Source organism: Castanea sativa, chromosome 7 (genome assembly GCF_040712315.1).
Source record: "Castanea sativa cultivar Marrone di Chiusa Pesio chromosome 7, ASM4071231v1".
NCBI classification, from domain to species: Eukaryota; Viridiplantae; Streptophyta; class Magnoliopsida; order Fagales; family Fagaceae; genus Castanea; species Castanea sativa.
In genome coordinates this window covers 4,667,414-4,721,351 of record NC_134019.1, presented here as the reverse complement: position 1 = coordinate 4,721,351, position 53,938 = coordinate 4,667,414, and the positions used below count along the sequence as shown (strand labels likewise).

Genomic DNA, 53,938 nt, shown 5'->3' with positions numbered 1-53,938 from the left:
CAAGAAGATAAATAATTTTTTAATTCAATATTTTGTTTAGTGATACACGACCTTCTAAAAATACTAATGGAGCCAGTATACTTTTGTTTTTCAATATTGCTAGAAAAGTGTAATTATTGATTCATTGAGTGTTATTTTTTTGGCAAACAATATACCATTTGTAAACACTCATTTGATATTTCAATCCATGACATATTGAGATCCTTTTAAGTTTTATTACGCCATATATGCAGTTACAATGCACGTCTCTGTTTAAACTTATATGTAGTTAGAATGCACGTCTCTGTTAGGGTGACATTTCTTTGGTCATCTTGAAAGCTATGACAATTACAATAAAAACACAGGAATGAATCTACAGCCTTTCCTGTTAGTATTTTTCCCACCACACCCTAAATGGTTAGTTTCAATTAGTTCCTCCAAGAACCAACATTTGGAATGGACCAATATATATTGAATGAATTAAAGAATTACAAATGGAAATGTGGCAAGTGGACAATTACTAAACTTGAGAAAAGCTTTTCCCACAGATAATTACTAAACTTGAGAAAATATACTGCCATTAATTTCATAAGTTGAACATTACATAGTTGTGAACATTTGTATATTACATTACATCTAATTTTCACATATAGATACATTACATTACAAATCCTTTTTTTTAGTACTCCTACATATTTAGTCACTGCAAATAAAGATGACTTTCAACGTTAACACTTGGACCCCATACAAAAGGCTATCACAATCCCACTATTGATTTAAGAAACCACTAATAATCACCAAAGCCACTTAGAGATTCTCTTATGCATTGCAGCTTCATTCTTCAGCCTTCAGTTAGTGTCCAATAGTCTAGTAATTACACTTTTTTCTCGTTGGTGCGAATTCAATGTCATGCCTTTCAAAGTAGTTACATACATTACATTCTTCAGTCTTCAATCTGATCACCTGAGATAGCTACATTCCCTGCAACAAATAGTTTTTAAAATTATAAGAACCCCAGGTTACATAAACCGATAATTTTTTATATTACACTCTACTAAAATTATATACTACCAAATGCCAAGTTTGAATGAAATTATTGGCAAACAGTGAAGCAAGATATCTGCAGCACAATGCAAGCATTCTTCCATTCAGGTACCAAGATGCCTTTATTAAAGAGGTGGATGTGAGACCAGTTTGTCATAATCCTCCTGCAAGTCAGCAAACATAGAGTTCATTTTAGATACCTCATTTTACTAATTGGTATTTCAAAGGCAAATTTGTCAAGCAGGAATGGTGAACAAGGAATAAGATGAATCAAGGACACTTTCACTTTAAATATATATATCAATTAGAATGGACCTTATTGGTAGTTTCTCCTAGTAAATACAATGGTGATCACAAAAATGATAACATAACAACAAATCCATAATAATGTTCCTTGCATCACATTTAGAAAGATAATTGCTTCAATCTACCAAACCTACTAGTCTAAGTTTATTACCATTGTAGAAGTAAGAGGCTTTTTATTAGCCATGACAATGCAATAGCCCAAATCAACCACTTGTTTCATTACTCCAATAGTCTCAGAACTAGCAGAACAATCCACTAGGGCCAAACCTACAATAAATCAAAAATACCAAATTCGAAACCAAGAGCATGAAAACAGGCCCAAAAATAAAACCCAATTTCTAGAATTCAGTGAAACATAAAAGAACACACACGTGCATACCACATACCCATTGATTTACCCAGAAGAGCTACACTGTCTATAAGTTTTGTCGTTGAATCTGAACTGGTTAGTACTTGATAATCAGCTCCTTCAAAAGAAAAAAAAAATACAAATAAAATTGTAAATCCATTTTAATGAGTAAAAGCAAAGACATAGATATATATAGTAATGGAATTACCAGAAGTAGTAGAGAGTGTGAGGAGAGAAGAACCATTGGACTTGAGTTGACAAAGTTCCAAAAGAAATAAGTATGGTACTGCTTATGCATTTGAAGCTAAGAACAAATATGGTGAGTTAGTGTTCAGGGGCATCAGGAGCTGTGCTGCAACCTCTGTGACTTATGCTCTTCAAGAAGCCTTAGTGGAAGCATCTATCACAGCTAGAAGCCTAGGATTTCAGCAAATTTTGTTGCTAAGTTGTTGCAAATAGCTAGTCCAAGTCTGCAGTGGGTGGAGAATTCCGGATTGGAAGGAAAGGACTATGAGGCAGACATTTCACACCTTCAGCAAATGGGATTAGTTTCTAAGCTGATTTTTGTACCTAAGGTTGTCCTTTCTAATGTTTGACAGTTAGCCGTGATGGCTACAAAAATGCCAACTCAGTACTGTTGGCCTAGCATGGATCATGTTGTTAGCTAATTTGAACTTTTTCTTTATATGGTATATAAAAAAATAAAAGGCCTATCTATTGGAAATTAGTTTGAACTGATGCATGCAGCCAGTTTCAGGCTTCATTGGTTAAACCATCAGAGCAGTAGCCATATGTCTCTCAAGCATTTAATCAAACACCTAGTGAACAACACATGGAGATAAATAAAAAATAAAAAATTTCACAGAGACCCAACCCAAAAATTAAAACAAACAAATAATTCTTACTATAGAAATTCTTACATGGAGATAGAAAACAAGTTCACCACCGAGCTCCCAGAGACCCAACCCAAAAATACCAGGTGGTACAACAAATCAAGCTCACAGAGACCCAACCCAAAAATTAAACCAAACCAATAATTTCTATCATAGAAATTCGTACATGGAGATTAAAAAAAAAAATTCATTGTGGATTTAAACTCAGGGAAGGAAAAAAAGAAAAAGAAAAAAAAGACATACCAAGATAGAATAGCGCAGCGGAACCACCAAGGCACCGCCGGAACAAGGGTGGCAAGACGGCAGGGGAAAGCTCACAGTGGCTCTGAACTGACCGCCTGAGCTCTTTCACTGCCAGACCTGTTTCTCTTGCCTCTTCTTTCAGCTGGGTTTTGTGATTTTGGGTGATTAAAGTTTGTTTTTTAAAGTCACGTGAGTCTCACGTGCTTATTCTGTTTGTGTTTTAACGTGAGACTAACTGAAGCATTGATTTGGCAGTTTTGAATAGTTTAAGGAGAAAATTGGCCAATAAAAAAGTTGAGGAGATTTTTTTGCCAGTAGTTGAAAGTTTAGGGGGTGTATGGGCATTTTTCTCTAAAATTGGCCCTGGGATTTGTGCCATAGGGTTCCAAAAAGTAGAGAAGTTCATTGATCTTAGGTCATCATAATGATAGGGAAAACATAGAGAGAAAGAGAGATATTGTTGCAACTGTGTGCACTAAGGGTTTTGTTCTGAGAATCGTCTCCAACATCGTATTGAAAGATATCGAGGTTTTCAAACTGAAGTTGCAGTATAAACCTTCTTCAATTAAGTTGTATTGTAGTGTTTGACAGGAATTGGGTCTTTGTGCATTGTAAATATTCACAAGGTAGAAGAGTTCAATCATGTTAGAGCGTGTGTGGTCACACGAGTAAATCCTACTGTAGATAGAATTTGTAGGATCAAGTTATATTTTTATTGTTGTACTTCCACTCTACTATTTTAAATTCTTCCATTGGGTGGTATTCGACAAACCCACAAAGGGTTTTTAGGATCACTGTCTCCTTTCATAACCACCATATCAATGTATCAAATTTATTTTTTGCTACATTATTTAATCATGCTATGGTTGTGCCCACTGTTCGCTAAATTAGAATCCATTGCATAATTGATTTAATTAATCAAGTAGGCTAATTTGGATTAGAAGAAATCAAGGGTAAAACATTTTTTAACAATATCCAAATAATGATTTGTGAGAGATTGTTATTAATAGTATCTCCTCTTAAGGGAATTAGGTCAAATCACTATATCAATTAAATTTATTGACCTCTTGCCATTGTTCATATTCACAATCATGTATTTTTAGATATTAAAAATATATATATTTACAAGCATTTAGTTAATTCTGACGGCTACAAATGCGATATCAGTCCACTGATTTTCTGTTCTTTTCTTTTCTTTTTGTGAAGAAGTCCACTAAAATTGTTTGTGTAGTTTATTTATTTAATGTTCATATTTATCCATCGTACATATGGCATTAATTTTATTTCATTTTGTATTATGATTGGCTTTAGTACGACTTTGTATTTATTAAACTCAATAGAACCAAAATTTTGTCACTAGTTCGATATCTAGGGCCAATGAAGAAAGAATGCAAAACAACTCCAAAAATAACAATAAAAAATGTATATCACTTGCAAAGACAAATAGCAGGCCCTCAGTAATATTAAAAGGTTTTCAAGGCCCAAATTTTGAGATAATTTCTTGTGTATTCAAAATTTTAATGCAGATCTTCAATACACGCTTTTAGACACTAAAATTTACAATTTTTTTACATGAATAAGGTTTTGATACGGGTTTCCCAATACTCAAAATGAATTGACCCTAGGAGACTCACATTAATTGGGGGAGAATAGATGAAAAAAAAAAATTTAAATTCCACTTTTTAAGCCTTTTATTATCAACTAGGGTTACTGGTGCATCAATAAGTACATGTATAATGCCTTCGAACTAGGTTAGGATACCAATCTTGGTGTCCTTGCATATTCTTGAACTTGAGTCATAACCTTATCATGAACTCAAATAAAATTATAAGAATAAATTCCCATTAACGTAAATTATTTCGTATTCCCAGACAGGGACAGCTCCACGTTAAAGGTAGGGTGGTCACAGGACCACCCTGACATGGAAAAAAATTATTATTATATATAAATTTTATGATTTTTTTACACTTACAAGAATTTTTTTTTTACCCTACATTTTTTTTAGGCCTAACATAATTAAACTTTGTATAAAGTTTGATAGCAAACTTAGTTGTAAACTAAGACTATTATTCCACTTAATTTTTTTTTATTGGATATGAATTTTGATAAATTCACATTTATATTACATTTTCTTCTTATATCTTCAATGCTTACAAAATTTCAAGAAAATCAAAGATCAATAGTTATGTCATCAATCAAATGTTTAAATTTCGAGTTTTGTAATTTAAAATTATACATAAACGATAAGTTTATGGATCGAATAGTAAATAAAATTTGATTGATATGAAATTTGACGTGTTTTAAGAACATAAAAAACATGCAATTCAACTTATATTTTCAAAATATGTTGTCATGTTAATTTATTTAGTGAGTGTTAACCTTAAGCTACAACTAAGTTTGTAGCCAAAATTTGCCCTTAAACTTTAGTATATTCCCTTAAAAATATATTAGGTCCTTACAAATAAAAAGAGAAATCCTTATAATTAAATTTTTTTTTTAATTGGATTGTATATCTCTCTCTCTCTCTCTCTCAAAGACCCAAAAATAATGAGCCCTGTGATTGTGTTGGCAATGGTTAGTATAACGCGTTCTATTTCAACTTGTTAGTCATATGGTCTCATGCTAGTTTAAGCGTAAATATTAGGGCGAAAATGGGCAAATGCCCCATTTCCCGAACTAATTATAGAAATGCCCCTCTTTTGAAACTCGATTTTCTCAAAATCGAGTTTTAAAAAAAAAAATTCTAGAGCCCTATAGCGACGTTTTAAGGAACCTATAGTGACGTTTTAAGGACCTATAGCGGCGTTTTGTAACTCGAGCTCCATGAACTCAAGTTCCATGCAAGTTTTTCTTTTCTTTTTTACCTATAACTCGATTTCATGAAGCTCGAGTTACAAAACACCGCTATAGGCTCCTGAAAACATCACTATAGACTCCTTAAAATGTCGATATAAGGCTTAACTCGATTTTAAGAAAATCGAATTTCAAAAGAAGGGCATTTCCTTAATTAGTTTGGGAAATGGGGCATAATGCTTTTTTTTTTTTTTGCGCGAAAAGGACATTTGCCCATTTTGGCCTAAATATTAGTATGCTACAACGAAAACAAAAGGGTTTAAACCAAGGGAGTTTATTTCATACCGTACCGGCCGGTACAGCCGGAAATTTTCTTGCCGGTGGTTGAACCAATACAGAAACTGGGTTGATTCATAACATCCTAAATACTGGGGTGTTTCGGCTATTTCAGTGGATTCCGGTGCTTTTCGGCGGTAACTTCATTCCAAACCGGTACAATTTGAAATGGGTTTCTAGAAATTTTTTGATACTTACGTGCTTCGCCACTATTAAACCTTCATTCACCGGTGAGATATTGCCGGACGTTGAGGCTTGAGCTTGTGGTCATTGCGTCATAGCTTCTTCATTTTTCTTCTCTCCTCACTGTCTCTCTTTTTCTTTCAGCATTTCTTCTAGTCTGGGTTTCTAAAGAGAATGTTAACATAGAAACTCAAACTGATTTCTTCACTATTTCACTAGCTCGTACCTACTTTTGATATAACCAAAGTTATTAATAGGCAGAGAAATCGAAGTGGTTTGCCTGCCACTTCTTTACTTTTTATTTTTCTAATTTCATAGAAAACCGCCTAGAGTTATTTTCATTTATATTTTTAATTTTTTTACCACTCCTGTTTAGTTTTAATTTTTTATTGGATAGTGAAATGGGCTAGACATTAGCTTAAAATAATTTGAACATGCATAAAAAAGAGTAAATTTTTTAAATACAATTAAATATATTTATTTATACAATATAAGTTTTTTTGAGTAAAAAAAAGAATATATATATAAATATAAAATTGTGAAATTGCGGTAACTCTGAAACGGTATACCGATATTAACCGGTACCGAAATATTTCATTTTTTTAGTTAAACCGAAACAGCTTTTGGTACGGTATTGACTTCCTTGATTTAAACCCTTTGCGGTAGGAAAATGATGGAAAATACTAGTCATTATGTGCAAACGTATTTCCTAGACCTCATATATATATATATTAAAAGGGAGTCCCCTTCTAACTAAACATCTTCTATATAACTTTTTTTTTTTTTCTAAATTTAACCCATCTTCGAACTTTTTATCAAAAAATTAAAGAAGTATATCTTTAATTAAGTTCTATATAATGAAGCAATTAATGGACACCTGACTTAATTAGTAGACATGTACATGCATCTTTAAGAGCAACATACTCATTGATTTTTTTTTTTTTTTTGAGAAACAACAGACTCAGTTACTATTCACTAAATTAATACATCAGTCCATGCCTCAAATCTTTTGTGTGCACTTTTTTGTCGGCACTACCACCTCCATTTGCATTGAATCTCCCTAACACCCATAATATTGGGGAAAAAGAACCACAATCAGATAGAGTATTACCTAAAGAAAAAAAAAATCAAATATATGGTTAGGTTAGTGAATTATTAAAATGAATAAGTTCATGATAAATTCTTTTGTGGACATCCACCATAGCTTTGGTCGATTCCTACAAATCATGTACAGCCTTAGGTGTCTTCTCAAAAAAAAAAAAAAAAAAAGTATAACCTTAGGTCAGTTTGGTGAAAGATCCTTTCTCTAAAAATTAATATAACTACAGTGAATTAATAATTTCATTAATAAATTTTTCATATATGGTGGAATAATAGTAAGTTGTGATTAGTGAAATATAAAATGCAATACAATAAATGTTAAAAGATATTTGTATTCCAAGATGAACACCTTGACTTGAGAATCTCAACAATTTCAGTTTAACAAAAGTATATTAATATTATGTTCACAATATTTTCACAACAAATCTTAACAAGATATTATTACTTACTAGGACTTTTAAACAAGGCCCACCACTAACAAAATTGGTGTAAAGATGTTATGGATGTAGTATTTTTCACAATAAAAATTAGCACAAATAACAACAATAGCCCAAACAACAACAAAATTAGACCAAACAATAAAAATGAACAAAATATTCAACATAAAGCCCATTTAAAAACAAAAAATGAAAGCATAATCATTTAGATTTGTAATTCATTCAATTCTTTCATAAAAATAATCTCTAATTTTACTTTATTTCTTGTATACACCCCATTTTGTAACTCCCATTTAACCTAACTCGTATTGCATCTAGCATACCATTGCATATCACATCACAAGGAATAACTATAATTTTGACTATATGATTTCTATTGAACTCATAACGATCAAAATGATAGTTCGTGAGTCTTAATCGGACTATCGAATTTTAAAAAAATATATCAAAAAACATGTTTTAATGGTAAATTAAAAATTGATGAATTATGTCTTAACCATATGTGATTATGAACTCTTACATTTAATTGGTTTATGTTAGGCTAAATTAAATTTAATGATGTGTCATAATATTATTAGTTGAGGATATAGTTCATGGTAAGGGACATGTTTGAATGTAAGAAAACTAATCAAACCTTAATTTAATAAATCATAATCTAGTTCAATAAAAATGATTTATTTTAAAATTAAATAAAACTAGCAATCAATTAAACTAAGCAAAGAGATATTGAAGCAGTAAAAAGATGTAAACAATCAACAAAAAAATTATTAAGGTTTTAAATTCACCTTGTTAATTCATATCAGCATATATTCATGATGATAATCTAGAATACAATCTTTTTATGTTGTAAAATATTAGCATTTCAAACGAATGGCATCGAACATGTGGGACATTTGTCACCACACGCAGTCGAGGATCTCAGTCCACACCCGCACTTCCAGTCGACGTCCTTCAACCACACACACCAGACATGTGTTGACCTGCACTAAATCGCTTGATCCTTCCTCTAAGCCAGCATCCTAAAGGTTTTCTCGTATGACTTCAATGACTTTTCATTGTAAAACTTGTGTTATGTATAATGCACATTAGTAGACTTTACATTCGTACACTAACTTCTCATTCAATGCTATTCTTCTTAATATTGACCAATTGTGTCCCCAAAGCAAAAGCTACATATCCATGCTCTCCGAGCATCCCCATTCCTTCATAACCCACAGGTCCAGGATCGAAATCTAGCTCTGATATCAGTAATGGTCCCTTAATGTGTATGGTAATGTCATTAAACTGGGATCACTAACATAGATAGAGATAGAATAATAAAAAGTAATGTCATAATGAATAAGGAGTCCCAGTATTTATAAACTCCTTCATGTCTCTTGGGAAGAGAGATGTCTGTTCACCAAGAGTTGTATCTTATATAAGAGACACAACTCTTCAGTAAATAACTAATTCTAACACTTAATTAATACTCTACTGTATGTTGGTGAAGCAACACCATCCACCAAATAGGGGACATTGTATAAGTGAGTGTGCACCATATTATAGTGTGATCACCTATTACTAATATATACTAACAGTAAATTATTACTTGTTCTAATTTGAACCTATCATTGAAATTACCTTCTCTTCCACTAATAATAGTTAGTAATAATCTTTTACTTAAAATTTATTGTGAAAGTATTATATTGTGGGCATAACATTTCTTAATATTAAAGTTTTTCGATTCTCATCCAAACTCACCGTTTTGGCTTAAGAATAGACCAAACCAAACTATTGTAGATAAATCTCTTCACGCTTGCTTTTTATATAGTTAGTAGATTTGAAAGCCACGAGAAATTGAAATTGATTGATGTTGCTTTTAGGATATCAATGAATATGGTCTGTTGTCAATATTTATGAATGCTAAACCCAAACGATAGCTACAAATTTTATCTAATGGTTTTATATTTGTGGGGGGTAATAAATAGCCCACTTGGTATTGGGCCATTAGCCATAGGCCCAATGAAAAATAGAGAAGGCCCAATTGATGAAGGGGGTCCACTCAGGAGCCCATATCATACCAAAGAGCTTCGTTTGGCTCAATGTCACTCGTCAAGGAGAATTTCATCTGAAATCGACAAGCCAAGGAGAACTTGCTCGAGGTATATGGCAAGGAACCACAATGCTTGGGGATGCTCCACAAACAAGCACATTATTCAAGATATGACACTAATTGTGAGGAATAGCTGCAATAGTGGTGTCAGCAAGAGACAATGGTGGCCTACGCATTAATTTTTTAAGTGGGCAGTATAAATAGTGGGTTAAACACGTACTCCTAGTATGATTCCAAAAGGCGAATCTGATGTCTAATAGAGCCCATATCATTACAAGCTCACTACTTACATTAGCATAAATAGGGGACAACCCCATGGTATATGGGGGAGAGAGAGAGATAGAGAGAGATATACCAACAAGTGTGTGCTTAAGGGTCTGTTTGGTTGAAAGAGTAGAAAAGTGAGAGGATAGAAAATGGAAAGGGAATAGAAAAGTGGGAGGATAAAAGAAATATAGGTTAAGCTTGGTAACAGTTTTTGTTTTCTATTTTCAAAAACGTGTTTTTGGGAATATAAGGAAAAAACAATTTTCTTGTATTTTTAAATCAAAAACATGTTTGGTTAGATGAAATTAAAAAGATAGGTTTTTGAAAAAAAAAACAAAACTAAAATATGTTATTCCTAGGATTTGAACTATAATGCTAACTCATTAAATGAGACAAATTCATTAAATCAAATGTGTGCTTTCATTAACTTTTAAAAATTAGAAACTGAAAACAGCCTCTTACATGTTTTCAATTTCCTTCTTAAATTGAGTTTTGATAACAGTTTTTGTTTTCTATCCATTTTAGGTTGCCAAACAAGTTTTTTAGTCACAAAAATAGAAAATTGTTTTTGGAAACAGAAAATAAGGGGAAAAAACTTATTTGTTTAGTTGAGAAGAAAAATGAGAGGATGGAAAATAAAATTGGTATAAATTTACAATTATGTCTCCATTAAATAAAATAAAAACGTAACAAATTTTTTTATTTTAAAAAAATTTTGTATGGACACTTCTATATTAAAAAAAGAAAAATAGCACAAGCCAAAGGAAGATGAGCAAAAAAAAAAAGGAAACTTAAGGTAATGGAGAGAGAGTCATGGAAATAAAAATCAAAGGAAAAAAAAAAACCAGCAATGAAACTACGAAGCCCATGTGCAATTACACATGAGTATTTTCATCAGCTATTGAGCTCCCCCCCCCCCCCCCCCCGGTCCCTCCTGTTTCTCCCCATTTTGAGAAGAAAACATTTTGGTAGGCTCGAGGAGAAAACACCTGGGTCCACCACCTTCTTTTTTTTTTTTTCCCCTCCTCCTCCCAACCAAACATCCACTAAAACTACTTTCTATCTACTTTTCTCTCCTCAATTTTCCATCCTCCCTAAAATCTCTCCAAACAAATATAGCCTAAAGTGTAGTCTTATATGTTAGTATTTTTGGGTCTTTGTATCATCTCTACCATCTTGTTTCTAAGTTTGGTCTCCTTGGATTTCTCATTGTGAGCTATCCCTTCATTCCCACAAAAATATTAATTGCGACATTAGTCTAGTCCAAGCAAGGTTGACTTGACCCCCACAATATTAATTTTAAAAATGCTTTTTTAAACTTTAGTACATGTTTATATTCTCAATATATATATATATATATATATATATATATATATATATATATATATATATATATATATATAATGTAATACTGTCATATCATTATTTTATTGTATTGCATCAATGTCTTATATTGCTTTCCTCCACAAAAAAGAAAAAGAAAAAAGTCTTATATTGCAACCATGTCTAGTGTTTGTATAACTGCTACTTAGCCCCCCTCTCTCTATGTCTTAGGATCAAGTTCCATCTATTCGATCTCCACACATATACAGGACAAGACTAGTAGTGCAGTTCCACAGCTAGATGAATCAAGTTTTTGTTTCTCATATCTTAGAGCCAAGCAATTCAAACGGAATAAAGAGAGAGCTATGACAAATTGTATAGATAACAAACTAACAAGTTTATCACAAAATAAAAGACTATAGCTAAGCTAAGTGAAGGAATATACTGTAAACCAAAGTAGAAATAAACTTTATGCATTCCAAATCTCAGAAGGGCCAACATCAACAAAGAAAAGCAACAATAATATTTCAATTAACAAATACTAAGGTTCTGTTTGGTAATGGTAAGTGAGTTCTAATTTATATTTTCACATTTCAAACAATATTACACACACTTTCCCACACTTTTTCACCTATACGTATATCAAAAACACACCTAATTGATTAAAGCTCTTTTAGACCGGAGTATTCATTACTTCCACTTGATATTCATGTCACGTGGATAACAACTCAAAAGACAAAAGTTACAATACTGCCATGGGGTAAAGAGAAAGTAATATGACAGCGTCACTGTCACCGACCCCAATGTGACAGAATTGGTGGAGTAGTTGAATGATCCTTCAGAGAAATTATTGGGATATAAAGTAACAAAGGAGCAATCAAATGAGCTTCGTTTGATGCTTGCTAATTAATGCTTGCTAATGGGGGGTAATAAATAGCCCACTTGGTATTGGGCCATTAGCCATAGGCCCAATGAAAAATAGAGAAGGCCCAATTGATGAAGGGGGTCCACTCAGGAGCCCATATCATACCAAAGAGCTTCGTTTGGCCCAATGTCACTCGTCAAGGAGAATTTCATCTGAAATCGACAAGCCAAGGAGAACTTGCTCGAGGTATATGGCAAGGAACCACAATGCTTGGGGATGCTCCACAAACAAGCACATTATTCAAGATATGACACTAATTGTAAGGAACAGCTGCAATAGTGGTGTCAGCAAGAGACAATGGTGGCCTACGCATTAATTTTTTAAGTGGGCAGTATAAATAGTGGGTTAAACACGTACTCCTAGTATGATTCCAAAAGGCGAATCTGATGTCTAATAGAGCCCATATCATTACAAGCTCACTACTTACATTAGCATAAATAAGGGACAACCCCATGGTATATGGGGGAGAGAGAGAGACAGAGAGACAGAGAGAGATATTCCAACAAGTGTGTGCGTAAGGGTCTGTTTGGTTGAAAGAGTAGAAAAGTGAGAGGATAGAAAATGGAAAGGGAATAGAAAAGTGGGAGGATAAAAGAAATATAGGTTAAGCTTGGTAACAGTTTTTGTTTTCTATTTTCAAAAACGTGTTTTTGGGAATATAAGGAAAAAACAATTTTCTTGTATTTTTAAATCAAAAACATGTTTGGTTAGATGAAATTAAAAAGATAGGTTTTTGAAAAAAAAAAAAACAATACTAAAATATGTAATTCCTAGGATTTGAACTCTAATGCTAACTCATTAAATGAGACAAATTCATTAAATCAAATGTGTGTTTTCATTAACTTTTAAAAATTAGAAACTGAAAACAGCCTCTTACATGTTTTCAATTTCCTTCTTAAATTGAGTTTTGATAACAGTTTTTGTTTTCTATCCATTTTGGGTTGCCAAACAAGTTTTTTAGTCTCAAAAATAGAAAATTGTTTTTGGAAACAGAAAATAAGGGGAAAAAACTTATTTGTTTAGTTGAGAAGAAAAATGAGAGGATGGAAAATAAAATTGGTATAAATTTACAATTATGTCTCCGTTAAATAAAATAAAAAAGTAACAAATTTTTTTTATTTTAAAAAAATTTTGTATGGACACTTCTATATTAAAAAAAGAAAAATAGCACAAGCCAAGGGAATATGAGCAAAAAAAAAAATGGAAACTTAAGGTAACGGAGAGAGAGTTACGGAAATAAAAATCAAAGGAAAAAAAAAAAACCAGCAATGAAACTACGAAGCCCATGTGCAATTACACATGAAGATTTTCATCAGCTATTGAGCTTCCCCCCCCCCCGTCCCTCCTGTTTCTCCCCATTTTGAGAAGAAAACATTTTGGTAGGCTCGAGGAGAAAACACCTGGGTCCACCACCTTTTTTCTTTTTTTTTTTCCCTCCTCCTCCCAACCAAACATCCACTAAAACTACTTTCTGTCAACTTTTCTCTTCTCAATTTTCCATCCTCCCTAAAATCTCTCCAAACAAATATAGCCTAAAGTGTAGTCTTATATGTTAGTATTTTTGGGTCTTTGTATCATCTCTACCATCTTGTTTCTAAGTTTGGTCTCCTTGGATTTCTCATTGTGAGCTATCCCTTCATTCCCACAAAAATATTAATTGCGACATTAGTCTAGTCCAAGCAAGGTTGACTCGACCCCCACAATATTAATTTTAAAAATGCTTTTTTAAACTTAGTACATGTTTATATTCTCAATATATATATATATATATATATATGATGTAATATTGTCATATCATTATTTTATTGTATTGCATCAATGTCTTATGTTGCTTTCCTCCAAAAAAAAAAAAGTCTTATATTGCAACCATGTCTAGTGTTTGTATAACTGCTACTTAGCCCCCCTCTCTTTATGTCTAAGGATCAAGTTCCATCTATTCGATCTCCACACATATACATGACAAGACTAGCAGTGCAGTTCCACAGCTAGATGAATCAAGTTTTTGTTTCTCATATCTTAGAGCCAAGCAATTCAAACGGAATAAAGAGAGAGCTATGACAAATTGTATAGATAACAACCTAACAAGATTATCACAAAATAAAAGACTATAACTAAGCTAAGTGAAGGAATATACTGTAAACCAAAGTAGAAATAAACTTTATGCATTCCAAATCTCGAAAGGGCCAGCATCAACAAAGAAAAGCAACAATAATATTTCAATTAACAAATACTAAAGTTCTGTTTGGTAATGGTAAGTGAGTTCTAATTTATATTTTCACATTTCAAACAATATTACACACTTTTTCACACTTTTTCACCCATATGTATATCAAAAATACACCTAGTTGATTAAAGCTCTTTTAAACAGGAGTATTCATTACTTCCCCTTGATATTCATGTCATGTGGATAACAACTCAAAAGACAGAAGTTACAATACTGCCATGGGGTAAATAGAAAGTAATATGACAGCGTCACTGTCACCAACCCCAATGTGACAGAATTGGTGGAGTAGTTGATTGATCCTTCAGAGAAATTATTGGGATATAAAGTAACAAAGGAGCAATCAAATGAGCTGGAGTAGATGTGGAATCCACTAATGGATGGTTTAGTTAAAACCGTGTGGAGCCAGATGTGAAAATCACTAACCAATGCTTGCTAAAGTTTATTTTTTTTTAAGAAGAGAAAGATGTAAAACTTAATTAAAATCCCACTAGGAATATACCATCCAAAAGAGAATATGCTAAGTCAACTCAAGTCCACGCCTAGTGGAGCCAAAAGTAGAAAGACACAGGTAAGTTAGGCCTTGAAGCAAAATACTAGCTGATTAGGCATTTCCCTTCTGGCAATTCACTTCTCTTCAACTATCCTGTATTCCTATAGCAATTTATTCCCAGAGTGAGTGAAAGAGAGATCATATGGCGGACTTACTTCTTTCTGCCTTGGTGAACACTGTGGTGGGGAACTTGAATACTTCTGCACTTCAAGAATTTGGAGTTGCTTGGGGCTTGGGAGCTGAGCTTGACAAACTGAAGAGCACGATGTCTACCATCCAATCCGTTCTCCAAGATGCAGAGGAAAAGCAGTGGAACAGTAAAGCTATCACGGATTGGCTGAGAAAGCTCAAAGATGTAGCTCGTGACGCGGATAATGTTCTGGACGAGTTTGCAACTGAAGCTCTAATGCGAAAGGTGGAGAGAGAGAAAGGTGCGACGGGCCAAGTAAGTAGATTCTTTTCTCTTCGAAACAGACTTATATTTCGCATGAAAATGGCACATAAATTGAAGAATGTGAGGGATAGACTAGATGCCATTTCTAAGGAGAGATCTGAATTCCACTTGAGTGAGGGAGTTATAAACACGGAAGTTGTTGATGTACAAAGGAGAAAAACTTGCTCACTTGTGAATGAAAGTGTGATTTATGGAAGAGATGAGGAAAAAGAAAAGATCATTGAGGTGTTGCTCACTAATGTGTCTGATGATCAAGATAATCTGGCCATTTATGTTGTATGGGGCATGGGGGGCTTGGGTAAAACAACGCTTGCACAGTTAGTCTACAATGATGTAAGGGTGGAGAAGCATTTTGAATTGAGAATTTGGGTTTGTGTATCAGATGATTTCCAGATAATAAGGCTGGTGAGGGCAATCATAGAATCCATTGATGGTAGTGGATGTAATCTTTCAGAGTTGGATCCACTGCAGCAACACTTGCAAGAAAAATTGCGTGGGAGGAGATTTTTACTTGTATTGGACGATGTCTGGAACGAGAACCATGAGAAATGGGACTGCCTAAAACATATGTTGACGTGTGGAGCGAAAGGTAGTATGCTTATAGTTACAACTCGGATTGAAACAATTGCGAGAATGATGGCTACATTACATCCTATACACCGCATGGGATGCTTGTCAGAGGATGATTCTTGGTCCTTATTTAAAGGACGTGCATTTGGGATGGGAAGGGTAGAAGAGAAATCAGAATTGGAATCAATTGGTAAGGAAATAGTGAAGAAGTGTGGAGGCGTGCCTCTAGCTATAAAGGCTCTTGGAAGCCTCATGTCCTTAAAAAGTAGGAAGAGTGATTGGGAATCAGTGGAAAAAAGTCAGATTTGGGATTTACCAATAGGTGACAATTCTATCTTGTTGGCCCTCAAGTTGAGTTATCACCATCTACCCCCACATCTAAGGCAATGTTTTGCTTTTTGTTGTGTATTCCCCAAAGATCACGACCTTGAGATGAATAAGTTGATACAACTATGGATGGCTAATGGTTTTATTCCCTTCAAAGGACCATTGGAGTTGTATGATTTTGGTGTTGATATCTTCAATGAATTAGTATGGAGGTCTTTCTTTCAAGACGTCAAGGAGGTATATCCTGGCTATGTAACGTGTAAAATGCATGACCTCATGCATGACCTTGCTCAATCTATTATGAGTCATGAATGCCTTGCAGTGGAATCCGGTAAAGATGTGAAGGTTGCAGGCAGGATTATTCACATGTCTTTCGACTGGTCATCGCAAGCCATTTCTTTGAATGAGGACCTATGTAAAGTTCGATCTCTACGCACATGCCTCGGTACATCTGGTCGTAAAGCTTTTCTGCCATTCTTCTTTAAACAAAAGTATCTTCGGGCATTGGATTTTAGATCTGTCTATTCGGAAGTACCGAGATCAATCAACAATTTAAAACATTTGAGGTATCTTGACATGTCTGGCTCTATGATCAAAGTTTTACCAGAATCAACAACCTGCCTCTTGAACTTGCAAACGTTGAAACTAGATAGGTGTTATTCTCTTTGTAAGTTACCCAAAGGTATGAAGTACATGAAAAACCTTATGTATCTTGGGATCACTAATTGTTCTTCTCTTACTCGTATGCCTGAAGGAATAGGACAATTAACTTGCCTCCAATCATTGAGCTTCTTCATTGTTGGCAAGGAAAAAGGTTATCAAGTAAGTGAGTTGAAAGGGCTAAACCTTCGAAACAAGTTGATAATAAAGGAACTTGATAATGTCAAAAATTCAGTGGAGGCCAAAAATGCAAATTTGATTGGAAAACAAAATCTTCATTCGCTAAGTTTGGTTTGGCAGAGAGACAATAAAAGCCATGTACCAGACCATGTTGAAGATGTTCTTGATGGTCTCCAACCTCATTCAAATCTGAAAGTACTGTCCATAAACAACTATCATGGTTCAAAAATTCCAGCATGGATTCAAGATTCAGTTCTTTGTGATTTGGTTGAAATTTCGCTAATTTGTTGGGAAAGATGTGAACATTTGCCGACTCTTGGCAAACTACCATTCCTCAAGGTTCTTAATATAACTGGCTGGCATGCTGTGAAATATATTTGCAATGAGTTCCATGGAGACGGTGCAATTTCGTTTCCCTCATTGAAGAAATTTAGGCTACAGGAGATGCGAGATTTGGAGGAATGGAGAACAGTGACTGGAGGAGAAAATTTTCCCTGCCTAAGCACATTAGATATCACGGATTGCCCAAAGTTAGTTGAAATTCCTATTATTCCTTCCATTACAGGTTTGACTATGGGAAGAAATAATGCAATGTTAATTAGGTCAGTGATGAATCTCACTTCACTTTCTTCCCTTGTGATTGAAAACATGGATGATGAATTGACAGTTCTTCCAGATGGATTGTTGCAAAATCATAAGATGCTTGAAATGTTGGAGATTTACAAAATGCCCAATCTCATGTCACTGACTAATCAGTTGGATAATCTTTCTGCATTGAATGAATTTCGTCTTGAAAATTGTGACAAGATCGAAAGTCTTCCAGAAGGACTCCAGAACTTACATTCATTACGGGAACTGAGGATATGGGAGTGTAATAATCTTTTGTCCTTACCAATGAATGGTTTGCAGGGCTTATCTTCACTACGGAGATTATCCATTGATTGCTGCAACAAATTCTGCTCTTTGTCTGAGGGAATTCAATATTTAATTGCACTTGAGAATTTAGATATTGACACGTGTCCGAAGTTAATTTCATTGCCAGAGGGTATTCAACATCTAACTGCTCTCCGTTATCTACGCATCTGGAACTGTGAAGACTTATCTTCTCTGCCTAAGCAGATTGGATGCCTCACATCGCTTTCACATTTGGGAATTTGGTACTGCCCTAATCTAATGTCTATACCAGACGAGCTACAGAATCTTACGGCACTCAAAAGATTGGACATCGCGGGATGTCCACATCTGGAGAAGCGGTGCAAGAAAGACAGTGGAGAGGATTGGCATAAAATATCTCACATCACCAACATTTACATCCCTTCTCTCGCTACGAAATTTGAAATGTTGCTAAGTAGGTCAACGCTGAGATGGCGATGTCAACACGCTTCAAAAAAAGTTTATTTATAAAGGTAGCTTTCTCCCTTTTTTTTTTTTTTTTTTTTTTTTTTTAATGGTTTTTTTTTTTTTCGTTTCTTATCTAATCAAATTGTATTTTGGATTTTAATATGGATATTAATATATGCATTACTCTAATGTATGCATGTATTAAACTAAACCCATGATGCCTTCGGTGGACAGTACAAATGTACAATGGTACATTTACCTTCAATCTTTGCATGCTGTTGGTGTTCAGATTTTCTTCTCTTTTTCTCCACACACAAAAAAAAAAAAAAAAAAAAATAGGTTCAATTTAATTTTGTGACACACTTGTCATTACATTTTGTATATTTGTGTATTTTAAAATTGCTATGGACAATTCAATATATATATATATATATATATATATATATATATATATATTTGCTCGAGTTCTTAGAGATTTCCTGTTTGTCCAATCTTAATTGCCATTATCTATTGTTTATGTGAGTAGGTGGGGCAAGTTTGTATAATGCTTTTATTTTATGCATTTGTCATTATCTATTTGTCATTGTTTTTATAAATTTTTTTTTAATTAAATGAAAAAATTAAACCCCTTGGCACTCTATTTTTCGTTGACTCACACAGCTATACTCATCTATAAATAAATAATACACTAAGTCTTTACTTAACCAATCAAATGCTTAAACAATTAGTCAATCACTAACTTTACTATTCTTTTTCTTGAATCTAACTTTATAATAAAAAGTTATTATAACATAATAACAATAACAATGCATACACACATGTAACAAACACTCTGTATTTTCCTAATTATTAAATTATATAAAATTATATTATATTTTTACTATAAACGCACACATCACACACGCCACAATTCACACAAATAACATTATAAAAAATAAAAAAAAGAATTTGGAAAATAATGCATACTATCAGTATCACAATCAGTATTAAACACACTCACACATATATAATATAAATTTATAATAAAGTAAGAGATACTCACAACTTATAAACACTCACTCTTTACTCTTAGAGCTGGAGATACTGAAATAGTCAAATAGAGAAGAGAGACAAAGATTAGATAAGATTCATGATATTAAGATCAAAGAGAAAGAGATAGATCTATGACCTGTGTTGTTTGGTTTTGGGATGGGCAAATCTGTGTTGTTGCTTGATTTTGGGTTGGGCTAATACGTGATTAAGGTGTGCAAGATTTAAATCAAGTTTGCAAAAGTATTTCTAAGATAAAAATATATATTTTATATTTTATATATATAGATAATTTTTTTCCCAATACCCCCCGAACAACATGTAGAAAGGCTATGGTACATTACCTTCAATCTTTGCTTGTTGTCAGAGTTCATATTTTCTTCTCTTTTTCTCCAAAAAGAAGGTTCAATTCAATTTTCTGACACACTTTTCATTACTATTTGTATATTTGTTGTACTTTAAAATTGCTATGGACAATCCAACATATTCCTCTGTTGTATTTTTGTTTTCTCAAAACAAGAAAAGAAAGGAATTTTTTTTTTCCTAAACGAGCAAGAAAATTTCTCAAAACAAAACACATTTACAAACAAGTCAAGTATCTCATAAACTAGCAAAAAAACATGCAAAGCAAGCAAAAAAGAGTTGCAACTCTTTTAGCAAAGCAACAAACCTCTTGACCCGAACCACTAAATCAAACTTGAGATGCATAATTAGAAGCAGCGTTTTTCATCCCATATAATACATGAGAAAATGGGCCAAAAAAACCATATAAGTCAACCTTGTCATTAGTTCAATCGTACTAATTTTTTTCTATACTTTTGTTTGTTAGATGATAAATAGTGGGAGTATAAGAAATAAGATTCAAACTACATGTACGAAGCACAAAAGAATACCATAACAATTGAGCTATCACTTAAGATTACAGTTATTTTCTTTTCTTTTTCTTTTTCTTTTTTTCAATTCTCGTACAACCATTCCCTCCCTTCTAAAAAAGCTCTACATTACCAAATAAATAATAACTAATTCACTTTTGATAATTTAATAATTACAATGGGGAGGAGGAATTTGAGCCCTAAATATTTTTATTAAAAACACTAAAATATGTCAATTGAGCTATAAGGCTCTTGGCAAATAAAAATCATTATGAAATCCAATCACAAGAAAATCTTGAACATTAGCAATGCAAAATCACCCCAAAAAGCTTGAACATTGTACATCTTTAAATTGAGAAGGAAGTAGAAAATTTAATAATTTAACCATTATTCTATCTAGTCAACCTAGACTTTCCCTCAACAAGTGATTAATACCATAATCAATTACCAATTTATGCCAAAATCTTAAGCTGATAACTAATGGGAGAATTTAACATAACCATTATTCTAAGAAGTCTATTACATCATACATATAAATACCAAGTCTTTTTTTCATAATATACAAAAATATTTATATCTTCTGCACCAGTGAAAACCGAAAAGAACTTGCCTTAACAATTGGCAAGAAATTGAAATATTGTAAACCAAGTTAGGTATCACTAAAGTCTGTTTACATTAATGGGGTGGAGGACCACAATCCCTATATTCAATTGCCAAAGTTAGTTACAACATGGGTCATCCAACATCTCTACTAGCAGAGCAAACTGCAAAGTTGAACAATAAGCAAAGATGCGATCATGAGTGAGAAAGTTCATAGATCAAATTTTTAATATTGAACACACTAACCTCGTCATCTTCTTCAAAGTATATTCCATCAACTGCACTGTTCAGCTAAAACTCCCACCCAAGATTGTTCTCAAGCAGCTCTTTAAGTTTCCTCACCTATAATAATAAAAAGAGAAGACATTACAATTTGTCTTAATCAGCAGAAAGCAACTACTTGCAATGAAGTGAAAGCTTAACATTCCCTGATCGGAAGTTTCACTCAAATGAAGGCTCAACAAACTCCTTTCCTATGGCCTATGGACCAAATGACTTCAACCTAAGTGTTAAAATGCATTAAATCTAATGTGGCTCAAATCGAGTGTATTGGCCCTTACATAACATTGGGAGTCACAGACAAAATTTTACCAGAACCAGCTGAAGCTACCATAGACTATCGAAAAATATCAAATATTGACAACTATTGGCCTTTATACCAGACGGCAAATATTGACCACTATTGACCCTTATGTCATGCATTTCAGCCGTCACTAGCCATTATAGGTATGGCATTGATATCACAAATTCATATCGAGCTATTGGTCACCTGAAACCAAGACAAATCAACTATTTTCAGAAGGTAACCACCAAAATTTGACTCTAGACTAAAATATGATTTACACCCTCTAAGTTTGGGGTCGCTATAATTTTGTCCCTCGACAACTTTTCATTCTTGCTGCTAACCCACCAAAAAATTACGTCCTTTTGAATAAAAAGAGAAGAAATTAACCCGAACCCAAAAATCAACCCATTGAAGCACCATTGCCCAAACACCTCAGAGCTGCCAAATCACCACTGTGTGGCAAGCCTAACCACAAACTTAAAGGCTAACCCAGGGTAAACCACAGCAACCACTCAGTAATGATGCCATATTTGAGTGGATTAATAGTGAAAATGAGACAGACCACTATGGAAGGGGCAAATTGACATTGATTTCATACTTGAGGGTGTAAATTACAAATTCTCATTGTCGATGGACAGCAACCCCAAACTACAAATTGTAGATGGTAGTTTAGCCTTGATTATATGTCTCCCACCATAAAGCATAGAGGCAGGTCATTGATACAATCTTATAAAAAAACATGAGTTGTCTCTATCTACTAAAAATAAGAAAGTAAGAATCCATATTCAAGGAAATCAAAAAATGCATACTTCAATTTGCAAGACATCATCCTAAAACATACTTAAATTTTCAATATTCTATAAATGTCTTAAGATCTAGCTATCCAGTATGAAATGAATCACATGACACTAGAGATATGAACTTGTAATTGGTAAGAGACAAAAATTAAACATTCAGAATTAAAGTTACAAATGATTGAGTTGGAATTAACAAGAGAATTCTGTGTTTTTTTCTTTTCTTTTTTTGGTAATTGTAAATAATGTTTGGTTTTATGAATGAAGCAAATTTCCTTGACATGAATTTTTTGTATAGACAAATTTATATGTTATATTCATGTTATCTATATGTAACCAGTTCAAGTAATAAATATACATCTAATTTGCAGAGTAGAAAATCCATAATCTTATGCAGACCAAAATAGAGAATCCATTGCTAATGCCTAAAAGGAAAGTGTATGAAGAGAAAATGAAAGCCTGGCAAGTTGCCCCAAGCCCAAAACCTCCAAACCAACAGAGAATCAAACATGAAAATGTAGGATTAGTGTTCATACCCATGACAGTAGATGTCCATCAACAGATGAGGCATCTAGCATCAATGAAATGAAGTCCTGCAATTCCATTCAGCAATTAGTCAACAATCTGTGATGAACTTACCATTTCTTCTTTAACAAGGAAAAATGTTACGATGGAAACATAATTCAATCAATGTGATTAAAACTAAGTAAGCAATGATTTTTATTGCTTTTTAAGCAAGTTGCTCAAATTGACCAATAAGTGTTGGTGAGTAGGTAAACAGTTCACTCGATCAATGAAAGCCTTGAAATCTGACTTGCCAATAAAAGTTATATCAACAAGGGAAAGTAAATTTGCAAAAATGCCCGTTAAGCATGGTAGCACAATCATGCATTTAAACAATGACTTAGTAACCTCAGAGAGGTACCTTGCAAAGATGGTGCAAAAGCTATCAGCAGATAACCATGAATCATTCAATAGTGCGGATACCCCGGTTGCTGCACCACTGGTATCTGTAAGATCTTTCTCAAGCCCAAATTTCAGTTGATAGTAGATAACCTTAATGAACTGCATAGAATTCTATAAGTTGTCAGAGCTCTATATAAAACTAACAGCAAAAATAGGAAAATTACATTTATTGAGTGTTAATCAGTATTAAATGAAGAAAGAAAAAGCAATTTTAATTTGGCGAATTGCCAAGAGCCATGTAACTAATTAATCAGCACTTCTAAGTGTTTCCAACCGAAACATCCAGTATTCAAATCACCCTACTCCCAAATATCAATGCATCAAAAATTTTAATTTGGCAAATCAAACATACTAGGAAATTCTATGCAAGTTAACTACAGATGTTGCAAATATACGCTCCGCTCCATTTGTTTTGAAATAAAATATTTTCCTTTTACTGTGTTTGGTTGCTAACATGTAAAATGAAAATTTTCCTTCAATCATGAAAACCCCAAACTCAAAATTCTGAACTAGTCAAACTCAAATCCTCTAATTTCAGTCAAAGCACAACCATGAATCAAAGCAAAAATTCTTAAACCCAAATTATCAAATTTCTCTACAAACTCACCTAAATTTGAATTTCTCTACAAACTCACCCAAACTCAAATTAGCTACCAAAAAAATAAAACAAGAACTTGATATTTGTAGAAACCCAGCAAGATTGAAACCCAGCAAACTCAGGTGGTCTTTCACAGTTTTTAGCAGAACAAACCGTGCGACTAAAACCCAATGGTAGAACCCAGATCAACATAGAAACCCAGTGGCAGAAACTGAGATTGGCATCCACAAACAATCCCAAAACCCATATTGGGGAGACAAAACCAGATCGGCGGTGAGATTGGTGGACTCAATTGACACTGCAAACCAAGAAATCAAACCTAAGAACTGGTTGTGTCGACGATGGTGGAGCCGCTGATGAGTTGCACCAACAAAATATGGAGGGGGAGAGAGGAACCAAGAGATGGAGGGTGATGAGGCTGAGGGTGAGTGACTGGCTGGGTTGTGGGAGAGAAGAGATGAGAGTGAGAGAGGGGAAGAAAGTATCGTGACCGAGAGATGGAGAGCAAGTGTAAAATGTTTTACCTCTGTTTTAAGCGTAAAATATTTTACAAAATTTTGCTTTGATTTTACTTGACTGAAAATATTTTACATTTACCATTTATTTTACTACAAAACAAACACATTAAAATATGAAAATATTTTCTTGAAAATATTTTACTTCGAAATAAACAGAGCGATAGTGACAACCTGATAAACCAATGATGCTTATTTCATGCCTAATATCATAGTTAACTACTTCAATGGGACTACGTAAGAATAAAACCTTCAGCAAGAAGAGGACATCAAAGAAGTATCAAAAATAAAAACTTTCGAGAACACAAACATATAACAAAAGGCCAACTAAAACTGATTAGGCTTTTGAAAATTAGGCCAGGCTATCAAACAACCATATCCTATCTTATTTAGTGTATCGATATTATTAACGAAGTAAAAAGGTCATATAGTCTATCAAATAAAATGGCCCCGCATTGAGCACAATGATGAAATGAAAAAAAAAAAATCACAAAAACAAAATAGTTGGCAAAGGGCCAAAGGCTTTGTAGAGTTGACTTGCGTCTTGGATACGCTTAATAGTTACATCCGAAGTTCAGTGGCAACTTTAGGATTTTTTTTTTTAGGGGGTCATTAAAAATTTTAAATTGAAAACAAAATTTTATAAAAAGAGAATATCGAATTATTGACACACAAAAAAAATAAATAAATTAAGTTTTACAATTTCTTTCTATGGGTTTTACAATCAATTGTCATTATCTATTATCAATGTGGGTAGGTGTGACAAGTTTGTATGATGTTTTAATTTTAATGCAGTTGTCATTATCTATTTGACATTGTTTTTATAAAAATATTTTTAACTAAATGACAAAACTCAACCCATTGGCACTTTATTAGTTGTTGACCCACACAAGTACACTCATTCATACATAAATAATACACTAAGTATCTACTTGACTAATCAAATGCATGAACAATCAGTCAATCACTAACTCTACTTTTTTTTTTCTTGAATGTAACTTCATAATAAAAAGTTATTATAAAATAATAACTATAACAATACATACACACACATGTAACAAACACTCGGTATTTCCTAATTATTTAATTATAAAAAGTTATATTATATTTATACTATATACATGCACACATTCACACACCACAGTTCACACAAGAAACATTAAAACAATAAAAAAAGGATTTGAAAAATAATGCACACAATCAATATCAAACACACTCACATATATACAATACAAATTTATGATAAAGAGAGAGATACTCACAACTCACAAACACTCGCTCTTTACTCTTAGAGATAGAGAGACCGAGATAGACAAATAGCAAAGAAAGATAAGATGAGATACGATTCATGAGACTAAGTTCAAAGATCAAATCAGATCAAAGTGAGAGACATCTATGATCTATGTTGTTTGGTTTGGGATTGTCAAATCAGTGTTGTTGTTTGGTTTTGGGTTGGGCTGATATTTGATCAGGGTGTTCAGGGCGTGCAAGATTTAAGTCAGGGTTTGCAAAAGTATTTTTAAGATTAAATTAAACTAGGACAAAAATATATTATATATATAATTTTTCTTCCCAATACCCCCTGAACAACATGTAGAACCCCCCCTGCCCAAGCTACCATTGTTCCGCATATTTAATCAGATAGTAAAATAGCCAAAAGTCTTGTAGCTTAGCTAACATCCAATGTTCAAATCTCCTTCCCCCATTGTAACTATCGAATTATCAAAAAATAAAAAATAATTTTTTTTGAATTCTCCTTTTAATTACCAAAATAATAATAATAATAATAATAATTTAACCTATTTTCCTTTTGTTTACCAAAAATGATAATAATAAATTTTCTAAAAATAAATAAATAAGAAAAGAGCATTACCATTGTGAATAGTTGAGTCCTTGTACGAAAAGGCTGCAAAAAGTATAAACTTTCAGACATACATTTTAACAAAAATAAAATCCTCCCATCATCTAAAAAATTAAAATAAAATTATTAAATATAAACCACATAGGACTCCAAACAATATCATAATAATATGTTAACTATATAGCTACATACAACCATGATATCACCCATGAATTATTTTAGAAACAAGTAAAATTTTCTACAATAAATACATATTAAAAACTTCCACAACATAGCATCAATGAATATGTTCGAGTCACTTCCAACAAAGATTATGCCGTTCTAATTCTAACAATGATGGTGTCACTATTCATTGACCAATCCCGCAATTACTATAATGCTGTTTGCAATATCAAAAGGCAAAATTCTAATTCTAACAATGATGGTGTCACTATTCATTGACCAATCCCGCAATTACTATAATGCTGTTTGCAATATCAAAAGGCAAAATTATGCAAGACAGCCTAGGCTTCACCACCTAAGTTTTGTTTGGAATCACACACCAAACACAGATGCAATTTGCACAAATAAATATCATTAATCAAGTCTCAATAGTCTGCCTACAAAATAAATCATCTAGAGCTTTTATAGAGATTTCAGAAAAATAAGAGATAAAGACAAACATCCATGAAATGAATCCTAACCGTACTCAAATACTAATCCAAATGCTAAACTAATCCCTACCTAAGAATATGAAATTTAATCTCTATCATAACTCAAACTAAATAAATAAAAACTTAGAATACGGAGTAATACAATGAAAATCCAAAAGTAAATATTGAATTAATCTCTGGTTGTGGTCCTGCTTCGCAAAACCTTCAAATAGATTGATGTCCCATGATATAAAAGCACTGAAATGACATAAAGTCCAAATATCAAAAGAAAATGATGTTCTGAAACTTTTAAGAAAAGTCTTTTGTATGATAGATCATTTAAAAGAAAAGGTTTGCGTTCCAACCACATTTGTTCAAGTAAATGACAAAAGTTGAGGAAATTTGGCAATTTGCACCATCAAAACCACAACTTTGGCCCTAGAGCATAAAGTGCCTTAGAATTCCTACACAAAGTAACAAGAAACTACATGGATTTGAGGTATTTTTAAATCAATTAATATTCCACACATGTTTTTGAAAATGAAGTTCTGAGATCAATGAAAACAATGACAATTGTGTGTATTTCAGGGAAATGTTGTCAATTATACCGAAAAGATTAAGTCAATTTTTTGGCACTGGAGAGAATCATCACATCATCTTCTGCATCTTTCTTTAAACCAAAGCTATGAAAGCAGAAGATGACATGTCGCACAAAAGGACCCAATATGCCTACACCTTTCAAGTTTACTCACAACATTAGGACAGTCAGAACAAATTCAATCTCACAAATTGATCAACAAATCAATGGAAAACTATTAGCCAAATGAATACTTACAGCCTCAATACATCCAAATAAAAGGTTAACCAAAGCTTTCCACTGTAGAAATCCTACAAGTGATTGTCCCATCTACCAAATTTTCAGATGTCATAAAACCTAACAGCAATTTCAACATAAAGAAAGTTTTAGAAAGGTCTACACATACCAAAAATGCAATAAATGCAAATTGCAGCTCTCCAAGAAGTACATCTTCAGAACCTCCATAATCCTTTATCAGCAAACTTTCTAACAATTGTGTCTGAACAGATCAGTGGAATTTAAAACCCAAATCAGCAAATGCTAAATGGTAGAAAAATATGTTGAGGTAATGTCCAAGTCTCTAAGATCTTTTACCTTGTCAATATTCAAGGAAGTAAGTTCTTGCCCATGTATTCCTTATTGTTTGATAACACGGGGAATTGATGTATAGTAACAGCCTCTGCTCTGAGAATTGTCCACTGATGTTAAGAACTTACTAGACTTCATCTGCCCATCTAGTGCTTTCTCCATTTATGTTTTAGGAGTGTTTGTAACCATCCCTGATTCACATGCAACAGTGATCTCTCTTCCAATGGGTTCTGCATGTTGAATGAATCATTTAAATTTAAAAGTTTATGCAGAATTGACAATCAGAAGACGCAAACCATAAATTCAAACAACAACCAAGCCTTAGTTTCAAAATATAAACCATAATTCAAAGTAAACTAAGAATCAAGATATCTGAAGATAACTGGGATAAAAAAATATAAAAATAAGAATAAAATAGAATTCATGATCTAAACCAAATAAAACAATGATATAGTGGTAGCCATTAGGTGCAGCATAAACAACAAAAATGATTAAAGAAGTTTCTGAGTGGCACGAGCCATTTATCTTACTAAAGGAATGCTCCACCCAAGCTTACATTCCCAACAAGCCATGATAAGTTCTACCTGAAAATTTAGGCAAAAACCAATAGATATAAAATAAGGAAAAATCAAAGGATCAAATGTCTTTTTTAGTGGGCAGTTCAAGAATAATTCTCCATCCCTCAAACACACGTCACACCAACAAACAATAAATTTTTTCCCACAACACCAAATCCTCAGCTGTAAGAAGACTCATTTCAAAAAGCCCATCACACATTTTTAGTCCCACTTTAAGGCATAGAAAATAAAGAATCAATGGATATTTTGAGTGATTAGTGTCTAAGTTCATATGATGTAAGAGTTAAGTTAGACAAATTTGAAAGTTGATGTTTACTAGAATAATGGTTAAATGACAAATTCATCCTTGAGCTTTTAAAACAAGAGTTAATTTATCAATGCACGTTATATCTACAAAATATCCTTTAAATCTAAAATCAACATAACCTAAACACGTTTGTACCTTCGATACACTCAGAGGGAAGGACAATGGAATCCTCTCAAGAGGGCCTCCAAAAGGAGTAGAACTGTTTAAAAGTATGATGGCGCAGATAAATTGTATAAGGCTTGGTAGGCCATGATATTATTTTTAAAGGACAAAATTAGAGTAGTACCAAATTCTACTGCTTAAATGTAATCTTTGAGGAGCTTAGGGACCATGTCCCTAGTATATATTTTCCTGACAATAGTGAAACCGACAAAATATCCACTCACCAAAAATGACCACAACCTCATATTTCTTCATTCCTGCACACACACCCAGTGAGTCCAATCTCATCCTCCACCCTATTCTTGAACACAAAGACAGAATACCTTTGCCTCTCACTCTGTAGGGTATCTACAATAAACCTTGTATTGAAAATTAGAACTCCTTCTAAGAAATGATCAATAATCTCTTCTTTGATGATAATTCCTCCACACAAAATGAAGTTGAAGAGAAAATTGCACACATCTATAGACATATAACATGTATCCCATAGCATGACACTACTCTGAAACATTAAAGCTTTCTACTGTTAGATGGTTTCCCAGCCTTGGTTAGATAATTATGAGTCTAATTTCCACCATTTTCCTAGTGCCAGTCCATCTCACAGTCTACCATTTTCCAACTTCAAAGTCTATCCAAATCTGTTTTATCTATTTTTCAAAAGAAACATAACTAGAACAGAAAATCAGTGAGCAAGAAGCATCTAAATATCAAACAAAATGAAAAGAGAAAAAAAAACTAAAATTGATTGAAAAAGAAACATATATGCCAATGGAAAATAGTTAATTAATCAAACACAAGCGACAATGGTAAAGAAACTCATAATAGCTTGCAGTATTAAGAGCCCCAAGTGTAGTTAGATGGAACTAACCAATTCGTTCAATAATGCTCTTTGTAATGTAATTTGATAAATGCTTCCAATCTCCATACTGGGTTTAGATTGTAAGGACCAAGTTGTCTGTCAAACTCCAAACTTTTAACTGCTTGACAATATCTCTCTTCCTTAAAAAAGGAAAAGTGAGAGAGAGAGAAAAAAAAAAAAAAAAAACTCTGTTTCAGATCAACAAGATTTTTAAATTTAGACCTTAGAGACTCAGCAGCATTCTTCACAAAAGCAAAGTTTCAAGCTTCAAAGCAGGTAGCTTGGTGAAACTAAGTGGCATAATAGCATTAAATCTTGTAAGCGATCTCCTACAGAATATATTATGAGGATTGAACATTCACTTGTATAAATTTGAGCAATAGGATCTACTAAGTAGGGTAACATAACCATGTGGAAGTATTCTGTCAAATTGGAATTCTCACTGTACTACACAATTTTTGTATTTTCGATAGTTACAATGGGGAAGGGGGGAATTTGAATCCTGGATGTCTCTGTTGGAATCACCAAGAAGAGCTAGTGGAGTTACAAGGCTCTTGGCACTCCACAACTTTTGTATGGTTAGAGTAGGTCAGAAAAATATTAGAATTCATATTAAGACATATAACCTAATATGTTCCAATAAAATGACAAGATAAGGAAATGTCAGAAACACCACCAAATGTAACTCGCGTTGTTAACTGTACACTTGTTATAATATGTTTTTTGGCAGTCAATTCTCAAGTTAACTCTGATTTAGAAAACAGATTAAAACCCAATTTAAGGAAATCAGACAAGAAGAAAACCAATAGTGCAATTGCATTAAGCAATCAATTGACATCAGCTTGGTCTGGTTTTCAGATGTAACCATCCTGTCTCTACCCCTATTGAAAAATTAGTTGACAACTAACTCTTAAGTCAACTTTATAATTCATCTGACATACTTGGTGAAATGCTCAAATGTTTTTAAATAAAACCATCTTTTGATTTCCTTACAAGATTGCAAAGCTTTATAAGTATTTGATTGCAAAGAGGGGAAAAGAATCATGTTTTCCAAAAATGGATGCTTGATTGATTTTTCTTGCTTGGTAGCGCTTCCAAAATGCAGCAGGTTAGCAAGTTCTGTTTTGCCAAAACCTAAAAGGGCACAAGTTCGCTAACTAATGTCAAGACTTGAGGCCACAATTCAAATCCATGCGGGTTGCAAAATACATCAGTCTGACTCTGTTCCAAAATAAAAACATAAATGGTATGTGCAACTAAAATGGTTACAAACCTCTTCTTCCGATACTTTGACCAATCTTTCCTGTAGTTAATCCCACATACGAACAATTACCTGTTACAGCCATTTACATGAGAATAATCATTCCAGGTGCCAAACTTCCAGCTCTTTTGAAAATAACTTATTGTTAATTAACTTCACACTCTCTGCAAATCTTGACACACGAAAATTGGCTATATGAAGTGGCCTTTGGTTAAATCTATGCCGAAAATGATAATGTAAAGATGTCAATTACTTGTTTCTATTTTATACTCTCAGCCACAATTTTATACAAACTGGGTCAAAAAGAATTTTTCCTCTCTTCATCTTTCTTGAACATTTAATAACATGGGCTGATTTACCTAATTATTTGTATAAAATCATGTTGGCCTCTTATTTTTACAATTCAAACGCTGGTTCCATCAAAGCCTCATTCCAAACATAAAGAAAAAAATTATTAATGAAATTGGAAAAGATCTAGATCCTCTATCTAGGAGCATGGATGCATCAAATGGTTGGTGTACAATTAGGATATGAGTCCTATCTGTTTCCAATATGGCATTGACATTAAGACAGCAATAGATGGCAACTGTTATAAATTGAACAGACTATAAACTAAAGCAGAAAAGGCGGAAATAAAGTAAATGCATTTAAAACCTCAGAAGGAGTAGCATCGATAAAGAAACCAATAATTGGTGAGAAATCCTTGCCATCTCTGCGTATATGCAACAAGTATTAGAAAATTGCTCTACAAACAAAAATCGCATAAAAAATACAAAAACTAAATAAATTAGAAGAACATAAAGATTTCTGACAATTAAAGTAACCTAACCTGGTGGATGAAGCATAATAAAGAAAATGAGAAGCAGGAGGAATCATCTTGATGCCCTTAAAAGCAGGCCCAACAGAAAACATCTGCCACATTGATTGATTGATGAATAAATATAAGTAAAACCAAACAGAAGAAAGAAGAAGAAGAGGAAGAAGAGTGTATTGAGGAACATCGAGGAGGAGAAGTGTAACGCCCTGCTTTACGAGCTCTAATGCTCAATAATTTTATTTCAATTGTTCTAAACTTTAGATTGATTTTAGTGGTTTTATTTGGAAGGTGATAGATGATTAGAGATTTTAGGTGGCGTTTGGTACGGAGTAATGTTTTAGGATTCCCAGGAATGTTTAAAAATTTCCATGTTTGGTTGCAAATTACGCTAGGGAATCAGATGCCAGGGGAATCCTTAAACCCCTCTCAGTGGGAATGTGGATTCCCTTTAAAACAGGTGGGAATCCAGATTCCCAAACTTAAAAGAAATTGTATTTTTTATAAATTGACAATTTTAACCATTTTTTCTTATCATTTAAGCAATTAAGATAAACTATAAAACAAATTATCAATATCTTCTCTCTTGTTTTTATCTTTTCCCGCCAAAACAACATAAACAGGATAAATAACTTTGCTAATAGTTATTTCTGTATTATTCTTGTCATTTTGAAACGTTAGATCACAGTTTTAATGAATGTGTTACTAATTGATAGTTTATATAATGTTTTTTATCTATCTATTTAGAGTAAGATATTTTTTTAAAGGACTAATTAATAGTTTATATATATTTTTTCATTATTTATTTAAAGGAAGATTTTTTTTTTAAATGGGCTTGGTACTTCACATTCAAATCTAAGGACAAAATGGGAAAAACAAATAATTCATTTAAGATTCCTAGGAATACACCAAATATTATCATCTCACATTCCTGGGAATCTCCCAATAAAACCAAACATAGGAATAGCTACATTCCTAGGAATGTGATTCCTAGGAATCACATTCCTGGAAATCTAGATGCCAAGAGTAATGTGGATTTCCCGTACCAAACGCCACGTTAAAGTTTTTTTTTTTTCCTAGTACTTCAAGAAAAGCTGTTGCTTTCTAGTTGGTGATTCGTTTTTTTACTATTACTTTTTATAATGTTTAGATTTCAAAGACTTTTCATAAGAAAATTAAACTATTTAATTGAGATGGTAAATATAACTAAAATGGCATGTCATAATTTCATTAGACCAATTATCTCACATGATGGTCTTTACGGACAGTCCGACACAATGCATAGATGGAATGGAGCAAATCCAACCACGTAATATTAGTAGAGGAGACAAAATTTTGAAAATTTAGAAGATAAAATTAAAATTAACTCAAATTTTAAGAGTGTAATATGTAAAAATAATAAATTTTTTTTAAAAAAAGTTTGAAACAACAGTAGGTTTTTGTACTTTAAAAAAATAAGATAAGTTCAAGTTACATTTTGTGTAACTTTTTTTAAATTATTAGATTTAATAGATCCAACGGTTAAAAAAAAACTATAATTATTACAAATATTTAAATTAGAATCTAATTAATTACTCTCATTTATTACCTTCTAAACTTTATCTCTATACCCAAAAAAAAGTTTGACTTCCGACTCTCTCTCTCTCTCTCTCTCTCTCTCTCTCTCTCTCTCTCTCTCTCTCTCTCTCTCTCTCTCTCTCTCTCTCTCTCTCTCTCTCTCTCTCTCTCTCTCTCTCTCTCTCTCTCTCTCCACCACCTCCACAGGGTATTACTCTCAGTTTAAGCTTCCCCTACTCTACAAAGGCCTCTCTTGCAGACATTACCTTTTCTAGTGCCTTATATGGGTCAAATAATGTGCAGTAGAAAACCATTTGGAATCACATGTAGTTAAAACCGGCGGGCACTACCTTCTCTTGTGCTGCCATATCGTTGCTCACCACAACGTGCATTAAAGGCTCGAGTTTCTGATTCAGAACTTTAATATTCATCCATAAGCTTTGGCATTTCTCTACACTACAAAAAACGCGCGCTATAGTCGCATTTTTTAGCCGCATTTATAAAAAAACACGGCTATACCTGACCTATAGCCGCGTTTAAAAGAAACGCGGCTATAGACCAAACCTATAGCCCCGTTTCCTAGAAACGCGGCTTCAGACCCAACCTATAGCTGCGTTTTGTTAAACGCGGCCATAGATTAGGTCTAAAGCCGTGTTTCTAGGGCCTTGAGCTGCGTTTTACGTCTGGATTATAGCCGCGTTTATAAAAACGTGGCTATAGGTCCAGACAAAAATATTTTTTTTAAAGGGTGCTATGTACAGTAGAACAATTTTTTTTATAAGGGAGGGTTATAGCCGCGTTTCACAAAAACGCGGCTATAGGTCCATATATATTTTTTTAAAATGATGACCTGTGCATCCGAATAAATTATTTTTTTATATAAGGGCGGGGCTATAGCCGCGTTTTCAAAAACGCGGCTATAGGTCCAGTCAAATAATATATATATATATATATATATATTTAAAAGGATGACCTGTGCATCCGAATAAATTATTATTTTTTTATAAGGAAGGGGCTATAGCCGTGTTTTCAAAAACGCGGCTATAGGTCCATTGAAATAATATATATATTTTTTAAAAGGATGAGCTGTACGTGCATCCGAATAAATTATTTTTTTAATATAAGGGAGGGGCTATAGCCGCGTTTTTCAAAAACGCGGCTATAGGTAACACCAATAAAAAAAACCCAGAACCCCACTTTCCCACCTACCCCCACTCTTATCTTTTCTTTCTTTGGTCATTGTTCTCTGCTTTCTTGGGTTCTTTCTTTCTTTCTTCTCTGCAAGTCACGCCCAACTCTCCTTTCTTTCTTTTTTTTTTTTTTTTTTTTCCTTCTTCACTCCAACACAGCTCTTTTTTTTTCTTTGTTTCTTTGCTGCTGCTTCTTCTTTTCTTTTTTTCTCTCTTTCCTTCTTTTTTTTCTTTCAATACAACGCACACACCAGTACACTCCACACCACCATATACTTCATTTTTCAAGCAAGGGTCACCGGAAAACTTCATAAGAAAAGCTAAAGGCTCACTCATCTCTACTATTTGAGGTAAAAATTCTCTAATTTTGTTATGGGTATTATACTTTTGCTAGAAGTTATTTTTGCTATTGTGTTGCTGATATTGTGCTTATGTTTAAATAGGTCTGTGTTCTTGAGCTTTTGTGTTCTTTGAATGGATTTAGTGTTAAATTTGGGTTGGTTTTGTTGAATGAGAGGAGATTCATGGTTTGTATTGTTATATTTTGGAGAACGTTGCATTTGTACTGTTAGTATATTGTGTTTGATTTTGAATTTTCTGGGTGTGTTTGATTTTAAACTTTTTGGTTTTGTGTTTGATTTTGAATTTTTTGGGTTTGTGTTTAATTTAAAAATTTTTTTTGTTTGAATTTTGAATTTTTTGGGGGAAAAAAAAAACTAGAAAATTTTTTGTTTTAAAAAAAAGCTGAATTTTTGAATTTTTTGGGGAAAAAAAACCCCAGTAAATTTTTTTTTTTAAAAAAAAAAGACCTATAGCCGCGGTTTAAACGCAGCTCAAAGCAGGTTTGTAGCCACGTTTTTTAAAAACGCGGCTATAGACCTGAAGCCTATAGCCGTGGTTCAAAAACGTGGCTTCAAGTCTAGTCTGTAGCTGCGCCGCTTAGGTCGGGGTTGTAAATGCGGCCATAGAAAACGTGGCTTCAAGTCTATAGCCGCGTTTTCGGTGTCTATAGCCGTGTTTTTGAAACGCGGCTATAGACCCCGTTTTTTGTAGTGCTAGAATTGTATGGTCCACTGTACGCATCAAGATCTGAGCTGTCACTGCCAAGTGCCATCCTCCTAAATCTCATAATTTCTTGATTGTATTGGCCAGAATCATATAGTGTGCTCTGGCCATATTTCACCCCAATAATTTGATTTAAAGCCTAAACTAATAATCTATCCTACCCTTATCTATTTACTTGATTCCTAATAACAAAAATACAATATCAAAATGGTATAATTAAAGAGATAAATAGAGGCACGTCACAGACCACTGTGCTGTAAATTCATTGGCATAATGCCTGTAATTCAATGATCATCAGAACAGTGCAATCATAAGGCAATAAGGGGACTGTCAATTCGTCTTGCACTTGCATATATAAAAAGAGTGGCAAGGTCACCTTTATTTCTGTTCATTGGAACTTCTGATTCATTGGGTCCCTTGGTTGAATTTTTGTACCACCGACCAACCTATTATGAGTACAGTATGATTATAATAACATTGCTCTCCAATCATCAACAAAAATGATAAACTCAAGCCACTCATACCACTCTAACAGAATCCTTTTTAGACAACAATTAGACGAGAGAGAGAGAGAGAGAGAGAGAGAGAGAGAGAGAGAGAGAGAGAGGTCAAACTTTTTTTGAGTTTAGAGATAGGTTTAGAAGGTAATAAATGAGGGTAATTAATTAGATTTTAATCAGAATATTTGTAATAATTATAGTCATTTTTTAATCGTTGGATCTATTTAAATCTAATGGTTACATTAGGTGTAACTTGAACCTATCTCTAAAAAAATTATCTAAAAAGTAACCTTGGACTATTTTTTATTTCTTTCCTCAAATAAAAACGCCGTCCTAGTCTATTTGTCTTGCATTAGTATCTACTTATTTGGCAATTGGATGCCAAAGAAAGTGAATACATTTATGGTCTGTTTGGATTAAGGGGGAGGAAAGAAGAGTAGAGTAGGGTAAATTTAGCCTAAAATTAGTCTATTTTCATCTAACTCTATTCTACTCCCTCTTCTTCCCCTATCAATCCAAACGGACCCTTAATCTTTCTCCCTTATCCAATGGGAGGTTTTGGGTAGATACTAGATAGCTAGAAAAACAAAGTTTGGTTGTAACACTTGTTGGGGTAATTCGGTTTTAGGAAGTAGGTTTTTTAATCAAATAACTACTTTTTCTAAACTTTTTTCTTTTAATTCAAATCATTGAAAAGTTTCAATGAAGTATTTTTAACTGAAGAGTTTTTCAATTAATCCAAGACTATTAAAACCATCGTTTACATCCAATCCGAGACTATTAAGTTAGAACATTTAATTCTTCTCAAACAAAAAGTTAGAACATTTTTTTTTAAATCTTGAGAAGAACTCATTGTTGCTCTAACGAAAGGAAATTATCATATTTCAGAATATACTTTCCGAAAAGAGGAAAATAGAAAATAAATTTGAACTATGAAGATCAAAGGTATAAATAAATCTATAAATATAATGCTATAGTCAAAAGACATAAATTATAACTAACGGAGGAAGGGATTATTCAATATTATTTGGTTCCATTTGATTTTTGTTTACCCTATTATTTTTTCCATTTTTAAATATTTGTTGACTCTGCATAAAATAAAAAATAATCATATCACATATTTAAAATAAGCAAATTAGATTTTGTTTCACCATTATCAAAATTTTAAATAAATACAAATTAATACTCAAATTAAAAAAAATAATCAAGATTTATTTAAATATTGATGTTAGTAAAAGTTAAACCACTCATTAGTGTAATTTCTGTTAAATGCTAGAATAGATGAGAAAGCAGAAAAATATATAAAATAGAAAACACAAGAACACAAAATTATGTGGTACAATTTGACGACTTATGTCCACGTAAGAAACTGTTAATGGCTGCATTTTTTATTATATGAGAGTTTATATAGTACAAATCATGTATTATAATGAACCTAATATATGCATATATAGTATGTTAAACTCTAAACTAACCAATCACTAACTATAGTTAATAAACTTATAGTATAAGTAAGAGACTTGATTTGCATCCAGATAAATTAGGCTTTAGCCTGCTCTATTGGACTAATGTATCTAATATATTTCTAACGATTGCAATTTTTTTCCCTATAAAAGTTTAGACGTATTTGGTTTCCTCAATCTAGGAGGAATAGGAAACATATTATTTGTAATATTTTTTTTATATGGTAATTTAATTTGTGTCCTAAATCTAATAGGAATAAGAACTCTATTGCGAGACTAATTTGGTATCCCAACTGGACTATATATACACACATAGGCTTAGACTTACGTTCCAAAAGTCTCTCTCAGTTTCTTTCTCAGAGAGTTCTTTGTTGTTTGCATCCTCTTACGACTATCAAGCATGTCTCTACTCAGAAACCACTCCGTCATCGACCATACTAATTTCTTGGTATGGCAGCAAAGCCAACCCAGCAGCAACCAGCAGCCACCATCTCAGACGACGATGTTGAATGGCTTCCCCATCAAATTTCAACTGCGTAGTCTACGGAAAGTGGAGTTCTACGAAGGTGACAGTCCTGAACCACATGCTTCCTTCGAAAATACATTTCGTAAAAGGGTGTCCGCCTGGTTGTCCGAAGAAGATAAGGCGTTGTTGCGTAACAATGGTGATCGCTTCTGTTTGTATCACGACTTGGGCATCCCAGAGGCATATCATTGTCCTGTGATACAAAAAATAGCAAGTGTTGCTGCATCGGCTAGGGGATCAAGGATGCCAATTGTTGTGGATCTAATGCACACGGTGAAACGCGTAATAAAGATACCCACGAATCATGATTTGGTGTTTTCAAGGAATGAGGATGAGGCGGATGTTGATTCGGTACTTTTGCACTCCATAGAAACTTATGAACCTAAGCCCATTCCAGCGGCGAAATCTTCCATTCGAGCTTTGGAGAAGGTCAGGTTTCAAGGAGGGTCAAACTCGATTCAAGAATGTACAATTTGCATGGAAGAGTTTCGAATTGGTTCAGAAGTCACTCGCATGCCTTGCTCGCATATCTATCACGAAAAATGTATCTTCAAGTGGTTGAAGATGAGTCACTTATGCCCCTTGTGCCGATACCCAATGCCACAACACTCTTGAGATTTTCTTTGTTAGTGTTATGTTAACGTTGTACGTGGTTCTAGATTGGTTTCTTTGAAAAGATTAGTTTTTTTTTTTTTCTTTTTTTTTGAGAAAGTTGAAAAGATTAGTTGATATTGAAGTTTGATTCTTTTTTTTTTTTTTTCTTCTTTTTTAGTAGCTAGACATTATGAAAAAAATTTATGCCAATATCTTGGAACTTTGATACATGCAAAGTGTTTTATCATTGTTGACCTCCCCCATAACTTGGATTTGGTCCCATTTGATTTCTATGCAAAAAAAAAAAAAAAAAAATGGTTAGTATTTTATCCAAAGTATCCACTAAGGGCTATTTTATTTTAGTTCAAATCTTAAAGGTCAAAATGTAACAATTAAGAAAACCTATAGAACTAAATTGTGATTGAGCCAAACCAAAAGGGGTAAATTGTTTCTCCACAAATTAACTACGTTTTTTTTTTAAATTTTGAAATAAACCTAAGAAATTAATTTTAATCTGTAGTTGAGGGAGTTAGATATAAGAATTGAAATTTCATAGACTAAATTGTAATAGAACTAAACCACAGTGGGGTGAAATTATAATTTTTCCTTGTTGACTAAGTGAATAATGGTTTTGCATTCAGCTCGACAAATAAATAGAGTATCCTAATGTGATGAATGTATTACTATACTAAGGCTATCTATTGATATGTTTCCTCAAAGAGGAAGCCCTAGCTTTTCAAAGAGTGTAAAATTAATTTGTCATTTTGGTATGGCTGGAATTCTTAGTGTGGCTGAATGGATTAAACATACTGAAATTAACTCTCTAGGAGTGTTTTACTTGCATGATAATATTAAAAATTAAAACTAATTAAAAATTATTAGTCTTAATGTTTACCTAAAATTCAACTATCCCCTTCAAAGTTAACGTCAGAGGGAAGGGAGCGGCCACATTATATCTTACTGTACATCTCCTCCCTTAAATTATTAACAAAAAAATTTCATTATGTTAAAATTTTTTTTACTTAATGGCCATCCTCATTTTTTTTATTATAAATAATTATACAAACACTTAAAGAACTAGTGTCTCATTTTTCTCTTTCAATATTTTTTTTTTGCCCTATATAACTCATCAACTTTAAGAGCATTTAAATTATATATTCATGAAAATATATTTGTAAATCTATTTAGTTAAAAACTCTTTTTCTTTTCCAAAAAAAAAAAAAAACCCTTTTTGATTGAGTTAAGAAGATAGGATTGTGTGGTTTTTTTACTTTAGGAGAAAATATATTGAGAATTTTATGGATAGAATTTTGGGGGCCATTCTATTTTTTTATCAATAAAAAATAGATTCATTTAGTTTTTTGTAAGTATTATATTTCTCTTATTTAATATATTTATATATGTTAAAGCATTTAAAAATAACTTTCATTATTTAATTTTATCTAAAACTAATTGATATATATACATATATATATATTATGTATTTTAAAACTATTGTTATACTTTTTTTTTTGAAGGCAAACTATTGTTATACTTTAATATGTAATCTTAACATATTTAACTAGAGTCCCTAGAAAGATTTGCTGACTCTATTATTGTTCGATGTCTTGAGTCATTCTTCAATGACGGATAACTACAGTTGGGAGTGTTTATTTGTGTGGTATCAATAAGTAATTATTTTATTAGTTAATTAATCTATTGCTTTAAGAATTTTGTGATCTAAATCACATTTTTTTTTATATAAACTGTGTAACAATAATTTTTTTGGGTTATAAAAAAAACTTATACGAAATTATAAATAAAATTAAATAAAATTCTTTATGCTTACATGCATCCAAGACTTTTGAGTTAGAACATTAATATATATATATATATATATATATATATATATATATATATCTTGAGGAGAATTTGTTTTTTTCTCTCTCTCTAACACAAGGAAATTACCATGTTATAGAATATATTTTTAAAAAAGTGGGGGAAAAAAAGAAGAAGTATGAACTATAAATATCGAAGGTTCAATGCTATACGCTGTACTCATGACATCCATCATAACTCATAACTAGTGGAGGAAGGGGGTTTTATCATTGTTGGCAGCATAACTTGGATTTGATCCCATTTGATTTTTATATACCCTATTTTTCTTTTCTAAATATTTGTTGCCACTGCATAAATGAAAACAATCATATCTCCTATTTAAAATAAACAAATTAGATTTTGTTTCACTATTATTAAATTATAAATAAATACTAAAATAAAATGATGATAATCAAGATTTTTTACATATTGATGTTAGTAAAAGTTAAATCACTTAATTGTGATTTTTTTTTTTTATTATTATAAAAGTTTAGAAGTAATTGTTTTCCTCAATCTTGGAGTAATAGAAATCATATTCAAAAAATAATAATAATTTTTTTTTGGATAAAAGGTAAGAACGAGTGGGTCTTTCCTTTCTTTTCTTTTTTTACTTTCTTTTTTTAATATAAAGTTAGAAAAATGGGCGGGTTTTTCTTGCTTTTGATTGATTTAGTAGGAAATAGGAATAGAACTCTATTTCAATACTAATTTAACATCCCAACACAACTATATATATATATATATATATATATATATATAAAAAACACATAAACATAGAATCATGTTCCAAAAGCCTCAGTTTCTTTCACAGATTTCTTGTTGTTAGCAGAAATAGCCCTAAAGAGTTTACATAACTAATTAATTTTGCCTTATTGCTATCCACCTAAAATTTTCCTTAAAAAGTACTATTCAACAATTAAATTAAAGAATCTATACTTAATATATATACACACACATAATATCGCATCTCTACTTAATTTGATGTTTCATTAAAAATTAATAGTAAATATATTAAGAGTGTGACACAACATTGTCAATAGCGATCCAGCATCCATTCTCCCATTAGTCAAACAATAATTCCATGACTGAAAATCAATGCTTCATCATCCAAACTTACATATTAAACTAGAATCAAAACAGAAAAAAGCTACACATTATGTCTTATCTCATTGATTATCTCTACTTTTGTTGATTATCTTTAAACAAAAGCACTAAAAATTTAACAACTTTAAAAACTAATACTAGTCTATCAGCCTGTAACTCCTACCGGTGAATGGTTGGAACTTTTCATCTACTTTCTTCAATGCCACATCTTATTTAGAGTTCTTTTCCAATTCCTTATTAGAACCAAAGACTAGCTTTCCTGGTTTACTTCTCAGGTTGGACTGAGTAGCCTTGCTTTTCTCATTAACTTCATCTACAGAAATTTGCTTCAACCTGGCAGAGCAATCTGATACAACTGACTCCATAGAAATCTCCCATCCAAGTGCCTTGCTTCGCCACAAAAAGGTTCAAACTTCACATAATCACATCATATATCCTTCACTGCTTGCTCCTCAACTTTCTTCGTAGCCATGACATCCTTTGTCAAAGTTTAGATGGTAAGAAGTCAGATGCAAGCACTTCAAGATGAGTTTGCTGAAGAATGAATGAAGACATTAGCTCAGGCAGAGAAGCAGAGCATTGGAGCAAAGCATTGGAATAGTTGTGGATGAATTCGCTAATTCACTAAACAACTACTATAGCAGATACGACCTGTAGTTTTAGACTTGGATTAGTTGGTTGTAGATAGTTGATCCGCATATTTTGGAATTAGTTTAGAGTTAGTTATTTTCATTTCTTTTGCTAACTCTGTTATATAAACCTCTTGTACATCATTTTGTTAATTAATGCAAGTATTACAGAGCTTCTTCAATCTTGATTCTCTCACTCTCTCTCTAGCTTCTCTATCTCATAGCACTCTGTTTTCTTATTAGTGAAGTAGGTAGTCACTGTTGCATCTCCTTACATAATTGTTGAGATCAACTTCTGAAGCTGTGAAATTCGTGGACCATTGGCTTGTGAGAAACGGTTTCTGAGTGAATTCCAAACCTCCATTGCAGTGTTTCTGTAAATCACACTTGCAATGATATGAGGTGAAACGGAATTCAAGATCCATGAAGAAATCATGGAATTGTTCTTTGACCAAGCAATCTTTTCTAGAGGGGTAAGAGCCATGGAAGCTGTGATAGAACCATCCACAAAACCTAGCTTGCTTTTCGCATCCAATGCCATAACTAAGCATAGCCCTAGCCCAATTAGGGTAATTGTCCTCTGTCAAGAGCTAAGTGACAAGAATTGCACCTAGTGATTCTCCATGGTGCAAGAAGAAAGGCAAAGGCAGGCCTATATGCAGCCACTGTGGCAAAATTGGCCATTTCATGGAAAAGTGTTACAAACTAGTGGGATTTCCACCAGAATACAACCAAAAGGGCAGAGTTTTTGTGGCAAATCAAGTGACTTTTGATGGTGAAACTGGTCAATCCGAGGCTGCATCACAGTCAAGCTCTTTTCCCTTTACAGCTGAACAATGCCAGCAGTTGTTGTTAATGCTGAGCTCCCATGCATCTTCTTCTAACAACCAAGATGTTGTTCATGCAGCCAATTTAGCTCTCTCATGTATTTCTTGTGCCTCTTTCCAGGATTCTGTTTGCCTTAGTTTGAAGAATTCAATTTTTGCTGAAAATCCTTCAAACAAAACAGCTCACAATGCAGAAACTTGGGTTCTTGACACAGGAGCCACTGTTCATATCATTCATTCTACATCTCTATTTACCAAAATAACTAGTTCAATATCTTCTTTTGTACATTTGCCTAATGGTGAAAAAGTTCGTGTCACACACATAGGCACAGTTCAACTCACTTCAACCTTGATTCTTGAAGAAGTGATTTGTGTCGCAGCTTTTTCCTTTAATCTAATTTCAGTAAGCAAATTAACCAAATCCTTGTCATGTTGCTTGGTTTTTCTCTCAAACTATTGTTTCATACAGGAACTTACTTGTTGGAAAGTGATTGGATTGGGTAAGCTTCATAACAACTTGTACCTGCTACAAACTTCAGAGAAGTCCAAGCCTGTCTCAGAAGCCACCACTGTCCTAGAGTCAGTTTTCAAGCCTTTTGCTCATTCTGTTTCCAATGCTTCTAATGTCAATTAGCCTTACTTGTGGTATCTTAGATTAGGACATGTGTCTAATGACAAACTTCACTAATATATATCAGATGTATCTTCTTTTCATTCAAATAAAGACTGTGTTGTTTGGCCAATTACAAAGCTTAAAAAATTTCCCTCTCCTAATTCTAATCATCTATCTAAGCATGTTTTTGATTTAATACATTGTGATGTATGGGGACCATTTGCTAAAGCAACTCATGATGGTTTTAGATACTTTCTTATAACTGTAGATGATGCTACAAGGTCCACATGGGTTTATCTCATGAAATCTAAAACAAATACTAGGCCTTTGTTAATCTCATTTTACAAGATGATCTTTACTCAATTTCAGACCAATATCAAAGTAATTAGAACTGACAATGCTCAAGAATTTTTCCTCAAAGACTTTTATGCTTAACATGGGATTATCCATCAACACTTATGTGCTGCTACTCCACAACAGAATTCAGTTGTGGAGAGAAAGCATCAGCATATTTTAAACATTGCTAGGGCATTGAAATTTCAGTCTAATATACCATTTTGCTATTGGGGAGATTGTGTTTTGACAGCTGCTTATATCATTAACAGGCTGCCTAGTACTGTTTTGGACCATAAAACTCCCTTTGAGAAACTTTATTGCAAGATTCCTTCTTATCATCACTTAAAGGTGTTTGGTTGTCTTTGCTTTGCATCTACACTAGCTCACAATAGGTCTAAGTTTGCTCCTAGATCTATTCCTTGTGTCTTTCTTGGTTACCCTTTTGGTGTTAAGGGTTACAAGTTGTTAAATTTGGTCACAAGGCAGATATTCATCTCAAGGGATGTTTCATTTCATGAAAATGGTTTTCCTTTCATTTCTTCTGTCACTTCACCACAGTCCTCTATTTCTTTTCCTCATATTTGTCCTAATGTGGCAATCCCAGTTGATGCCATATTTCTAGATCCTATTTTTTCCTCTCCAGGCATTCCTTCTTCTACTTGTAGTTCTACTCAGGTTTCTAACCAAGTATTGGATCATGGAAAGATATAAAGCAAGATTAGTTGCTAAGGGGTTTACTCAGCAAGAGGGATTAGATTTTAAGAGTAAATTAAACTAGTAAATAAATGTTCTATATATAGATAATTTTTTTTCCCAATACCCCCTGAAGAACATGTAGAACCACCCCAACCCAAGCTATCACTGCTCTGCATTCAATCAGATAGTAAAATAGGCAAAAGTCTTGTAACTCAACAAACACCTCCTAGTGTTTTCAATGAAAACATCCGAGGTTCAAATCTCCTTCCCCCATTGTAACTATTGAATTAATAAAAAATAAAAACTTGAATTTTCCTTTTATTTACCAATATAATAAAAATTATAATTTAACAAATTTTCCTTTCATTTACCAAAAAAAATAATAATAATTTTAATTTTAATTTTTTAAAATAATAAATAAGAAAAGAGCATTACCTTTGTGAATAGTTGAGTCCTTGTACGAAAAGGCTGCAAAAAATAGACATACATTTTAACAAAAATAAAATCCTCTCAACATTTAAAAAAAAAAATCAAATTATTAAATCTTAACCACATAGAACTCCAAGCAATATCATAATAATATGTTAACTATGTAGCTACATACAACCATGATATCACCTATGAATTATTTCAAACACATGTAAAATTTTCTACAATAAATAGATATTAACAAATTCCACAAAATAGCAACAAAGAATTTGTTCAAGTCGCCTCCAACAAAGATTATGCCGTTCTAATTCTAACAATGATAGTGTCGCTATTCGATGACCAATGCCGCAATTGCTATAATGCTGTTTGCAATATCAAATAGCAAAATGATGCAACACAGCCTAGGCTTCACCATCTAAGGGTTGTTTGGAATCACACACCAAACACAGATGCAATTTGCACGAATGAATATCATTATTCAAAAATAGTCTCAATAGTCTGCCTACAAAATAAATCATCTGAAGCTTTTATAGAGCATCTAGGAAAATAAGAGATAAAGATAAACATCCATGAAACAAATCCTAAGAAAACTCAAATACTAATCCAAATACTAAACTAATCCCTACCTAAGAATATGAAATTTAATCTCCGTCATAACTCAAACAGATTGATGTCCCATGATATAAAAGCGCTGAAATAATCTTGAGTCAAAACACCAAACTTTTAAGAAAAGTCTTTTGTATGATAGATCACTCAAAAGAAAAGGTTTGAGTTCCAACCACATTTGTTCAACTGAAACAAAAAAGTTGAGGAAATTCGGCAAGTTGCACCATCAAAACCACAACTTTGGCCCTAGAGCATAAAGTGCCGTAGAATTCCTGTGCAAAGTAACAAGAAACTACATGGATTTGAGGTTTTTTTAAATCAATTAATATTCCACACATGTTTTTGAAAATGAAGTTCTGAGCTCAAGGAAAACAACGACAATTTTGTTTATTTCAGGGCAATGTTTTCAATTATACCAAACGATTAAGTCAAGTTTTTGGCACTGAAGAGAATCATCACATCATCTTCTGCATCTTTCTTTAAACCAAAGCAATGAAAGCATAAGATGACATGTGGCAGAAAAGGATCCAAAATGCCTACACCTTTCAAGTTTACTCAACATTAGGACGGTGAGAACAAATTCAATCTCACCAAAATTCTTCAACAAATCAATGGAAAACTAGTAGCCAAATCAATACTTACAGCTTCAATACATCCAAATAAAAGGTTAACCAAAGCTTTCTACTGTAGAAATCCTTCAAGTGATTGTCCCATCTGCCGAATTTTCAGATGTCATAAAACCTAACAGCAATTTCAACATAAAGAAAGTTTTATAAAGGTCTACACCTACCAAAAATGCAATAAATGCAAATTGCAGCTCTCCAAGAAGTACATCTTCAGAACTCCCATAATCCTTTATCAGCAAACTTTCTAACAATTATGTCTGAAAAGATCAGTGGAATTTAAAACCCAAATCAGCAAATGCTAAATGGTAGAAAAATCTGTTGAGGTCATGTCTAAGTCTCTTAAGATCTCTTACCTTGTCAATGTTCAAGGAAGTAAGCTCTTGCCCATGTATTCCTTTTTGTTTGATAACATGGGGAATTGATGTATAGTAACATCTTCTGCTCTGAGAATTGTCCACTGATGTTAAGAACTTGCTAGACTTCATCTGCTCATCTAGTGCTTTCTCCATTGCTGTTTTAGGAGCGTTTGTAACTATCCCTGATTCACATGCAACAGTGATCTCTCCTCCAATGGGTTCTGCATGTCGAATGAATCGTTTAAATTTAAAAGTTTTTGCAGAATTGACAATCAGAAGACGCAAACAATAACCAAGCCATAGTTTAAAAATATAAACCACAGATTCAAAGTAAACAAAGAATCAAGATAACTGAAGATAACTGGTATTAAAAAAAAGAATACATGATCTAAACCAAATAAAACAATGATATAGTGGTAGTCATTAGGTGCAGTATAAACAACAGATATGATTAATGAAGTTTCTGAGTGGCACGAACCATTTATCTTACTAAAGAAACGCTCCAGCCAATCAAATGCCCTTTCTTCACACTTCTTGCAAATGTAATATATCAAACAAGAAGAAGCTGGTGTCTAAGCCATAATAAACCTTCCCCCCCAAGCTTACATTCCCAACAAGCCACGATAAGTTCTACCCGAAAATTTAAGCAAAAACCAATAAATACCAAATAAGGAAAAACCAAAGGATCAAATGTCTTTTTAAGTGGGCAGTTCAAGAATAATTCTCCATCCCTCAAACACACATCACACCAACAAACAATAATTTTTTTCCCACACCACCAAATACTCAGCTGTAAAAAGACTCATTTCAGAAAGCCCATCGCACAATTTTAGGGCCCGTTTGGTTTAAAATTTACCATCACTCAATTTCATCACTCAATTCTCGTCACTCATCACTCATCACTTAAAATACCTCAATTTCTCAAACACCCTTGTTTGGCACCTTAACTCAGTTCTGCGTTACTTTGTTTCAAAAAAAAAAAAAAAACCCAAAGTCAAACATTGCGGCTCAAACTTAGATTTAATTACAAAAATGCCATTGAAAACTGAGTTATGGTTTCCATAAGTCATAACTCAAAAATCAGATAATTGAGTGATGGAAACAAGGGGTGAAAACTAAGCAAAACAAAAAAATTTGTATGGGTCTCATGTGTTTTGATAACTCAATTATGAGTTTTGGATCATATCACTCAAAACACTCATAAACCAAACAGGGCCTTAGTCCCTCATAAGGCATAGAAACTAAAGAATCAATGGATATTTTGAGTGATCAGTGTCTAAGTTCATATGATGTAAGAATTAAGTTAAACAAATTTGAAAGCTGATGTATACTATAATAATGGTTAAATGACAAATTCACCCTTGAGCTTTTAAAACAAGAGGTAATTTATCAATGTACGTTATATCTACAAAATATCTTTTAAATCTAAAATCAACGTAATCTAGACACGTTTGTACCTTTGATACACTCAGAGGGATGGACAATGGAAACCTTTCAAGGGGGCCTCCAAAAAGAGTAGAACTGTTTAAATGCATGATGGTGCAGATAAATTGCATAAAGCTTGGTAGGCCATGATATTATTTTTCAAGGCCAAAATTAGAGTAGTACCAAATTGTAATGTTTAAATGTCATCTTTGAGGAGCTTAGGGACTATGTCCCCAGTATATATTTTCCTGACAATAGACCAAAAGTTTCTGTTCAACTTTAACTACTACTTGTGCCTCTCAATTGAGAAACCACCAAGATATCCACTCACTAAAAATGACCACAACCTCATATTTCTTCATTCCTGCACACACACCCAGTGAGTCCAATCTCATCCTACACCCTGTTCTTGAACACAAGGACTAAATACCTTTGCCTCTCACTCTCTAGGGTATCTACAACAAACTTTGTATTGAAAATTAGAACTCCTTCTAAGAAATGATCAATAATCTCTTCTTTGATGATAATTCCTCCACAAAAAATGGAATTGATGAGAAAATTGCACACATCTATAGACATATAACATGTATCCCATAGCATGACACTAATCTGAAACGTTAAAGCTTTCTACTGTTACATGGTTTCCCATCCTTGGTTAGATAGTTATGAGACTAATTTCCACCATTTTCCTAGAGCCAGTCCATCTCAAAGCCTACCATTTTCCAACTTCAAATTCCAGTCTCAAATCTGTGAGCAAGAAGCATCTAAATATCACACAACATGAAAAGAGAAAAAAACTAAAATTGATTGAAAGCGAAACATATACTCAGATGGAAAATCAAAAATAAATCAAACACAAGTGACAATAGTAAAGAAACTCATAATAGATTGCAGTATTAAGGGCCCCAGTGTAGTTAGATGGAACTAACCAATCCGTTCAATAATGCTCTTTGTAATGTAATTTGATAAATGCTTCCAATCTCCATACTGGCTTAGATTGTAAGGACCAAGTTGTCTGTCAAACTCCAAACTTTTGACTGCTTGACAATATCTCTCTTCCTTAACAAAGGAAAAGTGAGAGAGAGAAAAAACAAACTCAGTTTCAGATCAACAAGATTTTTAAATTTAGACCTTAGAGACTCAGCAGCATTCTTCACAAAAGCAAAGTTTCAAGCTTCAAAGCAGGTAGCTTGGTGAAACTGAGTGGCATAATAGCTATAAATCTTGTAAGTGATCACCTAGCAGAATATATTGAGGGTTGAACGTCCACTTCTATAGATTTGAACAACAGGATCTACTAAGTAGGGGAACATAACCACGTGAAAGTATTATGTCAAGTTGGAATTCTCACTGTACTACACAATTTTTGTATTTTTGATAGTTATAATGGGGAAGGGGGGACTTGAACCCAAAATGTCTCCATTCGAATCACGAAGAAGTTCTAGTTGAGTTATAAGACTCTTGGCACTCCACAACTTTAGTATGGTTAGAGTAGGTCAGAAAAATATTAAATGTCATGTCAAGACATATAACCTAATACATTCCAATGAAAAGACATGATAAAGAAATGTCAGAAACACTACCAAATGTAATTCGCATTGTTAACTGTACAGTAGCTATAATATGCTTTTGGGCAGTCAATTCTCAAGTTAACTCTGATTTAGAAAAAAGATTAAAACTTAATTTAAGGAAATCATACAAGAAGAAATCCAATAGTGCAATTGCATTAAGCAATCAATTGACATCAGGTTAGTCTGGTTTTCAGATGTAACCATCCTGTCTCTACCCCTATTGGAAAATTAGTTGACAACTAACTCTTAAGTCAACTTTATAATTCATCTGACATACTTTGTCAAATGCTCAAATGTTTTTAAATAAAACCATCTTTTGATTTCCTTACAAGATTGCAAAGCTTTATAAGTATTTGATTACAAAGTGGGGAAAAGAATCACGTTTTCGTAAAATGGATGCTTGATTGATTTTTCTTGCTTGGTAGCGCTTCCAAAATGCAGCAGGTTAGCAAGTTCTGTTTTGCCAAAACCTAAAAGGGAACCAAGTTCCCTAACTAACTTCAAGACTTGAGACCACAATTCAAATCCATGCAGGTTGCAAAATACATCAGTCTGACTCTGTCCCCATACTAGTAGCTATATGCATCACGTACCAAAATAAATAAATAAATGGTATGTGCAACTAAAATGGTTACAAACCTCTTCTTCAGATACTTTGACCAATCGTTCCTGTTGTTGATCCCACCTACGAACAATTACCTGTTGCATCCATTTACATGAGGAACATCATTCTTGGTGCCAATTTTCCAGCTCTTTTGAAAATAGCTTATTGTTAAATCTAATCAATTATTGGCAAAATGAAGTGGCCTTTGGTTAAATCTAATCAATTATTCTCCAGTTACATGGGTGTATCACCTTTTTTTTTAAAAAGCTCACTTTATCTTAGCTTTCATGCTTAAAAAGGCAAGCGCACATAACCTTATTGTTATGCAATGGCAGGATGCCAGTAGGAAACTATGTTGAAAATGATAACATAAAGATGTCAATTACTTGTTACTATTTTATTCTCTCAGCCACAATTTTATAAAAACTGTGCCAAAAAGAAGTTTTTCTCTCTCTTCATCTGTCTTGAACATTTAATAACATGGGCTGATTTACCGAATTATTTGTATAATAAATCATGTTGGCCTCTTATTTTTACAGTTCAAATGCGTGTTCCATCAAAGCCTCATTTCAAACATAGAGAAAATAGTTATTAATAAAATTGGAAAAGATCTAGATCCTCTATCTACGAGCATGGATGCATCAAATGGTTGAAGTGTACAATTAGGATATGTTAGAAACAGCTCCAACATGACCAGATATGAGTCCTATACATTCAGATCATCGCAGGATACTTCGGTGATACAACAAGGACACAGCCATGACATGTTTGGGGCTATACCGCTATAATGAAATTTTCTTAATAAGAACCAGGTTTATAAATACTCTTTAAAATACTTTGGGATTCAAATATAAGACAAAGAGGATATAACTGCTTTATTTTAAAAATATATATATATATATATATATATTTTGAAGGTACGAATAACACATCTAATGATGTTGCTTTAGGGCTATGAATGAATAGTGTATGTTGTGGAAAAGAGAATACGTCATGAAAATAAACAAGAAGTAGCCTAAAGAATAGCAATGGGATAATATCTACATATGAGTTGACTCTATGAAGAAGTGAATAGAGTTACTATCAGTAAGGCCCAATACAAAAGACCACTCATAAAGAAAACTAATGAAGGATGCTTTTATTTGAGAAGACGTGCACTCCACATTTTCAAAAATACGCCAATTTCATTCTCTCCATATAGTCCACATCAAACATAAAGGAATAAGATTCCAGATATTCAAATTTGGTCCACAACATTGCCACCCACACAAAAAATCGAAAACCTTTTTTGGGTAAAACCTACTGAACCTCCATATGGCCTTCTAAGAAAAAAAGGCATAGGAGCTGAGCCCTCACAATTTCTCATAAAAAGATCACAAAATGAACTCCCCATTACTCTTTTAACTTCCACATCATCCTATCATTCCCCTCCCCAAGGGTAGTATGAGAGTCTAACAAATGGAAAAAATGAAGCCACCTCTTCAGTCTCCCAATCATTAAAATTTCTTATGAATTCCACACGCCAATTCCTACTCTGCCCCTCCACCTGTCTCTTCAACAATGATTCCACAGAAGCATTCTTATCATTGCTGTCGATATTATTCTAAACATAAATGCTAGCCCGAGATATTTGTTCTTCCATATCCATTATTGTTTGTATATCAGTTTTAAATTTATTCCATGTTTATCCTCAGAATGAAAAAAAATAATGAAATACGTATGCAGAAATATATATTATGGATTATGTTCCAACTGTCCGATGCACCACAAATCGACATGACAAGACTAGAAGCACAGTTCCACAACTAGATTAATCAAGTTTCTGTTTCCAATATGGCATTGACATTAAGACAGCAATAGATGGCAACTGTTATAAATTGAACACACTATAAACTAAGGTAGAAAAGTTGGAAATAAAGTAAATGCATTTAAAACCTCAGAAGGAGCAGCGTGGATAAAGAAACCAATAATTGGTGAGAAATCCTTGCCATCTCTGCGTAAATGCAACAAGTATTAGAAAATTGCTCTACAAACAAAAATCGCATAAAAATACAATAACTAAATAAATTACAAGAACATAAAGATTTCTGACAATTAAAGTAACCTAACCTGGTGGATGAACTATAATAAAGAAAATGAGAAGCAGGAGGAATCATCTTGATGCCCTTAAAAGCAGGCCCAACAGAAAACATCTGCCACATTGATTGATTGACGAATAAATATAAGTAAAAGCAAACAGAAGAAAGAAGAAGAAGAAGAAGAATACAGTATTAGTACCTGAGTATCGATGCCGAGGAGAGTGTATTGAGGAACATCGAGGAGGAGAAGTGTAACGCCCTGCTTTACGAGCTCTAATGCTGTGTTCGGATCCATACTCTGAGAGAGAAAGAATTTCAAATTACTGTTCCTCTTTTTATATTGAAAATTTGGTGGTTTTTCTTTTTTGTTCGAGGTTTGAGAGACATCCAGAAGGCTCTCTCGTGCAGGCGACGCGACGCACAAAGAGAAAACCGATAAATTAGGCTGTGTTTGGTTTGTATATTTAATTGCACATTTTCAGTTTTTAAATAATATTTTACATATTTTTTTACCTATGTACATTTTCATAAATATTTTTAAATAATAATTTTTAGTTTTTAAATACATATACTAATATTTCATTTTTGCCCTTTCTTTTAGTCCATTTGAAAGGTAAATAGTAAAATAGAAAGGCAAATTAAACATGAATGGTAAAAATATAAACAATTCAAATTTTCAGGGCATTTAGCACCAAAAAAAAAAAAATTCAGGGCAAAAAAATGTACTACTTTTTTTTTTGAAATTTTAGTTGATTTTTTTTTTTTTTTTACAATTACACTGCATTTCCATTGTATTTAGAAGGGTAACGCTCATTAAATTTATTTTAATTGTTCTAAATTTGCCAAATTTTGAGCTAATTTCTTGTGTATTCCATAATCCAATGCAAATCTTCAATACACGCATTTAGATGCTAAAATTTACAATTAATTACTTGAATAAGGTTTTGATATAGGTTTGCCAACACTCAAAATGAATTGACCCTAGGATACTCACATTAATTGGGGGAGAATAGATAAAAAATAAATAAATAAATTAGACTTTTTAAGGCTTTTACTATCAACTAGGGTTACTAGTGCATCAATAAGTACATGTATAATGCCTTCGAACTAGGATAGGAAACCAATCTTGAT

The 53,938-nt window shown here is 33.0% G+C and overlaps 1 protein-coding gene, 1 long non-coding RNA gene and 2 pseudogenes across 2 annotated transcripts; 1 reads left to right on the top strand and 3 right to left on the bottom strand.

The window, feature by feature from the left end:
- Positions 1 to 531: 531 nt before the first annotated feature.
- Positions 532 to 2,591, bottom strand: LOC142644735 (uncharacterized). Its single transcript, XR_012845982.1, has 4 exons — positions 1,887 to 2,591; positions 1,716 to 1,796; positions 1,481 to 1,596; positions 532 to 1,187 (listed from the first exon to the last, which is right to left on the bottom strand). It is a non-coding gene; the product is annotated as an uncharacterized LOC142644735 (long non-coding RNA).
- A 12,509-nt stretch (positions 2,592 to 15,100) lies between these two features.
- LOC142643884 (putative disease resistance protein RGA3) lies at positions 15,101 to 18,640 on the top strand. Its single transcript, XM_075818609.1, has one exon. The coding sequence runs from the start codon at positions 15,188 to 15,190 to the stop codon at positions 18,638 to 18,640; it is 3,453 nt and encodes a 1,150-aa protein (XP_075674724.1). The 5' UTR covers positions 15,101 to 15,187.
- Positions 18,641 to 20,929: 2,289 nt separating this feature from the next.
- LOC142642774 (uncharacterized) lies at positions 20,930 to 32,431 on the bottom strand (annotated as a pseudogene).
- Positions 32,432 to 41,956: 9,525 nt separating this feature from the next.
- On the bottom strand, positions 41,957 to 53,235 carry LOC142642775 (uncharacterized; annotated as a pseudogene).
- Between the last annotated feature and the right edge of the window lie 703 nt (positions 53,236 to 53,938).

Coding starts and splice junctions, on each gene's coding strand:
- LOC142643884 (XM_075818609.1), top strand. CDS start 15,188: ATGGCGGACTTACTTCTTTCTGCCTTGGTGAACACTGTGGTGGGGAAC.